General features: G+C 38.8%; 1 non-coding gene and 1 pseudogene across 1 annotated transcript; both read left to right on the top strand.

The window, feature by feature from the left end:
- The first annotated feature begins 9507 nt into the window (after window positions 1-9507).
- LOC114407971 lies at window positions 9508-9614 on the top strand. The gene has a single exon (XR_003665774.1). It is a non-coding gene; the product is annotated as a small nucleolar RNA R71 (small nucleolar RNA).
- Window positions 9615-24256: 14642 nt separating this feature from the next.
- Window positions 24257-56919, top strand: LOC114404961 (annotated as a pseudogene).
- The last annotated feature ends 15170 nt before the right edge of the window (window positions 56920-72089 follow it).

Here is a 72089-nt window from a genome sequence, read left to right as displayed (position 1 = left end):
TATTCTTCTCTATTTGATTAATTTCGAGAATTGGGCTAAGCGAGTGCTCTTGCTAAGCCCAATTCCTTCTCTGTTTGGAATAGCGCTAAGCGAGACAGACGTGCTAAGCGCGAGTCACTACTACATTTAAGGAGCATTTTATTCGCTAAGCGCGGCCTTGGCCCACTAAGCGAGAGTTGCAGGACCAATCAGAGCTGCAGAACTCGCCCAGCACGTACCTTCGCGCTAAGCACAAAAACTTCTCTAGAATTTCACAATTTTGTATTGGGCTTAGCGAACAGATCCGCTAAGCGCATGAGCTTTAAAACTCAAACGTCATGTTGACTCGCTTAGCGAGTCCATGCGCTAAGCGAGTCATTCAAAACTGCCAGTAAATAAGGCAACTGCCTTAGGCAGTTGCCATTTCACTTCTCTGAGCATTTTCATTCAGGCTCTGCACAGTGCTTTAATCTCCCTGCATTGCCTGCATTGTTGCTCTCTCTTTGCACTCATATTCAGTAAGCTTCTTAACTTTGTTCATTTTATTTCTAAATTTCAAACTTTAGGCTAGTTAACTTAGTAGTGTTAGGTTGAATTTCTGTTAATACTTAGTTCTGTTAAGTTAGTTGTTCGTCAGACTAGAAGTAGGGTTTTATTGTGAATGCAATGTGCTTGTTTTGATTAGGGTTAGATGGCCTAATAGGGGCCTAAGTGGAGGGGTGAGAAGCCCCTGCTTTTTCTGGAAATCGCGATGAGAGCGCTAAGCACCATGCTGCACTAAGCTAGTTCATCGTTTCTGTTGAACATCTGGATTTTTAGATGAACTCGCTAAGCACGACCCTGTCCCGCTAAGCACATTCATCTTCCCTGATTGAAAATTCAATTGCTTATGAACTCGCTAAGCGCGTTTGTACGCTAAGAGAGTAATGTGTTCTCAGACACTTAGAAATTTTTGTGTTTTGTTGTGCGCTAAGCGTGCCCTGTCAAGCTAAGCGCAATTATCTCTCTGTTTTTCAAATTGTTGGAATTGGGCTTAGCAAGCTTGCTCGCTAAGCCAGTGCGGTTTAGTAGAGTAGTCCACTAAGCCCGCCTTGCCACGCTAAGCGCAAATCGTTCTTTGTTTTGAAAATTTGTGGAATTGGGCTTAGCGAGCCTGCTTGCTAAGCCAATTCTGCAGAAAAAATTGGATCTGTGTTCACTCGCTAAGCGTGTGGCTATCGTGCTTAGCGCATGAGTCATTTTTCCTAAGGCGCGCTAAGCGCCGAGTCTAATTTTTAGTTTTATTTTCTGCTTTTTATTTTGAATAAATTACTGTCTAATCTTGTGTTTTGATTCTTTTGTATTGTAGATGCCTTCCCGTAAGAGAAAAGCCATAACTTTAGTGTCTCGAACCGGATATGATAGATCAATATTTGTATCACAGAAGGGCTGGGACCGTTACTCAGATAATGTGCTTGCCAGGAATATTCTGCGAGAGAGAAATGTCAAACTATATATCACTGAGTTTCATGATTTTAGAAGAGAATTAATTAGAAGAAACTGTCATAAGCAGCTGACCAACTTGATTGAGGGAAGCATTGATGTGGCAATTGTGAAGGAATTCTATGCAAATCTTTATGTCTATGATGACAAGTTTCCCAAGCAAGTTAAGGTTCGAGGGCACTTAATAAAATTTGATGTTGATTCCCTCAACACCTTCTTGGATACTCTAGTGGTTGTGGAGCAAGGGGAGAGCTTACCTTCTTACTCCAGGTTTGCAAGACTAAGGCCTGATCCTCAGGAGCTTACAGCCCGACTATGTATCCCTCGGAGGGGATTTTTTCTTAATGCCAAGGGTCTATCGTGGAAGCTCTTGAGGAAAGATCTCACAACTCTAGCCTAAACCTGGAGTGTTCTATCTTATTTTAACTTGGCCCTGTGATCGAGGTCGTACCCGAATCAAATAAACATTAAAATGTAGTAACTAGGAAGTGATCCTAATCATTTTCCAACGAGCAATGATAAACCAAACGTTTGTAACAGATAGTAGGAAAATAGTAACGAGTTGGGGGGGTTGTTTGCTTTTGTAAATTAAACAGCGAATAACTGTGAATTAAAAAATATCAGAAATAAAGCATGTTGCTTCCCCTTGATTCACAAGCAAGTCTCTTATCCTCCGTTACGAGAGTTTATCCTTTATCAGTTCAACCACTTAATCCAACCCTAAATTCAATTACTAAGCGAAATTTAACATAAGGCATTCATTATGTGATTAAGCAACACATACATCAATTAATCATAAACGATCATTAAGCATGAACGTAAATTAAGTGCAGAGACAATTAATCAAGCACTAAGCATGCATGAATTAATAGCAACAAATTCAGAGTAATTAGTGAAGAGGAAAAACTGAACAAAATTTAATATTAATAATAGAACCTCAAAGAGAATTGTGCTTGATCCTCAAGAGAAAACAACACTGGAGACTTAGCCTTCCATTATTCAATAGAGAACGAAATTTTATTGCTAAAACGAAAAGTAAAAACTGGAATTGCAAAATGAAAAAGTGTCTAAAAGAAGAAAAGCCTAAAACTAAAAACGAAAGAGGAGAGAGCAGAGAGAAGAAGAAGAGAGCCTAAACTAGAACCTTGGTGCTGTTATATAGTTTTCAGCCCCAAAGCTTACAAATCTGTTTTAAGTCCAAGCTCATAAATAAAATAAAATCTAGACAAGATAAGATAAGAAAATAAAATCTAGATGAAATAAAATCTAAATAAGATAAGATAAGATCTAGATCAAATAATATCTAGATTAGATAAAATCTAGATAAGATAAGATTTGATAAAATTGTCTGCTCTCTTCAAGTCCAAGCCCAATTCTGGATTCAAGCCCAATTGCTTATAATTCTCCTGAAATTAAATTAAAAGCACAAAATTAGTCCAATAGGCCCAAATGATAAAACTGCATAATTAATCTGACAATTAAGACTAATCAGTAATTAAAATGGTGCAAAAAGGGTTAAGAAATAGGAGAAAATAATGGCACATCAAAACCCCCCATACTTAGCCTTTTGCACTCCTGGGCAAATTGAAACAAAGAGCAAAATCCAAGGATATCAAAGAGAGACAAACAAAAAAATTTACATATTTCTCAATGAACATCAAGGAATGGGTAACATCTAATATGAAGAGATCCAAAGAGTCAAGACATTCGTGGAAATCATCCAAGAAATCCAATCATGGCAAAATAGTTAATCAGCTCAAGAATGAAAAGTGATAAAGCCTCACAAGATATACACTCTATCTCTCATGTGTCTAGGCTACTATTTACCCTCAAAGCACCCATGAAAACCAACACCACATAAACTTGGCAAGATTCTAAAATTGACAATCAACCCATAAACACAAGCACATGAGGATCAAAAGGTCTTTTAAGGTTGTAATGGGGCCAAGGACAAGGTAGGGAAAAATAAGGAATAAGTAGCTAAATCCCAAAGGAATAAAGGAGCAATGGGAAATAAGTGCATATTAAGAAAAATAAGAAAACCTAAAGATAAAATTTTAAATGCAAAGAGTAGAGCCAAGAGTCTCATCATTCTTTTTCCATTTAAGATCTTATTCACTCAACTTTATTGCTTTTCTTTTTCTTTTTTTTTCGAATTGATTAAGCTATTTTTTTTTCTTTTTTTGCAATTTTTTTTTGAACAGTAGCATTTGAGAACTAGCATATCATTCAACAGCATGTCCAACATTTAACCCATATACAATGTACATCAGTATGACCCAAAAATACATCATGAAGCATAGCCAACAAAACATGTTATCCAACAACCCCCCCCCCCCCACACTTATTCCAAAAACAATTCCGAAGCTCCAAAATTTCTTAAGGGTAAGGTGATATCATGGTTTTTCACTTAAGGCTTGTAGTGAGCTTCAAAACAAGGAAAGGGAAACAAGGCTCAAAAGGGCTATCAAAGGAATTAATTCAAGGTAAGTCCATTTGGCTAGAGGCTTATAAGAACAAAATTGCCTAAATCATTTCCAAATATGCATGTGAATTAGGAAGCATCAACAAGAATTAAGCCAAGGCTATTGTGCAAGCAATCAATGGGGCAAAACACACCAAAAGATTATGATGATGGATGGCTCAAATTCTCACAAAGGTAAACTATCACTTTCAAATTGAGCTTTCGAAACTATCATGACATGTAGAGGAAAAACAAGGATTTCAAATCACAAAATGCCAAGAGACTTTTATTTTCAAAACAATTACCCATTACTTGAACATATCCTATAATTCAAAGAAAAACATGCAAAGTTGTACATGCACACAGAATTGACCTAAAATATTAAACTAGAAACCCAACAAAACTAACAAAATTAACAAATTTAACACAACTAATAAAATTAACAAAACTAACAAAACTAGCAAAACCAAAACCAAAGAACACTCCCCCCCTATACTTAAACAACACATTGTCCTCAATGTAGCACAATTAAAAGATTAAAAGAAATTAAACCATCAAATAGAATTGGACAAATGTAATAAAAGTAAAGAAGGAGATAGGAAAAGAAAAAACTCCCTAAGTCATGGTGGAGGAAGAGTAGGGTGGAGTAAGGAAGTCTCTTCCACCACTACGTCCACTAAAGAAGGGTTTGTGAGGAATGGCTTAAGTCGGTGTCCATTGACCTTGAAGATCTTGTTTGTGGAGTCGCTTTTGGTCTCAACTGTACCCTAAGGAAAAACATTAGTAACAACAAAAGGACCAATCCACTTAGACCTCAACTTACCACTCATGAGTCCAAGCCTAGAATTATACAATAACACTTTTTGCCCAACCATGAAGTCCTTCTTAATTATCATGCTATCATGGAACTTCTTGGTCTTTTCTTTGTAGAACTTGGCATTCTCATACGCTTCTAGGCGGATCTCATCTAACTCACTCAGTTACAACTTTCTTTCCTCACCAGCTTGATCCATAGAGAAGTTGTAGGTCTTCACTACCCAGTATGCTTTGGGCTCAATCTCAACTGGAAGATGACATGCCTTTCCAAAGACAACCCGATAAGGAGACATTCCTATGGGTGCTTTGTAGGCAGTCCTATGTGCCCAAAGAGCATCATCTAGCCTGGTACTCCAATCTTTCCTGCTTGGCTGCACAATCTTCTCGAAAATTCTCTTGATCTCCTTGTTAGAAATTTTTGCCTGTCCATTGGTTTAGGGGTGGTATGGTGTGGATACCCTGTGTACAACCCCGTACTTTTTAAGCAAGGCATGCATTGATTTTTTGCAAAAATGGGTTCCTTGATCACTAACGATTGCTTTAGGTACTCCAAACCTGCAAAACATATTAGATCTGACAAAATCTACAACAACCTTAGCATCATTAGTTCTAGTGGGCTTGGCTTTCACCCATTTTGAAACATAATCAACTGCAAGGAGAATGTAAACATAACCAAAAGATATAGGAAAAGGGCCCATGAAATCTATACCCCAGACATCAAACACCTCACAGAATAGCATAGGTTGTTGAGGCATTTGTTGTCGCCATGTAAGTGCACTTCCAGCTCTCTAACACTGCTCACAAGTGATACAAATCTTCCACGCATCTTTAAAGATGGTGAGCCAATAAAAGCCACAGTCAAGCACTTTACGAGCTGTCCTTTGAACACCCAGATGACCTCCCGGTGCGGAAGAATGACAGAACTGCAGGACTGAGTCAGTCTCATGATCTGGAATGCATCGTCTAATGACCTGATCACTGCACAATTTCCACAAGTAGGGGTCATCCCAAATAAAATGCTTAGCATCACTTTTAATTTTATCTTTTTGAGCTTTAGATGCTAGGGGAGGAAAAACAAAAGCAACTAAATAATTGACAATGTTAGCAAACCAGGGAGTAGAAAGAGAATCAGAAATACTATACAATATATATAAATGATCATCCGGGAAGTCATCCTGAATGGGTGAGTCCTCATCAGACACATGTTCGATCCGACTGAAATGATCAGCAACCAAATTTTGTGCTCCACTCCTATCACGGATCTCCAAGTCAAACTCTTGGAGCCATAGCATGCATTGGATCAACCTAGGCTTCGAATCAGCCTTCTTCAACAAGTACTTTAAAGCTGAATGGTCAATATAAACAATAATGCGAGTACCAAGCAAATAAGAATGAAATTTTTCAAGAGCAAAAACTATGGCTAGTAGCTCTTTCTCAGTAGTAGTATAATTCGCTTAGGCAGCATCTAAAGTCCTAGAAGCATAATATATCACCCTAGGCAATTTATCGATTTTTTGAGCAAGGATAGCCTCCAATGCATAATTTGATGCATCACACATAAGCTCAAAAGGGGTTGTCCAGTCGGGTGCCTGGATGATAGGGGTGGTAGTCAGTGCTCTTTTGAGGCAATCAAAAGCCTCTTTGCATTTATCAATAAGTCAAACTCCACCTCCTTTTGCAACAAGTTGGATAGTGGAAGGGCTACTTTGCTAAAATCTCTTATAAAGCGCCTGTAGAATCCTGCATGACCAAGAAAAGATCGCACCTTTCACACACAAGAGGGGTAAGGCAATTGTGAAATAATAGAAATTTTTGCAGGATCTACTTCAATGCCCTTATTGGAAATAATGTGGCCTAAAACTATACCTTGCTCAACCATAAAATGACATTTTTCAAAATTTAGAACAAGGTTAGTTTTAGTGCATCTATTCAAAACCTTTTCCAGACTATCCAAACAAACATCAAAAGAGGATCCATATACAGTGAAATCATCCATAAACACCTCTATGCAAATTTCTAAAAAATCACTAAAAATACTAATCATGCACCGCTGGAAGGTACCAGGGGCATTGCACAGGCCGAAAGGCATCCTCCTAAAGGCAAAAGTGCTGAAGGGGCAGGTGAATGTGGTCTTTTCCTGATCCTCAAGAGCAATAGTGATTTACATATAACCAGAAAAACCATCAAGGAAACAGTAGTGAGATTTACCTGACAGGCGTTCAAGCATCTGGTCAATGAATGGCAGTGGAAAATGATCCTTTTTGGTAACCTGGTTCAACCTCCTATAGTTGATGCAGACTCTCCAACTATTCTGCACCCGAGTAGGAATCAACTCCTCCTTCTCATTTTTTATCACAGTGAGGCCGGTTTTCTTTGGGACTACCTGGACGGGACTCACCCATTGGCTGTCGGAGATAGGATAAATGATTCCAGCTTGCAAAAGCTTGGTTACCTCCTTCTTCACTACATCAAGAATCACCAGGTTGAGTCTTCTCTGTGGTTGTCTTATTGGTTTAGCCCCATCCTCTAAATTTATCCGATGCATACATGTGGATGGGCTAATACCAGGAATGTCTGCCAGGGTCCAGCCTATAGCCTTCTTATGCTTCTTGAGAACTGATAACAGCTTCTCCTCTTGCTCATCAGCAAGGGAGGCAAATATAATTACTGGAAAACTTTTGTTATCATCCAAGTAAGCATATTTTAAATTTGATGGCAGAGGCTTCAATTCTGGGGTGGCTGGTTGGATAGTGGTAGAAAGAGATGGTTTCTCAGCCTGTACCTTATAAAGAAAGTCAGAAGTATGTGTACTTCCTGAAACATGGTTAGTTCTATCTGACTTTATAAAATCAATCTCAAGAGGTAAAACATCACCATACATGTAATCAATATCAAATTCAGATTCACTCTCAGCATCAAATTCAGACATATGATCAAGTACGAATTCAGATTCAATGCATGAAGAGTGACAGGCATGCAGATTAGAATGATGATTAGTCATGTATTCATCAACAACATGGTCAATTATTTCAGCACGAAATATAGAAAGATCTTCAGGTGGGTGTTTCATAGCAGCAAGAATATTAAAATGAACAGTTATATAACCAAACTCCATAGAAAGTATGCCTGCATATACATCTATCTTAGTTCTAGCAGTTTTCATAAAAGGTCTGCCTAGAATGATGGGAACTGATCCTTTAGAAAATCCCTCCTCCATATTCAAAATATAAAAATCAACAGGGAAAATCAGTTCACCAACTCTAATTAAGACATCCTCTATGAAACCAGCAAGATAGGCAACACTTCTATTAGCTAAATGAATTACCACATCAATTGACTGCAAGGGACCAAGAGATAGAGAATTAAAAATAGACAGAGGCATCACACTTACAGAAGCTCCTAAATCTAGCATGCCATTGTCAAACTTATTGTTCCCTACAATACAAGGTATGCTAAATGTACCTGGATCTTTACATTTTTCAGGGATTTGGGGACCAGATTTACCAATCAATGCGGAGACATTTCTGCCCATACTAATTCTTTCACTTCCTTTAAGCTTCTGCTTATTAGTGCACAACTCCTTCAAGAACTTAGCATATCTTGGAATTTGCTTTATTGCATCCAGCAGAGGTATGTTTACCTTTACTTTTCTAAATGTTTCCAATATCTCCTTCTCTGCCTCTTCCATTTTTTTGTTGGAAATTGCTCTTGGAGGGAATGGAAGAGGGATATGCTGCTTCTCTTTAGATTCACCTGCATAGAAATTGTTAGGTAAATTACTCTTTAAATTTTTGTCATCATCTTTTTCTGGAGTAGAGTGAAGTTGGGCAGGTTGATTTGCGGATGAGGAAGATGTTGCTGGTTGAGGTCCTTGACACTACTTTCCCGACCTCAATGCAATGGCACTCACGTTTTTGGGATTCTGGACAGATTGAGAAGGTAATCTGTCAGAATTCTGGGACTGTTGTTGATTTAACTGTGTAGCCAATTGTCCCATCTGATTAGTTAAGCTCTGAATGGAGGCTCTGGTCTCTTGTTGAAATTGCATGTTTTGCATAGTCATTTGCCTCACAAGCTCTTCAAGGGAAGGTTGTGGAGGAGCCTCAACTGCTTGCTGTTTCTGGGGCTGTTGCTGTTGTTGCTGATGGATTGGTGGAGGAACGTATAGTTTGCTTGGGCCAACAACATTCTAAAAATAAGGTTGTTGTTGTTGTTGTTGCTGCTGTTGTGAAGGATTCGACCATCTAGGGTTGGGATGATTCCTCCACCCGGGATTGTAGATGTTGCTGGAAAGGTCATAATTGTTCTGTTGTTTCTGATTTTGGTACTGAGGTTGAGGAGGTCAGTTGTAGATGTTTGCAGCATAAGCTTCAAGCTGTTCAATTGCTTCAGATTGTTGCACAGAAGGGCAAAGGTTTATGTTGTGGTCGGCAGAGGAGCATAAACCCCAAAGTCTGGCGATAAGTGCAGATTTTTTATTCATGGCCAGTTTGGTTACCAGGTTAACTAAGGCATCTAGTTTACCTTCAGGCTTCTTAGTCTCACCTGATGGAGATGAATTCGTGGCTACTTCATGCACTCCTCTAATGAAAATAGCATCACTTCTGGCACTAAATTGCTGGGAGTTTGAAGCCATCTTCTCAATTAAACTTTTGGCTTCAGTAGGGGTCATGTCTCCAAGGGCTCCACCACTGGCAGCATCTATCATACTTCTCTCCATGTTACTGAGTCCTTCATAAAAATATTGGAGAAGAAGCTGCTCAGAAATCTGGTGGTGAGGGCAACTGGCAAATAGTATCTTAAATCTCTCCCAGTATTCATATAAGCTCTCTCCACTAAGTTGTCTAATGCCAGAAATATCCTTTCTGATGGCCATGGTCTTGGAAGCAGGGAAATTTTTTTCTAAGAATACTCTCTTGAGGTCATCCCAGCTCGTGATGGACCGTGGAGCAAGGTAATAAAGCCAGTCCTTTGCCACTCCCTCTAAAGAATGAGGAAAGGCCTTTAGAAATATGTGATCCTCTTGGACATCTGGGGGTTTCATGGTGGAGCAGACAATATGGAATTCCTTCAGATGTTTGTGCGGCTCTTCACCTGCAAGGCCATGAAACTTTGGAAGCAAATGGATCAGTCTAGTTTTAAGAACATATGGGACATCCTCATCAGGGTATTGGATACACAAGCTTTAGTTGGTGAAATCAGGTGTAGCCATTTCCCTTAGAGTCCTCTCACGGGGTGGAGGTTGTGCCATGTTCTCAGAATGTTCAAAATCAAAATGTTCAAAACAATAATGCTCAAAATCACCAATAACAAAATGCTCAGGATTCTCAAAAGGTACTAAATGATGTCTAACTAATCTATGAAATATCCTATCTATCTCAGGATTAAAGGGTTGTAAGTCAGATGGATTGCCTCTAGTCATAGACTATATTCAGCATGCACAACTAGTTGTCTTCTCATGCAAGTAATATTGTAGGTTTGAACTACAACTACCATTAAATGATATCCAAATGACTTGAAATTTTGTGAGCAACCTTATAAAATGATGAGAAGATAGCACAAAAAATTTCAAATGAAAATTCAATGTCTAACTATAGAAGCTAAAAATGGTAAGTTAAGAAAAATAAGAGAATAATACTTGGAAAACAAAAAACTTTTGACAGAATCGCAATTTTTGGAAGAAGGAGACCTCAGCCAGCCTATGGCAGGCTGCCACGGCATGGGAAATTTTTTTTTACCCCAAATACATATATAATAATTGTGATTCTGATAACCGGAGCAAAAGTTATGGTCGTTTGAAGTTTTGACAAAAATCAAATTTGCTACTTTTTTGGAACTTTCAAATATGACCAAACTAAGGGCTCCAACTATTTTTCCCACAAAATATGGATCAAAAGAAGTGACCACAAAAACATTCAGCCAAAAATAACAACTATAGCTACCAAAACAAAAATAACAGCTATTTGTCTGCAGATCCCTCATGTAAGACTAGACTCAGCTCAAGTAGCTTACGAAAGTTTAGCCTAATTTAGCCTAAGCTTTGTCCATAGATCCCTCATGTAAGACTAGGCCTAAACCAAACAGCATTATTATAACAACATAATTCAAACCAAAACTTAACCCGCAAATCCCTCATGTAAGATTAAGTTTCGATCCTGCTTCAATCAAGTTCTAAGGCAACAGTACATTTCCCAATGCTAAAGTCACCTAACTGTGCACACAAGTGGGTGATCAGACCGAAAGCATACGAACATTAAGCATTGAACACAGAAAACATAATCAATTAGATATTAGGTATTTACATCAGTTGTTCATTAGAAATCCCCAACTAGGGTGTTTAGCCAGCCATTACAAAGAAACCCTAACAATAGATGAGATTAAAAATAGAGAATGATTGTTCCTTACACAAGAAGGGGGATTCCTCCTCCTCTTCTCAACATCTCACACTCACTCTCTACTCAATAATCTCTCTCAAATGACAAAACCTAGGCTTTAATGCACAAGATGCTCCTCTTTGCTGCTTCTAGGGCTCTTATCCCGAAATAGGCACTATGGCTGTTGTGGGATTTTGTGCCTTGAGTATTGTGACAAAAGTGTACCCTAATTCTGCACAAGACAGGCTTTAAATAGGCTCTGAAATCACGACATTGCGCTTAACGCCACCTTCGCTCTTAGCGCGAGTAAGTGGAATTGGGCTTAGCGACAGTCTCGCGCTTAGCCTGGCTGAAGGCACCTTCTACGCTTAGCACACTGATCTTGCGCTTAGCGCGCAGCTTTGATGCTGATGCTCTACCAGATTCTCCTTTGCACTAAGCACGCTGAAGCTGCGCTTAGCGATGGATATGCGCTTAGCCCAACTGCTGAGCTTAGCCCAACTACTGCTTTTTGAAATTCAAAACTTAGCCTCTTTTTCACCTGAAAATGCCCAGATTTCATCATTAAATCCAATGGAAATGTTCTAGAGATAGCATTAACCATAAAACAAGATTTATTTACAAAATTTACTCCAAAATAACCATAAATTGGGGACTATACAAGCTTTGGAAAATGATTTCTATACAAAAGTTAGTCGTATAAAGCGACTAACAAATCTTCAGTAATATCCCGCCAAACCCAGAAAACTCCTAATCTCAAACACAGACTTAAGACTCTCCCACTTAAGATATCACATGTCCTAGAAAACTAACTTTATCTAACCAGAACTCACACTTGGACAACTTAGCATAAAGTTGTCGGTTCCTAAGGGTTTGCAACACAATCCTCAAGTGCTCTTCATGCTCCTTTCTAGTCTTTGAGTATACCAAAATATCATCTATGAAAACTACCACAAAACTATCAAGATAGGGGTGAAAGATCCTATTCATGTAAACTATAAACACACCAGGGGCATTAGTCACACCAATGGGCATGACATACTCATAGTGACCATAACAGGTCCTAAAAGCAGTCGTTGAAATATCCTCAGACTTCACTCGGATCTAGTGGTAACCTGATCTAAGGTCTATCCTGCTAAACACATAAGCCCCTACCATCTGGTCCATAAGGTTGCCTATTCTAGGCAAAGGGTATTTATTCTTAATCATTACCTTATTCAACTGGTGGTAGTCTACACACAACCTCATGGTCCCATCTTTCTTCTTCACTAACAACATTGATGCTCCCCGCGAAAACACACTAGGTCTTACAAACTACTCATCCAATAAATCCTCTAACTATTTCTTAAGCTTGGCTAACTCTATGGGAGATGGGGCTATGGTTATGGGTCCAGCACCGGGTACCAAGTCAATGGAAAACTTGATCTCTCTCTCAGGTGGTAAATTGGATATATCCTCAGGAAACTCTTTGACAATAGGGAGGTCACACATGGAAACCTTAGTCTCTACTTCTAGGTTAGACAAGATCATGTACACTTGAGAATCTTCTTTTAAAGATGTCAACACTTGGTTGGTAGAGATAAACATTTCATCCTTACTCATTCTAGAATCATCAAACATGACAGTTTTATCAAAACAGTTTAACAAGACATGGTTGGAAGATAACCAGTCCATACCCAAAATAACATCAATTTGGCTCAAAGGCAAAGAAATCAAATCAATTAAGAATGTTCTACCAAAAATTTCCACAGGACAACTCAAACATACATTAAAAAGAATTAGATGATTTCATATCTATCTTAAGTCCCTACTTAAGTTACTCTTGAGATTTGATGCCTCAAGAAAATACTCCTCTTAAATAGTCTTCCCTTGAGACATTGGCACTCATTTTCCATTTTTTGTATTCCTAACCGTTTGCAATGTCATTCTATTGCATTTCATAAATTATACAGATGGTCAGTCTAATAACTCATGACAAGGCATTGAAACTCATGGTATAACATACATCAGGGATACAAACATGTTATGACTACATCATTCAAATCTCTATCACTCATGGAAACACATCAAAGTGACGAAGTTCCAAATCCAAACAACAAAAACCAAGCATTCAACAAGGTAACCAGAGAATGCACAAAGAAACATAGCAGACTCAAAACTCACAAGTCGAAAGGTTCGATCGACTCTGATACAATTAATGTAATGACCCACCTCGTCGCTACGATATCACTTACTATAAAATGTAACATTTCAATTTATAAGTGAAAGCTCCATTAACTTGATTGTGAAAACGATGGTAAATTTTTTGTGATGTACATTCATCAAACACGTGAACAAATACATACTTATATTGATACATTATACACTGCTACACAACTTTCAAATGTCAGAACATAATTCATATTTTTTTTACATATATCTAAACTTGGAACTTACATGCCCAATCAAAAGATTCAAGGAACCAACTAAGGAAGAGTTGATAACAAAACATCACTCTCCCCCAAAATAAATTTCAACGTTATTACGTCGACTTGGCAGCTCCAACAAAAGACTTCCTCCAAGTCACCTACTGCTGCTCATCTGCTCCCACAAACGAAAGTTCGAGATCATCACAGGCACTAATCACACGATACAAAAAATTGCAAAGGTGAGTTTATTATAAAAGATCAACAAACACCAAAAGACAATGATTAACAAGAAAACAATAACAATGACCACAATCATTCTTAATAACCCATTGGCTCAACGTACACTTAACAAACTAGTCATCAACTTTTCCATAATTCAAATCATATATGCTCAGAATGATGCATGTACCTGACATAACTCTAAAATGCAATGTGGTACCATTTATCCGAAAATAGCCTAAGCGTATCCACATGACACTCTCACTTAGGAAAGCTAGGCAACAAGTTTCGAGGTCACCCTGTCGTGCACAAGCAACTCCCCCCCCCCCCCCAAATGCTTATCAACCTGAGTCTGAAGGAAGTTCTAAACCGAGTGACATGCCCCCAAGTACAAGTATTTTTCGTTATGAAAAAATACGAGTACTTACTGACAAAGTTTGTACTATTTCCATGTAATATGAAGTATGAAACATAGCATCATCAATGCACTGACCATGGATAATTAAAGATTCTAAGCCATCCCATTCTCTCTCCAGGAATGCTTAAAACTCTTTCAAACACTCTATTTCCCCCTCTAGGGATATCCAACATGGTCACAACACCCCCCATGTACATACACAACATACATCATCACAATAACATCAACATCATCTTATATCAACATCATCATCAACATCATAAGCAATCACATTCCACATACATACATATAAATTCATGCTCGGGATTCACATTTCCCAAGTCTTCAGGCAACATAAACCTCATACAACAACAATTTATAATACCACGAGACTTATATTTTTAAGGAAAACTATAAGTTAAAGAGGAAAACTATGGTATTCAAAACAAACTCTTATGCCCATTTAAAATTTAATAAAGTGTGATTGCATATGTATAAAGGTTTTGATGATGCAAAAGATATAAGCAACTCAAGTTTACTTCAAGTCCAAGTCAACATCAAGTAAGCAAAAGATCAAGAGAAAAAATTCACTTTAGTCCATTTTTGTTAAAAGAATCTCTTAATTATTGGAAAGGTTTGGCCTTAAAAACAATTTTCAAATTACCTATAAAAATTGTTAAAATATTTTTACACTTCTGAAAAAGTATTTTCACTGGTAATCAATTACCAGAAGCACAATTGGTTTTGGAAAGCTTTCAAGAAGTTTGAAATTTGAAGTTTAAAAGTTGTAATCAATTACCACATGTATGTAATCTATTACAAGTAACAAAACTCCTGAAATTCAAATAGAAAAGACATGACCCCTCATTAAATAATTGTGTAATCGATTACCAGTGAGGAAATTTCATAAATAACTCTGAAAAGTCACATCCCTTCATGAGTTTTGGAAAAGCCACCAAAGGCCTATAAATATGTGACTTGTCTAGAAAATCCTCATAGTTTTTTAGAATCTCATTGCCTTATTCTATCCATAAACAAATCTCTGGCCAAACACTTTCAAATCAATTAAGGATTCTTCTAAGATCTTCAATTTGTATCATGCTTCTCTAAAATAGAGAAAAACTTATGTGCTTCATGTTGGATCAAGTGGTCTCAGAATAATTAAGAAGGGGGGTTGAATTAATTATTAATGACCCTTTACTAATAAAAAATCTATCCTTGTTAATGTTACTAAATTCAATTAGGCTTTTACTATAATGTTAAGATAGTAAAGAACAGAAATAGAAACTTAACCAAAAGTAAAAGCGATAATTAAAGTGCACAGTGGAAATTAACGAGTGTAGGGAAGAAGAAGACAAACACAAGTGTTTTATACTGGTTCGTCAACAACCTGTGCCTACATCCAGTCCACAAGCGACCTGCGGTCCTTGAGATTTCTTTTCAACCTTGTAAAATCCTTTACAAGCAAAGATCCACAAGGGATGTACCCTCCCTTGTTCTCTTTGAACAACCAAGTGGATGTACCCTCCACTTGAACTGATCCACAAGAGATGTACCCTCTCTTGTTCTCACTTACAATAACCCAAGTTGATGTACCCTCTACTTGTACCACAAAGGATGTACCCTCCAATGTGTTCAGACAAAGTTCTCAGCTGGTTAGTCCTTTGAAACTTTGTGAATGGGAAACAAAAGATATCTCAGGCGGTTAGTCCTTTGAAATCTTTTGTTTAAGGGAAATGGAAGAATCAAAAGAATTCTTAGACTGTGTCATTTTGAATTCTTTGAAAAGGGAGAAGGGAGACACAAAAGAATTCAGGCCATTAGTCCTTTGTTCTTTTGGAAAAGGGAGAATAGAGACACAAAAAGAATTTAGGCGGTTAGTCCTTGTCGAATTCTTTTTGGCAAAGGGAGAAGAGAATGAAAAGATATAGCACACTTTTGTTTTTTGTGAAAAAACAAGGTTTAGAAACCAGAAAACTTAGAAAGCTTTTGGCAAAGGAAGAAGAAGAAGAAATTCGAAAGGATGTTCAAAGGTTGTGTAAAAAAGTTGCAAAAGTTATTGAAATGCAAGTCAAGGTCTTGCTTTTATAGACTCTTCATGTCTGGTCAAGAAAACCATTGGAAGAGTTATAACCTTGAGAAAAACCTGAAAACCATTGGAAGAGTTACATCTTTTGATTTTTATTCAAAACTTGTCACTGGTAATCGATTACCAAAACCACATAATCGATTACACAAAGCATTTTATGAAAAGACGTGACTCTTCACAATTGAATTTCAATTTGAACGTTCAGATACATTGGTAATTGATTACTAATATCTTGTAATTGATTACACCATTTTGAAATCAATTGGAACGTTGTAAATTCAGTTAAAAGCTTTTGAAATCAAACTTTGCTACTGGTAATCAATTACAGGTAATTGGTAATCGATTACCAGAGAGTAAAAACTCTGGTAACTTAGAAAATTTTGAGAAAAACTCTTTTGAAAAACAAAACTATGCTATGTTTGTTTTTTGAAAAATCTTTTCAATACTTCCCTTGTGAAGTCTTCTTGATTTCTTTTCTTGATTCTTGAAATCAAAATTCTCTTGATTCTTGAATCTTGTTGACTCAATCTTGAAATCATTATCTTGGGCTTTTTGTCATCATCTTTGTTATCATCAAAACAACTTGAATCAACTTGATTCATCATCATGAAGCTTGCTTCTACACTGCAAAAAGAAAATTGTTGTTGTGATCAAGAGGTTGTGTGTCTCTTGATTTGTGAGTTTTTCTGAACACGAGGGAAAGGGATCCCTAGGGGTGTGTTTGGTTTTCATTTTCATTTTCTGTTTTCATTTTCTAAAAAACTGTTTTCATTTTCAAAAGATTAGAATTCTGAAAACATGTTTGGTTTGACTTCTTGTTTTCTACTTTCAAGAAAATAAAACACTGAAAATGCGTTTTCAAAAGGAAATGTATTTTTGGATTTGCTTAAAATTACATTCCTTGCCACCGTGTTTTCATTTTACCCAAAATGAGGTTCATGGTTTCAACTAAAATCACTGAAAATGAGATTTTATTGTTTCCAGTTTTTGGTTCGTTTGAGAAAATATTTTCACTGAAAATGTTTTCAAAAATCCAACCAAATGCATTTCCATCACCATTTTCTATTTTCAGTGAAAATGAAAACAGAAAACAGTCAAACCAAACACCGCCTGGGTGGTTCAGAGGTTGTAAAAGAATTTTACAAGGATAGTGGAAATCTCAAATGGATTGCTTGAGGGCTGGACGTAGGCACGGGAAGTGGCCGAACCAGTATAAACCGAGTTTACAATTCTCTTTTCCCTTATCTGATTTATATTATTGCAATTAATTTTGTCTTGTGCATTTAAAGAACATCGATTAAATTGTTTGTTGCTCCTTCTTCTGCATATTAAATCTATCATATATCATTTAAAGAGGGAATTAAAGTTTGTTACTGGGAAATTTTTGAAACTTAATTCATCCCCCCTCTTAAGTTATTCAGGCCACTTGTCCAACATAAAGAAGTAAATAGAAGAACAAATATAAAATTTTGGGCAGAGTCTCCTCTATAATTAAGAATTTTTCCAAAAATTCCAATCAATACAACACCAACATCATTGAAAATTTCAATCATCAATAACAAACCTATCACATCCCATTAGTTAAAAACACAGTTTTTCTTGAAAACCATCATGCACATCAATAACAAATATATCACATCCCATTAGATAAAAACATAGTTTTTCTTGAAAACCAGCATGCACATCAATAACAAATATATCACATCCCATTAGTTAAAAACATAGTTTTTCTTGAAAACCAGCATGCACATCAATAACAAATATATCACATCCCATTAGTTAAAAATATAGTTTTTCTTGAAAACCAGTATGCACAGGGACAGACATACATCCCCATAATTGGGTTCCCAGACCCCTACTATGGTATCAAAAGCTATAAACAAACAATAAAGTCACCTCACCTATCTATATCTCTCTGTTAGTTCCTTGCGACATTGTTCTAAGATCTCTTAGGTTCACGTTCATTCGTCCAAATTCAATGCTCTATATACCAAATCAAAGATAATTCAATATAGATTTCTAAGACAAGGTTAATATTAACTTTTGGGGTCAAATACCCATTTAATTTAAAATGGGGCTAAAGGGGTATTTTGAGATTCATATCAAAGAGAGGTCATTTTAAAACTCTAATCACGCCACTGTGACTAGGGTTCAACAAATTTACAAAAACAAAGTCTATTTTATAAAAAGGAAACTTTTACAATGTCTCTATTTCAAGGGTTTTTCAAAGGAAGTGTAAAAACATCTAATAATGGTACCCAAGTCAGAAGAGATGTAAAGATAGCCTCAAACTAACAAGGATAAAGCTTAGAAATCATGGTTACCTCAAAGAAACCACGAAGGAAGGATTGGAGGGTTCGTTCTCTACCAAATCCTCGAGTTGAGTTTTGAAGATTCCGCTCCGATTAAACTGTTCTTCTCCGTGCGGTGGTCCGACAGCAAGCAAAGGCGGCTCGTGGCTGTCACCGGTGGTCAATGGTGGTGGAGGAGGAGGTTGGGGGAGGGTTTAGGGGAAGAGAAGGAGGAAGAAATGACTCTTTTACACTGTTGGACATATTTGTAGCCTGCAACACTCACCCCAGGCGAGCTGATCTAGCTCAAATTTTATTGCTTTGGTTAAAATATTATATCTCTTACTTAAGATGTATATTGCAAATCACAATGGTCAGAGTCTGCAAAATTGGGTTGGAAGCGTACAGTCCAAATTTGAAAGCAATCCAATGGCTAATGAATCCATGATTGCAGTTTTAGTGGAACAGGTTTAAGTAAAACTTGAAATCTCATAATTTCAACCTAAGTCAATAAAAGTCCACATAACTCAACATCCACATCAAGCAGATCGCACATGGCTAATTCACACAATACATTAACTCATCCAAATTAATCAAGTAATCAAATAACACAAGAAAAAATCAAACATCTATTTTCAATTATCAAAATTTCAGGGCGTTACACATGAACTCTTCATTCAACATCATTCAAAATATGAGCAGAACATCGCATATGCATGAACTCTCCATTCAACAAAGTGTGCCCATTCCAAATACTCAATATGAAATGCCAAGTTATTAGCACTTGCATTATTCATTGTTACACAACAAACTTTTGAAATGCCCCATTCTTTTAAATAATTATCTAGGGTTATCCTTATACTTTCACCTTTGTGGCCAAAACTCAAACAAAATTTCAATATTTTTTATTCAACACCCACCCTTCATCAATGTGATGAGCTGTCACACACATGTAATTCATATTTTGAATTGATGTCCAAGTACCCGTAGTAAGTGAAACCATTTGTTTATTTGTAGACAACACATGCTTCAACTTCTCCTTTTCACCATTAAACACATGCATGCAATATCTAGCAATAATGACACGAGAAGGAATTTTAAATTTAGGTTAAGCATCTTCAATGAACTTCCTAAACCCTTTATTTTGAACAAACTTAAGTTCATCAATAATTATCATATTTGCAAGTGTTGTTAGAGTCTGCTCTTGATTAAAATCAACAAGTTTCATATTAACTTTATTAGGGTCACTCTCACTATCACTTCCAAAAAAAGTTGTCTTTTGCTTTTTATCAACATGCATGTGTGGGTTTTTCTTACATTGTTGGTACACATGTCTTCTCAAGTTAGAGCTTCCATGGATAGAACTAGGTATTGCATATGATATGGGTTTTTCTTACATTGTTGGAACACATGTCTTCTCAAGTTAGAGGTTCCATAGACAAAACTAGTTGTTGCATATGATGCATTACAATACTTACAATAAGCCTTGCCATCTTCCTTCTTAGTAAAAGGTTCCTAAACATTAAAAGGGAGTCTAGCAGTTTTTTTTCTTCCTTACCTCTGCTTGTGTAGATTCAGGTTGTTGTCCTTGCCCTTGTTGTGGTGGAGTTTCATGTCCTTGTGGCTGTTAATGAGGTTCTTGTTGTGATGAACAGTATGACATGGAGAGGGAGTGCTAATTGGTAGAATTGGAGATGAATCATTAACACTCTCCTTGTACCACTTTTCTTTTCCAATGGTCTCATTTGCAAAGTTTAAAGAACCCATCCACAATAAAACATTACACAATTTAGACCTTTTGGATAATTTCAAATTGGTTTCAGCTTTTTTATTTAATTCCCAACACCTCGTGCTAACAGCTAATGCTTGGATCCTCGAGGAAATCATTTTAATAAGCAAACCCAAAATAAATAAAACAAAACACAATCCAAATAAATCAATTCTAGAGAATAAATAAATATGCTACTAATTTGCAATCTAAAATGAGGAGGTTGCTGCTCAAAATAAAATAACCGCATCTTGATAAAAAAAATCTTGATCTGGATAAATATCCATATCAACGCAATATATTTTTCCAAAAACTAAATTAGGATTTGTGTAAATTAGAAAAAATAACCAAATTTTATTTAGACATCAAACAAATCATCAAATATGAATCCCAATAATCTAACTGTAATAGTTACTTTGATACCACATAGAGTTTTAACAATATATATAAAAAATAAGTGACGTGCACAACACAATAAAAAAATATTTGTTAATTATGTTGCCTGGTGAAAAAAGTTCAATAGTCAGAAGTGAATGTAAAGAAACATGAAACATGGTTTGTTGTGAAGTGAAGGAAGTGTTACATGATGACTAAGAAACAACATGGCACCACACAAGTGTTAGACAAGTGGCCTCAGATATCTTAAGAAGGGGGGGGGGTTGAATTAAGATATTCCAAACTTTTCTCCTAATTAAAAATCTATCTTACTTTTTACTTAAGTTATGAATTCCCTTAATGACAATCTTCTTAAATATTAATTCAAATGAAGCAACTTGAATATAAATATAAAGCAATAATAAATAAAGGAGATTAAGGGAAGAGAAAATGCAAACTCAGTTTTATACTGGTTCGGCCACACCCTTGTGCCTACGTCCAGTCCCCAAGCAACCCGCTTGAGAGTTCCACTAACTTGTAAATTCCTTTTACAAGTTCTAAACACACAAGGACAACCCTTCCTTTGTGTTTAGAGATTCTTTACAACAAGAGACTCACAGTCTCTTAATCCCTTAGAGAATGAGAAGAAGAAGAGGAACAAATCTCTCTAAAAAGAGATGGATTTTACAAATTGAGCACTCAATTAATTCCTTAATGAATTGCAATTGAATTGGCCAAGGAATTCTTAAGAGGATAAAATGAAATTGCTCTTTGAGAGGATAAACACTTTGTTGTTCTGAAAATCTCTAAGCAATTTCGTGTTTAAGTCACATATATATAGACCATTGGTGGTCATGAGTAAAGCCTTTGAAAAGTTGTGACTCTTGAAATTATTTTTCTGAAATTCCTGTCTGGTAATCGATTACAGTAATTGTGTAATCGATTACAGCTTTTAAAATTTGAATTAAAACGTTTACTAACTGCTGGTAATCGATTACCAATATTGTGTAATCGATTACAGCTTTTAAAATTTCGAATTCAAATTTTTATAGCTGTTATAAAATGTATTTGGCCACTGGTAATCGATTACATCCTCTGGTAATCGATTACCAGAGAGTAAAACCTTTGAAAAACACTTTTTATTTTAAATCACTTGGCCAAACCTTTGCTAATTCAATTAGGAATTCCCTTCCTAATATTCTAGTGATCATCTTGATGTTGTGCCTTGTAATCTTGAAGTATTGTCTTGAATTTTAATCTTGAAAAGCCCATTTGCATCAATTGCAACACATTATCATGATCATCATCAAAACATCAAAGCCAATTGCATCTACAACAAGCACAACATAGCGTGGGTTCTCCTTTTAGTTAGGGTTTGGATGATTTTTATAACTATTCAGAAATTAGTTACATTCAAATTTTAGCCCTATAAGAAAAAAAGAGTTTTTGATTTTATCCCAACACGATAAAATCTTTTAAAATTAGTTCCAGTTATATATAAAGAAAAAATGGGATAATAATTAAACCAATTTTATGAGTTATTTTTTAACGAAAGTATTTTTATTTAAAAAAATCTTCAACTAACATTTTTTATGCATTTTTCATATCTCTTTCTATCCTTTTCATTTTTAAGTTTAATTTCAGTATTTTTTTTAAAAATATCATTTTTAAAATTAATCTTATATCACAATATAAGTTATTTATAATAAATTTTAATTATATAAAAACATTTATCATATTTGGTCTTGACTTCTTGTAGTGACGAGGTAGATTTATCCCCAACTTATTAAATTGTTACTATTTTATTAAAAGCACATAAGGGAATAACACATTATTATACCTTCCTTGATTGTCAAAATATCTTGTTAGTTTTTAATATATAATGATAAAATTTATATTTTAATTACGAGTTCATGGATTGGTTTAATTGGTCAATGGATCTATAAATCTTAACCCGTAACTCAACTCGTGCATGAACGATTTTGATCAGTTCGATCCGATTTTGATCTAAATACATAAATGACTGAACCCATCATCGATTTAGATCGGGTTAGAATTCATGAATGACTCGTATCCGAAAGCACCCCAGCTAGACACAACTATGTAAGAAAAGGTAGCATGAATTGATTTTTTTTTTCAATAATAAATGATGCAATCCAACCCCGCAAGGACATTGAATAGAAGACTCCAAGAAGATTGGGCCAGAGATGCAAGAGAAGGCCCTAGGGTTCTCATGAGCCTTAGGTTAGATTTTGGGCCCATGGGCTAAGTATGTGCCCGCTTATCTTTGTACATATTAGATTAAGGTCTCATAAGCCTTAGGATAGATTTCGGGCCCATGGGCTAAGTATGAGTCTGCTTATCTTTGTATATATTAGATTAATGTTTCATTATTTTTTGGGCCTTGTATTTAGGGCTTCATAATATAGGTAAGGTATGCTAGAAATGTAGGATTTTTCAGCCCTTGTATTTTAAGACACCTAGACTAGTTTTTGTATTAGGGGTAGTTTTGTAATTTCATATACATTAAGTGAATATTTGATGTGTGTGTTGGGAAACAAATTTAATTGAATTGGGAGAAGCCCAATCCAATTAAATTTTAGAGGGGGAGGTGAGTATTTGCTTACTACACCCCATTGCCACATCATATAGTCACACTTTGTTCATGTCTTTCATGCTTTACATGCCTCATGACACCTAAGCATACTTAGTGGAGAATCTTGGACTTGATCTTGGATTAGTGGGCTGAAACATAGCTAAAGTTCACTAATCATAATTAGTGAAATTTTGGCTCCAAAATTTGGCTCCACAAATTGAAGTGAAATTTGAATAGAAATTCAAATTTCCCTCCAATTTTGTGTGACCTTAGGCTATAAATAGAGGCCATGTGTGTGCATTTTTCAACTTTGATCATTTGAGAATTAAAATTCAAAGTTTAGACCTCTTTTGAGGCACAAAATTTCATGCTCCTTCTCTCCCTCTCGCTCCACTCATCTTCTCCTACCTTCAAGCTCTTATCCATGGTTTCCTATGGTGGTGAGCTTTTTCTTGACTCATCTTCTCCTTGAAGTGGCATCTCCTCTCAACTCTTCTTCTTCTCCATTCCACTGCCACTAAAATTCAAGAAGCAAAGGACTCCATTGATGAAGAAGATCCAAGGCTTACAAGCTCCAAGGAGCTACATCAATAAATATAGTAACAGTTTAACCCTACTGTTCATGAATAAAAACCAATGCTCACCGCGTCATTAAATTGAACAAAAAGGATCAATTTAATGTATTTGAAAAAAATTGAGGACTGAATTAATTTTTTTATAAATAATTTGAAGATTAAATTGATAATTAAATAAAAATAAATTATCCAATCAACTACAAATTATAATATAAACAAAATCGTATTAATAATATTCTTATCATTTCATAGATTTGTATCTTCATCACTCCTGTCAAAACATGACCAAGTGCAAGTGTCGTTCCATGATGGCAACTATCGAATGTCTCAAACCCAATTAGCAAAAGACAAAATACTCAAATTATTGTTGAAAATCAGAGGAAAAGCCTCACCTCAATCCCTTGTTCTTGATGTTGTTCTATTATGGAGGAAGAAGGAACATCAACGAAATCCAACCCTTCTTTGAGGGAACGCATAAATCTAAACGTGGGCGGGAAGCTCTTCGAGACGATGCTCTCCATGCTCCACTCCAATGACCCGAATTCGCTCCTCTTCTCCCTATCCAACCGCCGATTGGCTGACCCGAGCCCCATCTTCATCGACCGTGACCTGGAGATCTTATCCATCCTCCTCTCCCTACTCCGCACCTCTCACCTCCCCTCTGCTGTGCACCACTTCTCCAAGCACGAGCTTGGCGACGAGGCTCTCTTCTACGGCATCGACGCCCACCTCTGTGCTGCTGCCGCAACTCCCCCCTTCTCTGACATCGACGTTGCCCTCTTCGCCTCCCTTCGCCCACCTCCGAGTGCCTCCCCTCCTCTTTTGTCGTTGCCCCCTCCAGCGCTGTCTAGATCGCCCATGGTGGCCAAATCTCCTATTGCGACCCTATCCTCACCCACGCCACCACCACCCGCACACACCTTGACAAAATCGACTCCATCTACAAAGTCTAGCTAGAAATTGCCATCGTTGGTTCCAAATCCGACGTCAGCCTCCATTTCTACAACTTATCTGACAACCGCTGTGACACCCTCTACCCCGACATATATATAAATAAATAAAATATATTGGTAAACAAAATCACATGGGTAAAAGGTTCACATTCACTTCAATTACCAAATAAACTCATTAAAAATATATTCGGCTCAAAATAAGGCCGTAAAAATTTACAAAAATATTTTGTTAAATCAGTGAGGTGAAATAAAATAGACTAACATCATAAAATTAACATAAAAACTTATATCCCAATGTCACATCTTATTAGAGCGTTGTGTCCCGACGTCCTTCAGCACAATATTCCTTAAAGCAGTTCACCTAGTCATCTGCTCCCCCGAACACAAAGTTCAAGATCATTACAGGATCCAAACACAAACAGCAAACTGGGAGTGAGTTATCACATTCCTAACTTATAGAGAAACAAGACAACTAGATATACATATCATATAAACCAAATAAAACTTACTTACATGTAATTCACGTAATTCCACCACTTTGTCATTCAAAGTTCACTTTTCATCCATCAATCACACTTTTCAATCATCAATCACATTACACAAGAATCACACGCTCTGATCAAGACATAATAACACCTCAATTTCATAATAAACAATTAGAAAGCGCATGAGACAATTATGCTAAGACTCAAGCCTACATGCAATGTGGTACCCTGTCAGTGAAAAACCACCCTGGGGCACTTAGGAGTACATAACAAGACACACCACACAATGGGTTTGTCAGGTCACTCTCACTAAGTAAAATCATAGGGAGACCAGTCAGGGTCACGATGTTTTGCAAGAATGCTCCAACCATATGGGATCAGCATAGGCTTAAAGGAGCACTCAAACCCGGTGACCCCCAAGGCCTACACTCCGAAGAGTCCGTCAGGGCCTCTCCCTCCTGATTCAGGTCCAACCCCTAAAATCATTTTAGCACACAGACACTGCTCATGAATTATACAATACCCATGACCTCACACTCGTGTGTTAAACACGTACAACATATTGCGCTACAATTTAACACTGGTTCCTAAATAGGAAACCTACACTTTCTCTTTAACACTGCGCATTTACACTTTTCTCAAGATAACACTGGTTGGGTTATTGTACAATTCACAGCTTACAACACAAATAATGTCACATCAAGAGTTAATCACACACTTATTTACAACCAAAACTCGTTCACAATTTCACATCTCATAATGTCACAATCCACCACCACATGTTTTCACGTAGCTCACAATTCAACACATGTTCTACTTTACACTTTTACTCAATCTCAATAACAATATTATAATCTCAAGGCAATATGTTATTTCACATTTTATCACATATTCCATTTATAAACACTGCTAGTGAATTACACAATACCACAACCTCACACTCATGTTTCAACACATTTAACACATTGCGCTACAATTTAACACTGGTTCCTAAATAGGAGACCTACACATTCTCTTTAACACTGCGCATAAACAATTTTCTCAATATCAACACTGGTCGGGTTATTGTATAATTCACAGCTCATAATTCAATACACACATCTTAATACACATGTATCTCAAATCTAAACATAGTATTCTCAAACTCCAACACTTGAATAATTTTTGGAATCACACAATAACATCACTATAACATTATTTACATAAAATATTAATATAAATAAATATATAACTAAATCTATATATATAAATCCAGCAACGTATATCATATTTGATCATGAATTTAAAGAAAGTTTTCAATGTACCAATTCTAAATAATTATACAAACACTTTCTCATATATATATAAGTATACATGAATTCATATATATATATATATATATATATATATATATATATTATCTAAGAATACAACACATAGTCTATTAGAATTCTTTTCTCAATTTCAAATATAATATCAATTTTAAACTATAAAAAAAACTAAAAAGCATGAAAAGGGGAAAATACAAACTCAATATCTCCTTACTTAATTTCATCAATTCATACTACGGTTCACACTCAACACAAGAGCACATTAATTTCACAAAAATTTCTTATTGGGACATCAAATGATTCATCAAACATATATAATTTATATATAACTCATAGTTATAATTATAAGGATAAAGTAAAAATTGTAGAAACACCCAAAAACTCATTCCAATTGATACTCTAAGGATCCCTGCACATGTTCTCACTAATCCCCAATCGTGAATAACTCATCTCTTACCTTTGAGCGGACTCACGTGTCTTCAGCCAGCGATAGTAGCATCTCTAGTGGTTCCCTGAGATTCCTTCAGTTATTCCTCCGACTGCTCCGATTGAATTCCCAAACGTCAGAGAGACGGAGAAGAGATTGAAACCTCCACTCGTACTGTCTTCATGCAATTCCTTTTTCTCCCTCCACGATTATTATCTCGCAAATCCCAACGGTGTAAGTGTGCGCAATTGAATTTCGAACAACATATCCAAATTTCATGAAAATCCAACGTTTAACGAAATTGGGATCATAGTTTTACCAAGACAGTTTTGGGTTTCTGCGGGATATTTAAAGGCTATAATGCGAAGGGTTTGTATATAAACTCAGACATGATTTTAAAATTCCCAACGGTGAGAATGCTCGGAATTGGGTTGTGAACCTGGTGTTTAAATTTCACGACGATCCAACGGTGAATGAGTCCGAGATCGTCGTGTTTCTGAGACAGGTTTAGTGAGCTGCGGGAAAAAGAAAAAGTTCTGAGAGGAGAAGGGAAAACCGAAAATGAGAGGAAGAGGAGGCTGAGGAGTCAGTCTGAAAACTGACCTAGCATGTTGTTATTTATAGCTAGGGGCATTTACGACCTATTGTTTACTCTATTTATTTATTTATTATTTTATAAAAACAAACTTTATTTTATTCTCTATCAAACAAATAAATAAAATACCCTTTTTATTTTCTCTCAAATCATTATTTTAATTAATAATTATATCTCCTTATTTATTTATTTATAAAATCTCATCATTTTTTTAAACTCTATTTACTTATAAATAACAATCCTTTTTAATCTAGTTTACGAAAATTGGGATGTTACAACCGCCACATCGGATCAGTCCACTGGACTGATTTGCTCAATCCTCGAATCTTCAAATCCAGCATCAACGCCATTACCAGTTCTACAAATTATGTCTTCGCTTTATTTGACTGTCCTTACGGAGAGAATTTCATAATCGAAGTCGATAAAGAGAAGCTTCAGACTGGGAAGCTGATGTGGATTCTGGCAATCAGAGTTCTCGTCAAAAGCGCGGTCACCGGCAGTGTGTTCGGTTACTTCAGCTACGTCCGGTTATAGGACCCAAGGTTCGGGGAGGTGGTTTGGGAGATGAACGAACCTGGCGGTTCGGGACAGAGCAGCAGGTTTGGGGATTCATTTGTTGACGTGGAAGGGTTGCTTCTGTTCATGCTGTGTTCGAAGTCTGGGGATTTGGCTATGGCGGATATGCGGTTTTTGAAGGACGATCCTTGGGTTTATTTGAAGGAGAAAAACCCTAGTTTGGTGAGTTATGGTGAAGTAAGGAATATTGTGGTGCATTGTTATAGGGGACAAGTGTTTGTGGCTAAAGAAGGAGCATTGGAGGTTTGGTCAAGTGTGGAACAAAGGGAAAATAGTGGGAGTGGTGCTGAAGGGTTTTATAGAAGGGATTTTATGGATAAGAGAGAGGATTCAGAGAGAGGGGTTATAAAGAAGATTGAAGGTGGTGGGTATAGGTTGTTTGTTAGTAGGGAAGATGTTGAGGGTATTGAAGTGTGGGAGAGATTGGCAAATTTAGTTAGGTAAGGAAGTGGTTGAACTATAATTGTTGTCAACATTACATGAATTAAGTGAAATTTCTTTTACAAGCAATGAAGAAACCATGTCTTGATGCAACTTTGATACTTCTGTCATTTTAGATTCATTTCCTGTCATTGTAATGTTCTTGATCAATTGACCTTTAGGGGCAAGTGTATACATTTTTATTAATGCAAACTTTTTTTTAATTTATTTTTCTGCAAATACCTCACTAAGCTTTCTTTGCCTTCTTCCATTGTATTTGTTGTATTTTGTTAACTATGTCATCTTAATGGATTATATTTTTGTTAGGTCCAATTCTTCTAGAAAGAGCTCCTCTTCTTTCTTGCATACTCTTGTATTCTTCCTTCCACTTTGGTACTTTTGTTATATTTTGTGATGGAAGTTTCAGATCAATGTAGTTTTTTTTTCTGTCAAAAAAATCATTGTAGTTTGTTTCACTGGTGAATTTCCCTTTATTCATTGGTCTATTGGCTGATTATGAAGTTTGGATTTCCACTTACTTTAGTTTGCACGATGTTCAACTTTAGGTAAGCTTCCACCACATATATAATTACTAGTAATTTGTCTTTGTTTATTGTCATTCCTAACCATTTTATGTGTGGATGTTATCATTCAAATGTGTAATTACTACATTTTTTGTTAATCAAGTAAAATTTGCTATCCAGTTTTAAGGTGGGAAGTGCATAAGAAATAGTTTTCAGCCCCATTATTTACTACTCCCCCATGTTTTGTCAATTAGCTGATTGCTTATTTCTGGTCACATATCCTATATTTTTTCTTTCCTGTCTCAAGCCATTGTTTATTGACATGATCAAGGTATAAGGACATTAGCATCTTTATGCACCCTTATTTTTTTTTTTGTTAATTACATAAAATTTGCTATCCTATTTTAAGGTGGGATGTGCATAGGAAATGGTTTTCAGCCCCATTATTTAATTACTACTCACCCATGTTTGGTCGATTAGCTGATTGCTTACTTCTGGTCATATATCCTATATTTTTTGTTTCCTGTCACAAGCCACTATTTACTGACATGATCAAGGTATGAGGACATTAGCATCTTTATATGTCCTTACCCTATGTTTGGATGGAGAAAATTTAGCAGGGGAATTCATTTTTCAAGGAATTTAAAATGGTTCATGATAAAATAGATTGTTTGGATAGAGTATTTGAAAGGAGATTTAATTTCTGGTATTTTTATGAATCATTTTGATTGACTAAAATTGTGGGATTTCAAATTCTCTAAAAAAATATAGAATTTGAAATTCTTTTTTTAGAGATGCTCACTCTAACTCACGTTCTTGCTCGCGATTCTTTTTCGCTCAACACTCACAACTACGGGTGACCAAAGTTTTAACGGCCGATATTGACACAAGTTGTTTTTCACCGACGTTGGCTGAGGTTTTTTCGGTCATATTTTTTTGTATGATGTCAACCAAAGCTATTTTTTGCTGATATCGGCTAAGATTTTTTTAGATGATGTTGGTTAGGGTTATTTTCTCACTGACGTCACTCATGGGAAATTTTTGATAATGTTAGTAAAGGATTTTTTTGGTCCTTGTCATCCAGGTTTTTTCAGTTGATGTTGACCAATGATTTTTTTGGCCAACATTGGCTAGATTTTCTTTACTGACATCGATCATGACTAACTTTTGAGTAAACACCTGTTAGGTTTTTTCAGCTGACGTCAGCTAGGTTTTTCCAACCAACATCAGCCAAAGCTATTTTTAGCCAATATTGGTTAAGGTTATTTTTTAGCCTATGTTAGCTAAGGTATTTTGGCTGATGTCAACTAGATTTTCTTAGCCGAAGTCGGTTAGGATTTTTTTGCTGACATCAACTAGGGTTTTCTGGCTGTCATCAGCCAGAGCTATTTCTTAACCGCATTTGTTAGGTTTTTTGGTTGATGTTGACTAGGGTTTTTTCTGCTAACACCAGCTAGTTATTTTTTCCAACATCGGGCATGACTATTTTTAGTCAACATCGACTAGGTTCTTACAGTCGACATCCACTAAAGTTTTTTTGGTCGACATTGGTCAGAGCTATTTTTTAGCCAACATCAGCCAAGGCTATTTTACATCCGATGTTGGGTAGAGTTTTTTGTCCGACATTGGTCAAGGCTACTTTTTTAGCCAACTTCGACTAGGGATTTTTCGTCCAATGTTGACCAATGATGTTTTTCGGCTGACATCGGGTAGGTTCTATTGGTCGGCATCGATCAAGCTACTTTTTAGCCGATATTGGGTAGATTTTTTTGTCAACACCTGCTAGGATATTTTAGGCCGACGTTGGCTAAAATTAGTCTGGGCCAATGTCTAGGATTTTTTTGCTGACATTAACTTGGGTTTTCTGGCTGTCATCAGCCAGAGCTATTTCTTAACCGCATTAGTTAGGTTTTTTGGTTGATGTTGGCTAGGTTTTTTTCTGCTAACACCAGCTAGTTATTTTTTACCAACATCGGGCATGACTATTTTTAGTCGACATCGACTAGGTTCTTACAGTCGACATCCACTAAAGTTTTTTTGGTCGACATCGGTCAGAGCTATTTTTTAGCCAACATCAGCCAAGGCTATTTTATATCCGATGTTGGGTAGGTTTTTTTGTCCGACATTGGTCAAGGCTATTTCTTTAGCCAACTTCGACTAGGGATTTTTCGGCCAATGTTGACCAATGATGTTTTTCGGCCGACATCGGGTAGGTTCTATTGGTCGGCATCGATAAAGCTATTTTTTAGCCGATATTAGGTAGATTTTTTTGTCAACACCTGCTAGGATATTTTAGGCCGACATTGGCTAAAAGTAGCCGGGGTCAATGTCGTTTGAAAAGACCCTAGCCGGTGTCGGCCAAAAAAACCCTAGTCGACGTTGGTAAAACAAATCTAGCCAACATTGGCTGAAAAAAAGACTCAACCAACGTTAGCCAAAAAATAGTCCCGGCTGACGTCAGTTGACAAATATTCTAGGTATACTTTGACGAAAAAAATCCTATTTGATGTCGACCGAAAAATAGCCTTGGTTGATGTCGGATTAAAAACATCATCGGTTGTGGTCGGGCAAAACAACCCTAGTTAAAATTATCAATATTTTATATTTATGAATTATTAAAAATTGAAAATAATTTTTAATTAATATTTCAAAATTAGATTGTGTTTATTTTCTATAAAGTTTAATATTAAAAATTAATCTACTTAGAATATAAAATTGAAATTTTACATATGGAGGAAATTGAATTGCCCTATCCAAACAAAGAATTTAAAATGGAAGAAATTTGAAATGATTTATCCAAACAAAGCATTTGAAAAATGAAAGAAATTAAAATCAAAGCAATTCAAATTTTAGGCATTTCAAATTCTTTGAAATTTTGAAATTCCTAATCCAAGCACAAGGTTAGTTTTTTTTTTTTTTGTTAATTACATAAAATTTGCTATCTTTTTTTAAGGTGGGATGTGGATAGGAAATAGTTTTCAGCCCCATTATTTAATTACTACTCCCCCACGTTTGGTCAATTAGCTGATTGCTTATTTCTGGTCATATATCCTATATTTTTTCTTTCCTGTCACAAGCCATTATTTACTGACATGATCAAGGTATAAGGACATTAGCATCTTTATGTACCCTAGTTTGTTTTGTTAATTACATAAAATTTGCTATCCTATTTTAAGGTGGGATGTGCATAGGAAATAGTTTTCAGTCCCATTATTTAATTGCTACTCCCCCATGTTTTGTTAATTAGCTGATTGCTTATTTCTGGTCATATATCCTATATTTTTTTGTTTACTGATATGATCAAGGTATAAGGACATTAGCATCTTTATGTGCCCTTAGTTTTTGTTTTACTCTTCTGAATTCTGAACTGATAGTCATTAGTTGTACAATGTACATATTGATACCATTAGGAGAGTTTAGATGCCTATAGAAACTAATTAACCAAATGAATCACCAGATCATTATGCTTGTCTAGTTAGTAACTTGCAAGGTTTTGATTGTCTAACATAATATAACATCAATCGAATCATTGAGAAGAACTGAAGATCACTCGGTTGGCTGAAAATAATATGATCAAAACTGTCACTGAGTTATAAATCAATAGATATGTTTGATATATTTATGCCTTTGTTATTCATCTATTTTTATCGTGAAATGCTAATTAATTGTCTCCTCCTCATATCTGAATGAACTAACTATTTTTCAAGATTTTGTTTTTTCAAGTTATTAACTTTATGTAGATTTTGGCTGCCAAGGCATAGAAATGTATCCTAGTCTGTATGACATGCTTGAGATCCTTCCAATTTTTGGTTGCTTTGTCTTATCTCGTTTGGTGACCTGTGGTTCTTCACAGTTGAATTTGATCTAAAAAGGCCCAACGAATGCTTAAATTCTAGATTTGGGGCCTTGCTGATTTGAGAGAAAAATTGTGGTGATCTGGGAGAAAAACTATACTTTGAATATGAGAGAAAAGCAGAAGGATAATTTGTAGCTTTGTTTGGATTCCATGTATATTTGTTAATGAGTGATGGCCTTGCTTGTTTCGTTTGTTGTAAGGTTGGTGATTGAATTTTTGTGAACTTTTCTTGGTATTTATGCAGAATTCACTCTAGAAATTGAGCAGAGCTGGCTATGGTATCAAGTCAAAATAGCAAGTTCTCATCTACCTCCATACCAATGACTGTTTGGAGTGAGAGTGAGATCTTATAATCTTCCAATTTGAAAATCTTCTACCACATTAAGCTGAGCAGCCATTAGAAATTTTTGTCCAAACAGTGTCTTAGGTGAGGGTGGATTTGGTTCAATTAAGGGCTGGAGGTGAGCATTCACTTGTCGCTACCAGGCCGGAACAGGCATAGTTATTTCTGTGAAGAGACTTAGCCAAGAGGGTTTTGAGGGTCCCAATGATAGTTGTCAAGTATCAATTGTTTTCTGGATACTCATTCAATTTTTCCATTCAATGCATATTTTGGCTTTTTGTTGTTTACTAACAAGTTTCTAGCAGCTCTAATTAGAATGCTTGATCCTATTTTCAACTTTTGATGGTATTGAAATTACTATCCTAATTGTGTAACATAGAGCACTTTTAGGATTACTATATTAGGATGCTAAAGTCAAAAATTAGTCTAGAGCTGATGCCTTAATGATTAATTTTCTTCTTGTTCTGTATTGTGACTTGCAGGCTGAAATAAACTATCTTTGGCAATTGCAAGATCCTAATCTTGTCATGTCAATAAGCTACTAAATAGAGAATGAGCACCGACTCCTAATTGATGAATATATGCCTGTACAGGAGTCAATACCATCTACATTTCATATAGTAAATAATATAATTACCCCTTATTGTTCCTGTTAAATGTTTTTGGATATCTTTGAATATCTGATTATATCTAACCATATTTAGGCTTGTTGGAATGACAACATTGAAACCACCATTTTTAGCTCATTAGAATTTCTGTTGTCAAACAAACTACCATATTTTTATACTTTCCATTTTGACGGCTAACAATTCCTAGTTCGAAATATAAACAAATATGATTTTCACTGCCTCAATCATATGCTCTCAATTCAAATTGAGAGTTTCACATGTTACCCATTGGAAGATGATCTTGTTATCTGAGGACCTAGTTCTTTAGGGAACTACTAATCCCACTAAAATTACCCGCGAGAGAACCTAGCTAATGAAGCTCCATGTAGAGCTCGTGGGCCTTGAATCTTCTTCATCAATGGAGTCTTTTGCTTCTTGAAGATCAATGGTAGTTGAATGGAGAAGGAAGAAAGCTGATTGTAGATGCCACTTCAAGGAGAAGATGAGTCAAGAACAAGCTCACCACCATAGGAAGCCATGGAGGTAGATGAGAACTTGCTATTTAAGCGTGAGGAAGAATCTAGAAGAAGATGAGTTGTCAGGTTCACTGAGCGCACTGCTCCAGGTCATCAAGCGCACCGCTTCAGCTCATCCACTAAGCGAGAGAAGCACGCTAAACCAAAATCCACTTATGTGTGCTAAGCGATTCAAATTTGCACTAAGCTCGCGAGCACGGACCAACCCACCTATTTAAGCTTGAAATCTGAATTTTTGGAGGAGTTTGGTATTTTCTCTTGAGCAGCCTCTGCATGCACGAGAGTCTGGCCTTGGCTTGAAGCTTTTGCATGTGTAGGAAGTTCTAGAGAGAGAAAGGTCCAAGTTCCAGAGAGTTCTGAGAGATTTTGCTATGTGAAAATCTTTAGAGATGAGAGCTCAAAGCAGAAGTCATTCTGAGAGCTTGAGATGAGTTTGTGAGTGATTGTGAGATTTTAGAGGTGAAGGAGACATCCTCACCACTTGTAGTTTTTGCAATCTTTCATCTTGTTCTTCTCTGTGTTGTAAAGGAGGTTTCTGGACTATGGAAAGCTAAATCCTCTGTTGGATCTTCTTTGTAGGTACCTGATGTAAATATATTTCTATCTATGTAATGATGTTTTGTGTGTTCTCTGTGCTATCTGCTTTTCATTTCAGTATGCCTTTACCTTGATCACATAGATGCATGCTTTGTTAGGGTCATTCAACATTGGAAAATGGTCTGATTCTAAAGTCCTTGATAGTACGGGGCTAAGTTGTTGTACTGTCACGAGGAATTGTGGTACAAGAATATAGTTGTGTATGTGTGTCTTAATGCGGTCCTGGTTGAGGTTAGTCTTACAAGAGGAATCTGCAGACGAGACTTGATCAGGATTAGGCTAGAAAATCATGAGGAATCGGGGTCTAGTAGTCCAGGAGACAACATAGGAATACATGGGCATTGTTAGATAGAGAACATCCGTTTATCATCAGGAACCTATTAGGAAGACCAACGCGTTCTCTACTTGTTTTTACACAACATTTCTCTTGCATGATTTTCTTTCTTTTTGCATAGATAGTTTACATACATGTTCATAACCACAATCATCTTTTCATACCAGACACTTATTTACCGAAATAGCTTGCCAGATAACACAAGTTCCCCGACAGTTCAATACTCGGTTCTTATTGTTTTATACTACTTGTGCGATCCGGTACACTTGCCGGCCGTGAACAAGTTTTTGGCACCGTTGCCTGGGAACTTCTTTTTATTTGGGAAGTTATCTAATTTTTAGGTGTGTATTCTTTATTCTTTTATTGCTTGAGAATATTTTTTTTTGTTTATGTTTGTTTTTCTCTTGACTTGGTGACTGCTGCTCTTGTTAGTGCTTTGTATGCATAGTAAATCTTCTGCAGATGATTTAGTTCCATGAGATTTGGAGTTTTTTTAAGGTGTGAAATGAATTTCTCGATGGCACACGATCAAGGGTGGGAACAGGAGTTAAGTCCTAACAATCAATATGAAGAAGAAAGAACTCCTAATCTTGAAAGTGTGTTTGAAGAATTCATGTCAAACCATGCTAGCGCAAAAGCTAATCAAAATTCAATGAAAAATCATGAAATTCATTTTTGTAAGAACTACTCAATAGAAAACTTTCAAGGGGGACACGAGTTACAACCTTACTATCAAAATGAAGCAGAAAGAGGTTCCAATCTGGATAAACTGTTGATGCAATTCATGGAAACAACTAAATCAACTCAACAAGCACTCCAAAGTGTAGAAATCCAGGTTGGTGAGATGGCAGAAACAGTAACTCAATTTATGCCCAGACGAGAAAAATCCTTTGTAGGTTGAAGCTCAAGAGAAAAGCCCTGTAAAAGAGCATGAGTCAAGAGAAAAAAATGAGGAGAAAGATGAGGAACAAGCACAACAACAATGGGAGAAGTATTCAATAGTAGAAAACCAACAAGAAAATATTCTCCAAAGCAATAACCTTCCTCGTCAACTGATTGACAAGAAAGGAAGGCAAGGAGAGCATGAGGAAACCTTAAGTACCATTCTTTCTTTAATAACTAACACCTTTCTTGAAATAATTTGGAATTTCATTCCAGATTATATGAAGTTCATGAAATTTCTAGCTAAAAGGAGAAACTTCAAGGAAGATGTGTTCTTTGTGACTTTCATGCCACCTTGAAGGTATTAAGCTATGCGTCAAGCTAATGACATTAAAGAAGCACTTCCTGGGAGGCAACCCAGTTTTAATTTTTTTTAACTTTGTTTTTCATGCATTTAATCATTTGGAACTTGCGCTATGATCTGTACATAGGAGCATATCAGCCTATCTTTGAATGCTTAACATAAGGGTTTCAATTTCTTGGAAAAAGGACTGAAAAATAACTCAGAAAATATTTTATGAAAAAAATAGTCCTTTCTCTAAGCACAAGCCTCGCGCTAAGCGCATCTCTATTCATGCACTAAGCCGCGAGTCTCAAGTGCTCAGTGCCCAACCCTTGCATCTGAGGCTGATTTGGTTCGCTAAGCTGGCCAAGGTTGAGCTAAGCTACCTTCAATTCGATCTGAATTCAGCTAAGCTTCAGCTTGATCGCTAAGCGACAACTTATCCGTGGCTAAGTGTGACCTATTTTCGCCAAACACAATTCCTTACTGCCATAATTGAGGTCCATGAAGCTAAGCGCCAGTCATGGCAGCTAAGCAAGTCCTTCTCAGCTAAGCGCATTCTCCTTTGTACTTAAGATGCATCATTTTAGCTAAGCTGGCCAGAGCCTGGCTTAGCGAGAGTTACAGCTTTTCTAATCTGCAGACCTCGCTAAGCGGACTTACCCTTGCACTAAGCCAAGTCTTTGTTAAAAAAAAAAACAAAACAAAAAATCTGATTTTGAATTTGAAACGTCGGCTAAGCGCACAGGTCCGCTAAGCGAGCCTTGTTGAGAAACCAAACGTCTCTCTTGCTCGCTTAGCGTAACTTTCTGCTAAGTGAAAGTGTCGAAATTTTCTTAAGTGAGTGTAACAGCAGTTACACTCACATTTTCCAGATTCCAGAAACTTCGTCTCTGCATTCTCTCTCTCCAAAAATTTGCACATTTTGCATGTTTGCTTTCTTTGTGCATTTTCAACTTCGAAGCATCAACTATACACCATCCAAGTAAGTTCCTTGATTCTTTTTATCTTTTTCTTGTCTAAACTTTAGGATAGAAGACTTCACTATAGTTTTATATTTTTAGGGTTTTTATGTTTTGTTAGAATTAGTTTAAGATTAAGACTTTTTATATGATTGTGTTGTGTAGTTATTTTCAATTGTCTTGCATGTTTGATAATGCCTTTTAGAGGCTTAAAAAGACAAGGAAATGAACTACATTTTTTGCGTTTTTTCTGGAGAATGCGATGAACTCGCTAAGCGAACATGCTGCACTTAGCGAGTTCACCAAAAATTCTTGAACGTATGCATTTTCTAGATGAACTCGCTAAGCGCGCTTAATGCGCTAATGGAGTTCATCTCGTGAGGATGAAAACTCATCCTCCTGTTGAGATACTTGTGGCTAAGCGAGGCTGAATCGCTAAGCCAAAGTGTCGCAACCTACCCTTCGGCGGGAGGGCGACGCGAGACTCGCGGGATGCGTGTTCCACGAAAGGAATACGCGCGGAGTCGCCACCAACGTTTATTTGAGGAAAACGTCGGAAAAACCGGAAAAGACGCGATCTACGAACTTTTTGTGAAAGGTTCGGGAGTTGTATTTACGCACGGGGAAGGTATTAGCACCCCACACGCCCGTCCCAAGGGACGGCAGCCTTTAATCGAATGTGCAAACATGACTTTGATTTTTATGTTCCCTTTTATGTTCTTATATCCTTTATACCCTTTTTATATTTTTCTTTTTTGTGGTCGACAAGGGTGTTTCCCTTTGCTCCTACGTATTCCTCAATTGGGATGAGAAAATCAGACCTACGTAGTTCTTTCGGAACAAAGTGTTTGGTTAAGTTGTTTTTGTCTTTTTTGCAAAATATGTTTTTATTGAATAAAAGGTCATTTAAGGTGTTGAACCATTAAACGGTCTTTTGATTTTGAAAGGGGAGAAACGTTAAGGCGTTGGACCATTAACGATCTCTTGTTTTTGAAAGGAGAGAAACGTTAAGGCATTGGACCATTTAACGATCTCTTGTTTTTGAAAGGAGAGAAACGTTAAGGCATTGGACCATTAACGATCTCTTGTTTTTTGAAAGGAGAGAAACGTTAAGGCATTGGACCATTAACGATCTCTTGTTTTTTGAAAGGAGAGAAACGTTAAGGCATTGGACCATTAACGATCTCTTGGGGTGGTCGACAAAAGCGGGGCTTTTGCTCCTACGTATCCTCAATGAGGAACTCAGACCTACGTAGTTCTTTCTTTTTGTCAAGTGATTCTTTTTTTACTTTAAGAGGTGATCATTTTAAGGCGTTGGACCTTAAAAATGATCCATTTTACTTAGTGAGAAATTGAGATGACAAACTTAAAAAGCCTATTTTTGTGGACGAGCTTGACTAGGCGAATTGATTTTAGCCTTTAGTTTCACTTTAGTTATTAATCAATTCGATTAAGAATGAGAAATCCCAAAGAGAAAACGTCCGATTGATTTTCCGCTTTATTTCACTAAAAAGATATTTTTTTGATTATTATATTATTTTTTACCTCTTTTTGATTTCCGACGTGGTTACGGTATGACCGAACGGTCGGAATTTATTTTAACCGAAGTTAATGGATAATACAATTCAAACGTTCGGTGGAAATTTATTTTATTTTTAAGTTAAGCGAGAAACGACTTAAGTAAAATGGCTTAAGCATGTCAACAGGGGGTATAAAAAGTAAACAAAACGAGAATAAAAATGCACGAAACACAATGTGGACCACTACGGGTACATAGAATGAATCGAAAAGCTTGGTTCGAGGTACTTACCCGTTGAAGATCGAAGAACGATGAAGAACGAATGAAGAACGTCGAAGAACGGTTGAAACCTTTGCGAGATTCCTCACGGAAAACGTTACGGAAACGTTTCGGAAGCGCCTCGGCTTAGATTTTCTTCACGGAAACAATTTTTCCAAGCAAATTCGAAAGAGAGAGAAGTGCCTAAGGGGCTGAACCCCTTCCTTCTTGCTTTCCTCCCCTATTTATAGCAAAATAGGGGAGGTGGTTGCCGCCCAGCTCGCCCAGGCGAGCTCAGCTCGCCCAGGCGAGCAGGGTTGCTTCCTCCAGAAGCAACCGCCTTCTGGAGGAATCTTCTGGAGGGCCCAAATGGGCCTGGGTGCTATTTGCACCCCCATTTTTACTAAGTACACCCCCCTCTGCTGTTTTTTGGTGATTCTTTTTTCGTAAAGTTACGGAAACTTACGAATTTCGTAACGATACTTGTTTTCTTTCCGTAATGTTACGGAACCTTGCGGATTACATAATCATCCCCTTTTTGACTTACGGAATGTTACGGAACCTCACTTAATTATGCAACGACGCTTCCATTTGATTTCCGGTGTGTCACGGAAACTTACGGATTGTGCATCAATATTTTTTTGGTTTTTTTCGGCATGTCCTGGAATTTCATAAATTGCCTAATGATGGGTGCCAAGCACCTCACAAGGACCAAAGAATGGTCGCATGTCATCAAGCAAAGGTCCCCGGACGAAATTAGGGTATGACAGTTGCCCCTCTTTACTTGTCTTTTATTGGAGATAAAAGAAAAGTAAAGATAAGACACTAATTTCGTCCCTCTCGATTTGACGAGAGTCGCGGGTGACCATAAAATCTCCACATGCAAATGACTTGTTGTTCCCAGAATTTCACAAATTGCCTAATGATGGGTGCCAAGCACCTCACAAGGACCAAAGAATGGTCGCATGTCATCAAGCAAAGGTCCCCGAAAATCAGTGTATGACACTAATTTCGCTCCTCTCGGTTGACGAGAGTCGCGGGTGACCGTGACTTGTTGTTCCTAGGATTTCACAAATTGCCTAATGATGGGTGCCAAGCACCTCACAAGGACCAAAGAATGGTCACATGTCATCAAGCAAAGGTCCCCGAAAATCAGTGTATGACACTAATTTCGCTCCTCTCGGTTGACGAGAGTCGCGGGCGACCATGAAATTTCCGCATGTAAATGACTTTGTTGTTCCCGGAGGAACAAAAGGTGCAGAAGACTGTGTCAGCCCCTGCATGCTATCAAGCGTTCTGTCTTACAGATAGCAAAAGAATGGGTGCGAATAACCATAAGGTATCTCCGCGTATCATGGGTGCAGAATGACCAAACTTGGTCTCTGCTTGTCATCGGGCCCGCCGCCTCTGGATGACAAAAGGGTGCGGATAACCGTAAGGTATCTCCGCGTATCATGGGTGCAGAATGACCAAACTTGGTCTCTGCTTGTCATCGGGCCCGCCGCCTCTGGATGAAAAAGGGGTGCGGATAACCATAAGGTATCTCCGCGTATCATGGGTGCAGAATGACCAAACTTGGTCTCTGCTTGTCATCGGGCCCGCCGCCTCTGGATGACAAAAGGGGTGCGAATAACCATAAGGTATCTCCGCGTATCATGGGTGCAGAATGACCAAACTTGGTCTCTGCTTGTCATCGGGCCCGCCGCCTCTGGATGACAAAAGGGTGCGGATAACCGTAAGGTATCTCCGCGTATCATGGGTGCAGAATGACCAAACTTGGTCTCTGCGTGCCATCGGACACGACTGTGTCTGAATGGCAAAGGGGTGCGGATAACCGTAAGGTATCTCCGCGTATCATGGGTGCAGAATGACCAAACTTGGTCTCTGCTTGTCATCGGGCCCGCCGCCTCTGGATGACAAAAGGGTGCGGATAACCGTAAGGTATCTCCGCGTATCATGGGTGCAGAATGACCAAACTTGGTCTCTGCTTGTCATCGGGCCCGCCGCCTCTGGATGACAAAAGGGTGCGGATAACCGTAAGGTATCTCCGCGTATCATGGGTGCAGAATGACCAAACTTGGTCTCTGCGTGCCATCGGACACGACTGTGTCTGAATGGCAAAGGGGTGCGGATAACCATAAGGTATCTCCGCGTATCATGGGTGCAGAATGACCAAACTTGGTCTCTGCTTGTCATCGGGCCCGCCGCCTCTGGATGACAAAAGGGGTGCGAATAACCATAAGGTATCTCCGCGTATCATGGGTGCAGAATGGCCAAACTTGGTCTCTGCTTGTCATCGGGCCCGCCGCCTCTGGATGACAAAAGGGTGCGGATAACCGTAAGGTATCTCCGCGTATCATGGGTGCAGAATGACCAAACTTGGTCTCTGCGTGCCATCGGACACGACTGTGTCTGAATGGCAAAGGGGTGCGGATAACCGTAAGGTATCTCCGCGTATCATGGGTGCAGAATGACCAAACTTGGTCTCTGCGTGCCATCGGACACGACTGTGTCTGAATGGCAAAGGGGTGCGGATAACCATAAGGTATCTCCGCGTATCATGGGTGCAGAATGACCAAACTTGGTCTCTGCTTGTCATCGGGCCCGCCGCCTCTGGATGACAAAAGGGGTGCGAATAACCATAAGGTATCTCCGCGTATCATGGGTGCAGAATGACCAAACTTGGTCTCTGCTTGTCATCGGGCCCGCCGCCTCTGGATGACAAAAGGGTGTGCGTCACATGACCTCAGGGTCAGTATGACAAAGATTATGGGGCGGCCGACAAAAGCAAAGCTCTTGCTCCTACGTATCCTCCAATGAGGAACTCAGACCTACGTAGTTCTGGATAACTTGTGAGACTTGAAAAGTCTCCATCGGAAAATGCTGACATCTCCGGAAAAGGCCAGATGACCACATTGGCCTCTGCTCATCAATCACACTTGGGGTCACTGAATGACGAGGTGCGGATAACCGTAAGGTGTCTCCGCGGGCTACCAGCTCTTGAGTTATGGCGACAAAAGGCGGTGTGGTCAACAAAAGCGAGGCTCTTGCTCCTACGTATCCTCCAATGAGGAACTCAGACCTACGTAGTTCTGGATAACTTGTGAGACTTGAAAAAGTCTCGTTGTTTTCTCCACTAAAATGCAAACATGCTTTAGCAAAGAGACAAATATTCCAACTGATTTAGAGCAGCATATGCTTTTTTGAGTGAAAAACAATGCGTCTACCGGGGAAGGAGAGTCTGCTGATGAAATCTCCCATAACCATAAATGAGATTTTGGATGTTAGCATTTCGTTTCTAAATGACCATTTAGAGGAAACACTGGGTTCGACAAAAATAGAAGAAATCCACTCAAAGTGTATCAATCTCGCACAGGTAAGTGTTTCATCCTAATTCCGAACCATAGATATGTCATGACTTGACTTTGCAAATTATTTCCTATCAAATCAAAAATTACATGCGTGATCATGGATCAATAGGGCTTCCCTTGGGAATGGGTTCTTTTGGTGGTTTTTTTTTTCGGCTTTTGTGTGTTTTTGGCTTTTGATTTTTCTGGCTTTTTCTTTTTCTGTTTTTTTTTTTTTGTTTAGTGCGGGGCGAGAAAAAAAGGGTCGCTAGCGCACGGGATTTTGGTTGGTAATCAAAGGGAGAAGACCATTTTAGGTCGTGGTTTCCTTTCCTTCTTCTTGTTCATTTGGTGACAATTCTGTACTGTTCAGATATTGTCTGGTCCAAAGACCTCTCTGCACATTTCTTCTGGTTTCTTTGACCAGGAGCTTCCTTCTTTTTTACTTTCTCCCATTCTTTGGTTGGGAATTTTCTTTCTTTTCTTTTTTCTTTCTCCCACTCTTTGATTGGGAATTTCCTTTCTTTTCTTTTTTCTCTTTCTCCCACTCTTTGATTGGGAATTTCCTTTCTTTTCTTTTTTCTCTTTCTCCCACTCTTTGATTGGGAATTTCCTTTCTTTTCTTTTTTCTCTTTCTCCCACTCCTTGATTGGGAATTTCCTTTCCTTCCTTTTTTGCTTTCTCTTTGATTGGGAATTTCCTTTCCTTCCTTTTTTTGCTTTCTCTTTGATTGGAAATTCCCTTTCCTTCTTTTTTTCTTTGCTTCCGAGGGTAAAGTTTATGGTGAGTCAGGATTTTGGCTCAAGGCTTGTAGAATGGCTAGACATGATACATGTCAGGGTTTGGTTTGGTTCAAGGATAAAAAGGGATGCCCCACATTATTTCCATGACACAAATGCAAAAATGATGATTTGGAAATTTTATGCAAAACTGGTTATGCATGCACCTATGCGGACACTCAAGTGTCAAATTTTTATGGTCATGTGATGCTAGGGCTCAGGATTCATTTCCTCTATTTTAATCAACCCAATGTTTCCAAAATATGTTCTTTTATCAATTTGGGCATTCATCCGAGTCCATTTTGGGCGTCCGGGAAAATTTTCACAGCATTCACCCTTCAGGTGTACACACATTTTTTTCAAAAACTAGCTATGATCAGCGAATTTTCTTTAAAGAAAGGTTGGAAGTCATCTCTTTTCAAAAGCATGTTGGTTTTTTAGCTAGACAACTTATTTTTCTTTTTTCTCCTTCTTCTTTTTTTTCATTATCATTTGTTTATTTCTTTTTCTTGTTTGCTCTCTTTTTCTTTTCACTTTCTTTTCTTTTCTATTTCATTTTCTTTCCTTTTCTATTTTTATTTTTATCATGAGGTATTTTGCTACCTAAACATGTGTATATTTTTGCGAGGTATTTTTGCTATATACATGCATATCCAAGGTATCTTGCTACCTAAACATACATATATGTTTTGTAAGGTATTTTTGCTATACATGCATATCCAAGGTATCTTGCTACCTAAACATACATATATATATTTTGTGAAGTATTTTTTGTTTACATACATGCATATCTAAGGTATCTCTCTACCTAAACATACATATATATATTTTGTGAAGTATGACTACCTTTCGAGCTTGTGCTCGTTTTATTTAAATCCCCAGGATCATGAGCAACTAGGTGCGTCCTACTATAAAAAGTGATCAAATAACAAGCATAGATTCAAAAGATACTAGGTTGCCTCCTAGTAGCGCTTCTTTAACGTCTTTAGCTGGACGCCTAATGATTTGTCGGTCATGGACCTAGTACTTTGCTTACCTTTGGCTTTGGACTTGGTCGCCTATTGGTCGGCCATGTTGCGTAGGCAATACTCAAACCTTTTTGTGGATAAGCAGAGGTGAACTCTAGAGGTGATGGCGGTGCGTCTGTTTCCCGCTGCCGACCATCCCAATGCTGCTGTGGTGTTTCGCCCTGCGCCTGTATGGGGCGCAGTACTTCTTGATGAAAGCTCGATTAGTAGGGGGCCTGATGCCCTTGCTGGAGGTGACAGGTACTCCGTAGAACTGACAGAGACCCGTAATTAGAGCTTGACAATTCCAAGACCCTGTTGGACTTTCTTCGGGTCCACTAGGTGTCTTGCAATCGCGATCCCTGCAAACAATAGATGAAATCAGAAATCAGTTGAGCGATGTGCATACTTACCTATGATGACATAACCTTGCCGGGGGGGTACGGGCACCCTATAGGACTGATAGAGGCCCGTAACCAGAGCTGGAAACCCCAGGGCCCTGTTGGACTTTTCCGGGTCCACTGGGTGTCTTGTGGGTGCGATCCCTGCAAACAATAGATGGTATCAGAAATCAGTTGAACCATATGCATACTTACCCATGTCGGGACGACACAGACCAACTGATACTTTTGCAGGGGGTGATTGGCATTGCGGTCGCTGGGCAGAATGTTGCTAAGTAGCAACGTCATCTATATCTATGTAAGAGTGGTCATGTTGGTGCGCATGATCTGCACTCGTCTCTTTGCAGCGGCACAGGTGAAATCTTGCCCCAGTATGCATAGTAGCTGTGTGATAGCCTCCCTCTCTGGTTGTGCTCGCACAGTTGGCCCTCCTCCAACATCCGGGGGTGGCCCAAGAACCGTTAAAAGGAAACTACTGGCCCCTTAACCGGAAGTGCAAGTCTCGGTTAAGCATTTAAGGGCAGAGGACCTTAAATTCTTTTAAGGTGTGGATGTCGAGCACACTGAAAATGAGGACACGTAGCCCTCTAAAGGTGAGGGCATGCAGCCCTCTCAAGGCGAGGAGGTGTAGTCCTCTGGAGGTGAGGGCGTGCAGCCCTCTGCTGGTGAGGACGTGTAGTCCTCTCAAGGCGAGGACGTGTAGTCCTCTCAACAGTGAGGGTAACTAGTACCCAAGGTGAGGGCGTGTAGCCCTCTCAAGGCGAGGACATGTAGTCCTCTAGAGGTGAGGGCGTGCAGCCCTATGATGGTGAGGACGTGTAGTCCTCTCAAGGCGAGGACGTGTAGTCCTCTCAACGGTGAGGGTAACTAGTACCCAAGGTGAGGGCGTGTAGCCCTCTCAAGGCGAGGACATGTAGTCCTCTGGAGGTGAGGGCGTGCAGCCCTCTGATGGTGAGGACGTGTAGTCCTCTCAAGGCGAGGACGTGTAGTCCTCTCAACGGTGAGGGTAACTAGTACCCAAGGTGAGGGCGTGTAGCCCTCTCAAGGCGAGGACATGTAGTCCTCTAGAGGTGAGGGCGTGCAGCCCTCTGATGGTGAGGACGTGTAGTCCTCTCAAGGCGAGGACGTGTAGTCCTCTGACGGTGAGGGTAACTAGTACCCAAGGTGAGGGCGTGTAGCCCTCTCAAGGCGAGGACATGTAGTCCTCTAGAGGTGAGGGCGTGCAGCCCTCTGATGGTGAGGACGTGTAGTCCTCTCAAGGCGAAGACGTGTAGTCCTCTGACGGTGAGGGTAACTAGTACCCAAGGTGAGGGCGTGTAGCCCTCTCAAGGCGAGGACATGTAGTCCTCTGATGGTGAGGGCGTGCAGCCCTCTGATGGTGAGAACGCGTAGTCCTCTCAAGGCGAGGACGTGTAGTCCTCTCAACGGTGAGGGTAACTAGTACCCAAGGTCCACCCTTATGAGAAAGCAAGAGATCGACTCATCGAGAGGGCCGGTCATCCCAAATCCACAAGATTTGGACATTAGATGTAGGAAATCTATGCAATTAACATGATTTTTAGGGATACAGATGCATGCAACCTTTGTCGTGAAATTTGGTAAATGCGGACTTCATTTGAAACAATGCAATGTAATGGAAAGTTGTACAATGTTCATGACATTCTTTCCCTATTTTGTGATTTTGATTTTGATTTAATTTTTTTGGAAAACACAGATTGACTGTCCTTTTGAAAGAGGTGATAATTCATGCAACCTCATCCTATCTTTTTTTGCAAATCTCTCCGGGAACTCCCTCAGAGTGTGTGTTCTGTTTGATTTAGTCACTTGACCATTTTGGAGTGACGGCAATGGAGTCGTTTGATAATTAATCAATCTATTGAAATTCCAGGGCTTGTCTCCCTTTTTTTTTTTCTTGTTTAAAAACATCGACGGGTGTGAACTTTTGATCGGCCCCTATGTTCACTTGAGGCTCATGCACGGTGCCCCTCATTGCCCCAGTGTAAGGCTTTGAGGTACCAATCGTTGCCTTTCGTCATGACCTTGTAGGAGGGAACCTATTGGGTGAGAACTTCTAATCTGCCCCTAGGTTCGCTTGAGGTTTTTGCATGGTGCCTTTCGTTGCCCCAGTGTAGGGCTTAGAGGTACCAAGTGTTGTCTTGTTTTCATGACCTCGTAGTGAGGAAGAATGAAAGAAGCAGTTGATTCTTGCAAAAAGAATTTTCTAAGGACGAGAAATAGTTGAAGGATCTTTCAGTTGATGGATTAAGTCAAATGACTCCTATGTAGAAGCAAGATGTTTTGATGTCTTGATGATGCTAAAGGATCAAGTGCTTCTAAGTTTTATCCAAGAAAATCAAGATATATGATCAAGTTTGATCTCTTTAGAATCTTTAGGAAGAAGTTCCCAAATTGAAACAAACAAAGGTTTGACCAAAGAATTCTATCATTTCAATTTGAGATTTGCTCTCCGGTAATCGATTACCAGTAGTTAAAAAAAAGTTTTTATTCAAATTTTTAAAACCTGTAATCGATTACGTAAGTCTTGTAATTGATTACCAGAGGGGATTTTCAGAAAATAATTTCCAAGAGACATATCTATTCAAATGTTTTATGAACGGCCATTCAAATGTTTTAAAGAGAGTTTTCATTGCCCAAACAGTTTTATCCTCTCGAAAGATCAAGAGTTTTTCTGAACTGAAATGTCTTATCCTCTCAAAAAGATTCCTTGGTCAACCACTTGCTTATTCAATAAGGAATTTTTGATTGATCTTCATTTTACAATCTACCTCTTTTACGAGAGACCTCTTCTTCTCTTCTTCTTATTTCTGAAAAGGGATTAAGAGACCGTGGGTCTCTTGTAGTAGAGGATTCTTGAACACAAGGGAAGGGTTGTCCCTATGTGCATTGTTAATCCGAAAAGAGAGAGTGAAAGTTTAATTGGGGAATAATATTCGTATCTTAATTCAATCCCCTCTTCTTCTCAAGGTAACTGAGGCCATTTGTCCAACATCCTATTCTTGATAACTCACTTCTCTCTAAAAAGACAAAATGAGGTCACATGAACGTCTATATTTTTACTTGAAAACACAGTCAATCAAATGCCTTTTTATTTTTTATTTTGAAACTTATTTGTTTTGAACTTTGCTCGTTGTTTTACGGCACCCCCATCAACGTGCAAGATGAGTAATCTCTGATTGAACGGTCTTGGAAGTCAACACTCAGGAGCGCAGGTTGCTTGAGCAAACAGACCGATGGCTTACACCCACATTCCGGTGAAAGTTGAATAAGCAAACATGCGTTTGTGAGAGGATGAGGGACAAAGATATCAACTTTATCCATTTCATTTAACATTGTAGCTGTGGTTTACAATAATGGCATAAACTTGGAAACCCTGATGAGTCATTAGGGACACCTAACAACAGCTTTCAAAATTGCCCCATGTGTGGCATTTCTTGTCAATGTCAGGATTTACATGCAATTCTCCTCAAGTTTCAGCCAGCCCGTATCAATTAGACTTCACACTTTATGCTTCGGGGTCATACAATACTCAATGGAATGCCCCAGGGCTCCTCCACGATAAGCACACGTTGCGTTCGAGTCGTATTCTCGGAGAAATGGAGGTTGATGAACCTTGGCTAGGGTTATGGCTACCATTGAATTATCAAGTAGATATGGGATCAAGTTTAGCATATGACAACGGAATTTGGGGTGAACCCTACAGGCTTTTTGCTGCAAAATTCCTTTTTGTTGGTGTTTTTTTTTGTTTGTGCTAAAAGTGGTCTTCGTCATTGGAAGTGCGGTAGACAGACTTTGTGGTTGATTTAGGGATGGCCTTTGTGGATAACTGGGTGGTGGGTAAGGAGGAGGTTTGTTATTGGCTGAGTAAAGATATTGTTGGGTTGGTGGGAAACTTGGTCGTACAGGAATGGCAGTCACAACATGGGTTTCTCCCTCATCTTCACCCTCTTTATTTGCCCCAGTTTTCTCAGTCGTCCTAGTAGGATGATCAAATTTGCCTCTTTTCGGATCCACTTCGATCTTTTTGCTGGCGAAGACCAAATCTGTAAAACTTGAAGGTGTGTAACCCACCATCTTTTCATAGTAGAGTATCGATAATGTGTCTACCATCACGATCATCGTCTCCCTTTCCATCATTGGGGGTACCACTTGGGCCGCCAGATCCCTCCACCTTTTGGGCGTGTTCTTTGAAAGATCCGTCCCCCTTTTTGCACACTTTTTGTAGTTGCATCCTATCCGGAGCCATATCAGAATTGTACTGACACTGCTTAATGAAGGCAACCATTAGGTCCTTCCAAGAATGGACTCAAGAAGGTTCCTAAGTTAGTATACCAGGCGACAGTTGTCCTAGTAAGACTTTCTCAGGAAGAATGTATCAGCAGTTTCTCATCTTTTGCGTATGCCCCCATCTTCCGACAGTACATCTTTAGATGGTTCTTGGAGGGAGTAGTCCCCTTGTACTTGCCAAAGTCCGGCACCTTGAACTTGGGAATGACCATGTTTGGGTATTAGGAACAACTCTTCTAGGTTAGCAAAGGCATAATCTTCACCTCCTTCAATGGCCCTGAGCCTTTCCTCTAGATGATCCAACTTTCCCATTCCTGCCATAGTCATGAGGGTTTTTAACCGCTTTGGAATGCAAGAGGTGCAGTTGTGGGTGATACTGAGGGCCCTCCAAAGGGTTTTGTAGGGGTATACCACCAACTGCTTGCCCTTCAGTGGTATATCCGAGCCAAGGCTCGAAGTCGTCTAGATTGTGATGGGGAATTTCATGGGTCTCTTCCACGGTTTAAGAGACATGTGCATGATCAGTTTGGGGTTGTTGGCTCTCAATGGGTATAGGAGTGGAGTTATTGACATTCTTATTGGGAGTGTACGCCACTTTGGGTGGCGTATAGTTGAGAGGCAAGCCATATGATGGGAAGGCGTGCTCATTTTGAATTTGCACATCATGGGGTCATCCGTACTTCCCAAATCTTTGCCTACCATATTTGAGGTTGGATGATTCATTTGCTTGATGCCGGATGGGGACGTCGGGTTCACCTTAGCAACAACGCTGGTAACGGCAATTGTAACCGCATTGGCTTCCAGTATCTTCTTCACGCTCATCATGGCCTCCATCATTGTGGCCATTTCCTCTTTCATGGCCTCCATGTCGGCCTTCATCTTCTCTTGTATCTCCTCTACTTCACCCATTACTCTAGCTCTAGCACAAGTTCGGTGAGGACGCCGTAAAGCATTTCCTTTTCTTTTTGATAAGTTCATTTTATTTTATTTTATTTTTCAAGGAAAGAATGCAATGAGCAATGCAACCAATGAAAAGCACGGATGCATGCGAATGATGTACAGTCGAAGTATTGCGAATTTTTACGCAGGATATGGGGTTGAATCAATTTAGATTTTCAACATGGTCCATGACATCTTTGTCAAGGTGAAACTGGAAGTAACAAGGACATCAATAATCCTAAATATGTTTGGCAGTAGACGAAGCAGTGATGTGACTCGATTCATCTTTTGCCCCAATTTTGCAAGACGGTTACTTCCATATTTCAACTTGACTTGATGAACCTTTTTGTAAAAGCATGAGCTTGGTTCAACCCTATAATCCAAGGAATGGCAATTCTGATCGCCAATACTTCAACAACATCTCATAGGGATGAATGACTCGGGCATACTTTAAGCTTATGCACGGAAAATGTAATTATGAAATTGAGATGCCCGAAGAAACACCATTTCCTAGTTAACCATGCATTAGGTACCATGTTCAATTATTTTGTTTTTAAGTGAAACGGGTTTATGATCCCAACACGGTTGGCTCGTGGTGCCTAACACATGAAACTAAGAATGTAGTGTGAAGTTTCACGCTTCCCCCTTTTTTGTTTTTGTTTTGTAGAGGAAAACGCAAGGATGAGCAAACATGAAAACAAATGGTATGCAATTTTGCAGATCAAAAAGTTTGTTGAACGCATATGCATGATGATGCCATGACTCATGCAAAATGTGAGGCTGGAATATGATAACGGACAAATGCAGGATATGTCCATTATGATGTTATGAAGAGATGCTTATGCGATGCATGATATGAATGCATTTTACGGACACGAGAGCCCGGAAAATTATCTCTTCTTACTTGTGCATTTGGGGGCGCAGTGCCCCATGTGTACAATTAAGAAGGTGATATGGACCTTCCGGCTTCCCGTGACAAAGGACAAGACCAACATACAATGCATGCTAGAGATAAAATGTGGGAGTGACTTGATTCGCACTGATTTTTGGAGTAAAAACGTGGGATAAACTCATCTTATTCAAAAAGTTATAACTAGTCAAGATCTGAGCGACAATACAAACTTCCTAGCGGTTTCTAATCGTATGGTCCATTAAGTCTATCATATGCTGACAATAGCTGAGAAGTCCGTGGATCTCCTCGGGGGCGGAGTAGGTGTCCGCCACTGCTTTGGCCTTGGCTAGCAATGGGGGAAGTTCTTGACTCCTGTTCAAAGTAACAGCAAATCGGTCCGTCCACATAGTTGCCTCTTGGTGCAATGAATCAATTACCCTTTCCCTTGCTTCCCTTTCTGCTGATATCTTGGCGTACTCATCCTCTAGCCTTTGCTCGTGAGTCGCTGCTAGATTTAGCTTCTCTTTGCACTCATCGATGATGGCCCACATATTCCCTTCAGTCTCGCTTTAACTGTTGGGACAAATTTCTTTTCGACCTAAGGCCAGCCTTTAGCTCGTCTTTCAAGATCATGCCTTTGACCCGTGATGATTCCTTTCACCTCTTCGGAGCTTGAGCTCACTATTGCTGCCCTATAAAGCCCCTCAAAACTTTGCTTTGGTCGTGTTCTTCCTTTCGGGCCTTCTTGGTTTCTTGTTCCAAGGCTTCAGCTGTGGCCATATTGACGTCCCTTAGTTCATCATACTCTTTTCAGACTTTGATGGCTATGGACTTGAACTTCTCTTCGACTACCTGGGCTCTTTCAAGCTCTGCCTTTAGGGCTTGTACCTCATCACTTTCTTCCGAAGCTTTAACCTCATCGTCTCTCACAGTCTTTAGATTTGGGAGCCAATCCAATCCTTGTGTTCGGACTCTCAGCCACTTATGATAGCCGCCGATGATCCCATTACTGCTTCCCCTAAGCTCTCTGTCCTTTCTTCACGCCGCATCCCATGCCTTGTGAACTCCTTGGAGTACCCTCGCGTTGTGGTCATCGAAACCCCGTGCGATGAAAGGCGTGATGCTTTCGTCTGATGGCACTCCTCTCATGGGGTAGGCAAGCTGTCTTATGGCGAGGACGGGATTACAATTAATACAACCCCTTGTTCCCATCAAGAGAACATTTGGACATCCTTCGCATGAAGATAGAATCCTGATTCTTCCTTCCTTCTAGCGAGGGAACAAATTAACAGACGCCCCTCCATGCTAGCCAAGAGTTGGTCCCAATTCGCCTTTCCTTTTTCGACGCACGAGCGGTGACCTTGTAGCGGGTAAACGGGCCTACCTTCTTGGAGAAAAGGGTGTGAAACCAGCCACACATAGAGAGCCAGTGCACAACAAAAAACTCTTGCGTCGCTCTTTTCACATCCCCGGTCGAACGTTTCATACATGGCCAAAATGGCGACGACCGGGCTTTCCTTGCCATGATGAAAGGCGAGGAAAGCGTCAATCACTGCTAGGTCCACTAACCCTTCCATATTCGGAAAGAGGACAACTCCAAAGATCAAAAGCGCCAAGATGTCAATAAAAGAAAGCCCATTCGCCTTGATTTTCCAAGGCCTTTGCCCTTTCCTCCAAACACTTCCTTGATACTCTGACTACCCCATTCCTGTTTTGCTTTACACGGTCCAACTCTTGTGCTGAGATTTTCACCACCTTGGCAACTCTTGTCGTGGAGGGATAGAACCCAGAGAAAAGATATGGCTTCCTTCCTCCCAGTGGGCATCCCAGGATTTCTTCAAACTCTTTCACAGTCGGCACTAGCTGGAAGTCCTCAAATGTGAAGCACCTTAGGGGCTGGTCATAATACTGGGAAAGGGATGCAATCGGTTCCATGGAGACTTCTACCCTAGCTAGGTCCCAAATCTTACCATAGGCTTTGCGGAAGGCTTGCCGTTGAAGTTGACCCATTAATTGCCCCAACTTTCGTAAACTGGTGACCTCTAAGCTCTTGATTTTGACTTGATAGAACCTCTTTTTAAGCGAAGGCTTTTGACTTGATCCCATGTTTTACTAAAGTGAAATAAAATCTAGTGCGAAACAAAACTCCTACATCTATCATGGGTGGAATGGATGAATGCATGAAGAAATGCATATGACACAGATGCAATTTACGAATACGGGAGCCCGAGAAATTGTTTCCTTCTTGATACAACGTTTGGGCAGCATGGCACCCAACGTATGTTTTTTAAGAAGGCGACACGGACCCTCCGTCGGTTTGCTAAAGTGAGGGGATCAAAGACGAAACCCACGCATGATGCATATGCGAAAGACACAACACGGGGATGTACATAGTACGACAATATTCACAAACAAATATAAGCAAAAGGGTATATGATAATTATGCATGGCAGTGTGAAAAATGGCACGCAGCGTGTTTGCTCCGTGCCCCTATTTAAAGGACCTATAAGGGAGAGAGCTAACTAGGCTTTTAGTGATAACCCCCAAGGTAGTCATATCTCTCTTGATGGTTTCTAGAGGTATCATCCCCTTCGAAGAACATACTGCAGCAGTAGGGACTACTAGCAACAATATGTTTTCAAAGAGAAAAACTCTAGATGAGGGTTCACTGTAATCAAGCAAGTCGGAGACCTAGCATGATCACAGATTCACCTCCACTCCTTATGTTCCCATGAACCCGGGTATAGGGCCCTTTTTTACTCACAGTGTGTGCAAATAGTGTTAGTGTTTGTGTGCATCAAATGAATAAATATTTACCTCATGCATACATTCTAAAACTCACTAAAAGCAACAAATAGTTTATATACACAAGAACATAAAACAAATAAAGGGAAACCAACAAAGGAGAAAGTCATGATAAAACATTGCACAAGATTAAATGGCCTAACTCTCTAAAAAACAGTCCCCAGTGGAGTCGCCAACTGTCGCAACCTACCCTTCGGCGGGAGGGCGACGCGAGACTCGCGGGATGCGTGTTCCACGAAAGGAATACGCGCGGAGTCGCCACCAACGTTTATTTGAGGAAAACGTCGGAAAAACCGGAAAAGACGCGATCTACGAACTTTTTGTGAAAGGTTCGGGAGTTGTATTTACGCATGGGGAAGGTATTAGCACCCCACACGCCCGTCCCAAGGGACGGCAGCCTTTAATCGAATGTGCAAACATGACTTTGATTTTTATGTTCCCTTTTATGTTCTTATATCCTTTATACCCTTTTTATATTTTTCTTTTTTGTGGTCGACAAGGGTGTTTCCCTTTGCTCCTACGTATTCCTCAATTGGGATGAGAAAATCAGACCTACGTAGTTCTTTCGGAACAAAGTGTTTGGTTAAGTTGTTTTTGTCTTTTTTGCAAAATATGTTTTTATTGAATAAAAGGTCATTTAAGGTGTTGAACCATTAAACGGTCTTTTGATTTTGAAAGGGGAGAAACGTTAAGGCGTTGGACCATTAACGATCTCTTGTTTTTGAAAGGAGAGAAACGTTAAGGCATTGGACCATTTAACGATCTCTTGTTTTTGAAAGGAGAGAAACGTTAAGGCATTGGACCATTAACGATCTCTTGTTTTTTGAAAGGAGAGAAACGTTAAGGCATTGGACCATTAACGATCTCTTGTTTTTTGAAAGGAGAGAAACGTTAAGGCATTGGACCATTAACGATCTCTTGGGGTGGTCGACAAAAGCGGGGCTTTTGCTCCTACGTATCCTCAATGAGGAACTCAGACCTACGTAGTTCTTTCTTTTTGTCAAGTGATTCTTTTTTTACTTTAAGAGGTGATCATTTTAAGGCGTTGGACCTTAAAAATGATCCATTTTACTTAGTGAGAAATTGAGATGACAAACTTAAAAAGCCTATTTTTGTGGACGAGCTTGACTAGGCGAATTGATTTTAGCCTTTAGTTTCACTTTAGTTATTAATCAATTCGATTAAGAATGAGAAATCCCAAAGAGAAAACGTCCGATTGATTTTCCGCTTTATTTCACTAAAAAGATATTTTTTTGATTATTATATTATTTTTTACCTCTTTTTGATTTCCGACGTGGTTACGGTATGACCGAACGGTCGGAATTTATTTTAACCGAAGTTAATGGATAATACAATTCAAACGTTCGGTGGAAATTTATTTTATTTTTAAGTTAAGCGAGAAACGACTTAAGTAAAATGGCTTAAGCATGTCAACAGGGGGTATAAAAAGTAAACAAAACGAGAATAAAAATGCACGAAACACAATGTGGACCACTACGGGTACATAGAATGAATCGAAAAGCTTGGTTCGAGGTACTTACCCGTTGAAGATCGAAGAACGATGAAGAACGAATGAAGAACGTCGAAGAACGGTTGAAACCTTTGCGAGATTCCTCACGGAAAACGTTACGGAAACGTTTCGGAAGCGCCTCGGCTTAGATTTTCTTCACGGAAACAATTTTTCCAAGCAAATTCGAAAGAGAGAGAAGTGCCTAAGGGGCTGGACCCCTTCCTTCTTGCTTTCCTCCCCTATTTATAGCAAAATAGGGGAGGTGGTTGCCGCCCAGCTCGCCCAGGCGAGCTCAGCTCGCCCAGGCGAGCTCAGCTCGCCCAGGCGAGCAGGGTTGCTTCCTCCAGAAGCAACCGCCTTCTGGAGGAATCTTCTGGAGGGCCCAAATGGGCCTGGGTGCTATTTGCACCCCCATTTTTACTAAGTACACCCCCCTCTGCTGTTTTTTGGTGATTCTTTTTTCGTAAAGTTACGGAAACTTACGAATTTCGTAACGATACTTGTTTTCTTTCCGTAATGTTACGGAACCTTGCGGATTACATAATCATCCCCTTTTTGACTTACGGAATGTTACGGAACCTCACTTAATTATGCAACGACGCTTCCATTTGATTTCCGGTGTGTCACGGAAACTTACGGATTGTGCATCAATATTTTTTTGGTTTTTTTCGGCATGTCCTGGAATTTCATAAATTGCCTAATGATGGGTGCCAAGCACCTCACAAGGACCAAAGAATGGTCGCATGTCATCAAGCAAAGGTCCCCGGACGAAATTAGGGTATGACACAAAGTAACTTAGAAAATTTTGTGTTGTAAGCCTCGCGCTAAGCGGAGTTTACCTGAGCTAAGCGTATTTCATCACGGCAACTTTTAGGCTAAGCGAGCTTACCTTCAGCTAAGCCGACATGTTATGTTTCTCAGGGTGTGCTGAGCGAGCTATATCCTGCTAAGCGCCTATTGTTAATTTTAGCCTTTATTGTTGTTGTTTAACTTGAACAATTTTGGTCTATGGAATTTTGAGTTCTTTTTAGTTACAGATGGCATCAAGAAAAAGAGCTAGAACAGAGGACATCCCTTCGTCATCCGCTCTTGCTCCTTCGTTAGTAACTGTAGGACAGGATGCCCAAAGCTCACAACTTTAGTTCCTATGCTACAAAGCTTATTCCGAGGAAAGTTTATTATCATGCACAGCCTGCAAGAGTTGGCTCACAATAGGCCAATCATATCTATGGAGCATTTTCTTGAGCAAGTAGCCTGGCCTGAAGCTCAACTTCCATTGGTGAGACCCAATGAGGCTGCTCCGCCTGAGCCCACACCTGTGTAGGTCAATCCAGAGCCAGCTGACCCACAATCTCCAGTCGTGAATCCACCTTCTTCGCCTGAGCTTGAAGCAGTTCCCCCATCTCCTCCTCTGATTGTCATTTGTGATGCATCATCAGATGAAGCAGCTGCCCCTCCTGATTCACTAGCTGCAGAAACAACTAACCCCCCTATTTCCCCAATTGGAGGAATTGCTGATCATTCTGATTCGTCATCTGGAGAAGCTGTTGCTCTCACTAATTCCCTAGTTTAAACACTTTTGATATTGTTGATTCTTGATGTCACTTTTTGGTTTATTATTATAATTATGGTTTTCGTACAATATTTCCTTTATATTTACATACACTGCTAGTTTTAGTTATGGGTAATTAGTTTTCTTATCCTGAAGCATTTTGAACAGTTTGACTTGTTTTTGATGACATGGCAGTAAAACACTTTTATCATTTTGTGAAAATGGTTGTATGCTTTCATTTTAAATTGAATGCATGATTTTGATGGAGATTGTGTTTCTTTTCATGGCATTTAGAATTGTTAGTCAGTAGACAGATTGATTGTGAAAGAAAAGCTTGAACCAAAACCAGTGAGAGTGTGACCTTAAACTGTGAGTGAACGACTAGCTGTGAGTAATAATCTTTGCATTAATCTCTGAATTTTAGAATGAAATGTATAAAGGAGAACATGATGAAGGACATGATTGTACATACACAAGCCTTTTGACCAAAAAGCTTACCTTGAATTATAATTCTATCATTTGCACCCTTTTTGAGCTAATTGAGTTTGTCAATAAATTGAACCCTGAACCTAAATAATTCTCTCCAGATACCTTGCTTAGATTCTAGGAGAGCATATAGTTCAAGGCAAATTTACCCCAAATTTGGGGGAGTGGAACTAATTGGGATGCAAAGAAAAAGAGAAAGCATCAGCACACACAACAAATAAGTTGTATGTTAAAAAAAAAAAAGAGAAAGAAAAGAATAAAGTGTGTTGATGTAACAAGGTCAAAAGCAAATAAAAGTAAAAAGCTAGTGAGCAAGCTAAGTGTATTAAAAAGACCATTGTGATAAGTTTGGGATTTGTGCTCTCTGAGAATCTAAACCTCTGAATCATAGAGAAAAACCAATGAATTTTTGTAGCCAGGCCTCACTACAAGCTTGAGAAAGCCCTTCTGATTCTGTTTATACATTTCTGACTCTATGGCATGAGATGAAATGCAAAGATTGGACCTCCTGTTAGTTGTTATCAAAGAATAGCTTAAACACTTGTGCTTGAGTGAAACAGTTGCTGTGAGACTGTGGTTTGAGCTACTTTCCTTGATACCTGTCTTATGGTTAACTTCATCTAACTGTATAGTTCACATTTTGTTCTCCTCTTTGTCTAGCTGCATATTCTGGGAAAACAAGTGATAGGTACACATTGCTTCATCTTTCACATCATGCAATCAATAAATTTTAATGCATACACCTTTGAACATAAACACTGCATGTTTTACCACTTGAGGACAAGTGAGTTGTTCTCTTTTGCTTGAGGACAAGCAAAACTATAAATTTGGGGGAGTTGTTAGTCGATGAATACGACTAACTTTTGTGTATAAAACTTGTGTATATTGTATCAAACTTCTCCAATTTATAGTTGTTTTGTAATATTATAAGTACTTTCTGTTAAATATAGGTAATAGATAATTTATACTTTTGTTTTGTGTGTTTAATAATCAATTTCTCTCAATTTCAGGTTAATTAGGCAAATTGGCAAAAGTGTTGTTTTCACCTTCTCGCTAAGCCAATCTTCTGGCTTAGCGAGCATTTGCTAAGTGCGACACTCAGTGGCTAAGCGCAAGGAAGAATCCAGAAGAAGATGAGTTGTCAAGTTTGCTGAGCGCACCGCTCCAGGTCATCAAGTGCACCGCTTCAGCTCATCCGCTAAGCGAGAGAAGCGCGCTAAGCCAAAATCCACTTATGCGCGCTAAGCGATTCAGATTTGCGTTAAGCGCGCGAGCACGGACCAACACACCTATTTAAGCTAGAAATCAGAATTTTTGGAGGAGTTTGGCATTTTTTCTCGAGAAGCCTCTGCATGCACGAGAGTCTGGCCTTGGCTTGAAGATTTTGCATGTGGAGGAAGTTCTAGAGAGAGAAAGGTCCAAGTTCTAGAGAGTTCTGAGAGATTTTGCTGTGTGAAGATCTGCAGAGAAGAGAGCTCAAAGCGGAAGCCGTTCTAAGAGCTTGAGATGAGTTTGTGAGTGATTGTGAGATCCTAGAGGTGAAGGAGACATCCTCACCACTTGTATTTTTTGCAATCTTTCATCTTGTTCTTCTTTGTGTTGTAAAGGAGGTTTTCGGACTATGGAAAGCTAAATCCTCTGTTGGATCTTCCCTGTAGGTACCTGATGTAAATATATTTCTGTCTATGTAATGATGTTTTGTGTGTTCTCTATGCTATCTGCTTTTCATTCCAATATGTCTTTACCTTGATCACGTAGATGCATGCTTTGTTAGGGTCATTCAACAGTGGAAAATGGTTTGATTCTAAAGTCCTTGATAGTACGGGGCTAAGTTGTTGTACTGTCACGAGGAATCAGGGTACAAGAACTTAGTTGTGTATGCGTGTCTTAATGCGGTCCTGGTTGAGTTTAGTCTTACAAGAGGAATCTGTGGACAAGACTTGATCAGGATTAGGCTAGGCTATCATGAGGAATCGGGGTCTAGCAGTCCTGAAGATGACATAGGAATACATGGGCATTGTTAGACAGAGAACATATGTTTTAGCATCAGGAACCTATTAGGAAGACCAACGCGTTCTCTACTTGTTTTTACACAACATTTCTCTTGCGTGATTTTCTTTCTTTTTGCATAGATAGTTTGCATACCTGTTCATAACCACAATCATCTTTTCATACAAGACACCTATTTACCGAAATAGCTTGCCAGATAACACAAGTTCCCCGAGAGTTCGATACTCAGTTCTTACCGTTTTATACTACTTGTGCGATCCGGTACACTTGCCGGCCGTGAACAGTGTCACACAAAATTGGAGGAAAATTTAAATTTCTATTCAAATTTTACTTGAATTTGACTTTCAATTTGTGGAGCCAAATTTGTAGCCAAAATTTCACTGATTATGATTAGTGAATTTCAGCTATGGTTAAACCCACTAATCCTAGATCAAATCCAAGATTCTCCACTTAGTGTACTTAGGTGTCATGAGGCATGTAAAACATGAAGAACATGCACAAAGTGTGACTATATGATGTGGCAATGAGCTGTAGCAAGAAAATGCTCACCTCCCCCTTAGGCTGGTTCGAAATTTAATTGGATTGGGCTTCTCCTAATTCGATTAAATTTCTCTCCTAACACACATCAAATAGTGCACTTAATGCATGTGAAATTATAAAACTATGCCTAATACAAAAATTAGTCTAGGTGTCCTAAAATACAAGGGCTAAAAAATCCTACATTATTATGGTATCCTAAACTACTGGGGTATCCTCCCTATACTATGAAATCATAAATACAAGGTTAAAAAAATAATGAAACCCTAATCTAATATGTACAAAGATAAGTGGGCTCATCATACATAGCCAGTAGGCCCAAAATCTATCCTAAGGCTCATGAGAATTCTAGGGTCTTCTCCTGCATCCTTGGCTAAACCTTCCTACAGTCTCCTAGCCATGACTCTAGTGATGGGTCATCGCTTTGGGAGGATTGCATCATCCCCTCCCTCTTGAAGAGGATTTGTCCTCAAATCTGTAGACCCCTTATCATCTGAATCGGCTACACCTGCAAAAGGAACCAAATCGGTAATGTTATAGGTGTTTCTAACTCCATACTCCTCTGGAAGGTCTAGCCTATAAGCATTATTGTTGATCCTCTCCAAGACTTGAAAAGGGTCATCACCTCTAGGGCTAAGTTTATACATTCTCTTAGTAGGAAATCTATCATTCCTAAGATAGAGCCAAACTCAATCCCCTTCATTAAGCACCAATTCCTTCCTTCCTCTATTGTCTTTAGATGCATACACCTTTACTTGGTTATTTATTTGGTTCCTAATCCTCTCATATAATTTATTCACAAACTCTGACCTAGATACCCTTTCTTTATGTATAAAAGAAGTGTCAAGTGAAAGGGAAATTAGGTCCAAAGGTGTGAGACGATTGATCCTATACACAACCTCAAAAGGTGACTGCCTGGTAGTTCTTTGAACCCCCTATTATAGGCAAACTCCACATGAGGAAGGTACTCATCCCAAGACTTGTGATTGCCTTTTAGGAGAGCCTTTAATAATGTTGATAGAGATCTATTCACTACCTCTGCATGTCCATTAGTTTGTGAGTGACAAGTGGTGGAGAAAAAGAACTTAGTTCCTAGCTTAACCCATAAAGTTTTCCAAAATTGGCTAAGGAACTTAGCATCTCTATCATACATAATAGTCTTAGGCAAACCATGGAGCCTCACAAGTTCTTTAAATAAGAGTCTTGAGATGTGACTATCATCATCTACCTTGAGGCATGATATGAAATGTGTCATGTTGTTAAACCTATCCACCACCACAAAGATAGAGTCTACATTCCTCTGGGTCCTAGGAAGCCCAAGAACAAAGTCCATACTAATATCTACCCATGGTGCAGATGGAATGGGTAAGGGTGTGTATAGCCCATGAGGCATCACCCTAGACTTGGCTTGTAACAAGCTACACAGCTAATGAAATACCTATGGACATCTTTTTTCATATGAGGCCAAAAGAATTTTTTTTTAGGAAGACAAGAGTCTTATCAATTCCAAAATGCCCCATTAGCCCACCCTCATGACTCTCTTTGACCAACAACTTTCTAATGGATCCTTGGGGTATACAAAGTCTTCCCCCCCTTGAAAAAAATACCCCTTAGCAATGTAGAATTTATCTTGGGCCTTGTGCCCACAACTAGCATAAATGGGAGAGAAGTGCTCATCAGAAACATACAATGCCCACAACTAGCATAAATGGGAGCTCCAAGGGAAGAAAGCAATGTGTGTCTCCTAGAAAGAGCATTTGCAACCACATTGGTCTTTCCTTTTTTGTATTTGATAACATATGGAAATTGCTCAAGGAAGTCTACCCATTTTGTATGCTTCTTGTTTAACTTGCATTGCCTTCTTAATGTACTTAAGTGATTCATGATCACTATGAATAACAAACTCCTTGGAAATAAGGTATTGTTCCCAAGTTTGGAGAGCTCTAACTAAGGCATAAAGCTCCTTATCATATGTGGGGTAGTTGAGAGCAACACCATGAAGTTTCTCACAAAAGTAAGCAATAAGGTGCCTACTGTGCAATAACACAGCTCCCACACCTACACCAAAGGCATCACACTCTAGCTCAAAAGTTTTAGAAAAGTCAGGGAGAGCTACAACGGGTGCCTTGGGCTTTTCTTTGAGTAAAGCAAAGACTTGCTCTTGTCTCTCACCCCATGTGAATGCAACATTCTACTTCACCAACTTATTGAGTGGCAAAACAAGTGTAGAGAAATTAGGAACAAACCTTTTATAGAAACTTGTCAACCCATGGAAGCTCCTCATATCTCCTACACTTTTTGGGTGGGTCACTCTTGGATGGCCTTGATTTTCTCAGGGTACACATGGACCCCATTTTTTCTAACCACAAAACCTAAGAAGACTACACTATTGACACAAAAGGTGCATTTATCTATATTAGCAAAGAGAGTGTGTTTCCTAAGAACCAAAACAACTTGCCTTAAATATCCTAAGTGATCATCTAGGTCCCTACTATAGACTAAGATATCATCGAAATAAACAACTAAAAGTCTACCTATGAACTCCCTTAGGACATGATTCATTAGCCTCATGAAGGTGTTTGGTGCATTAGGGGGCCTAAAAGGAATCACTAGTCACTCATACAACCCACACTTGATCTTGGAAGCGGTTTTCCACTCATCACCTTCTTTCATCCTTATCTGGTGATAACCACTTTGAAGATCAATTTTGGAAAATATGTTTGCACCAGGTAACTCATCAAGCATATCATCAAGCCTAAGAATGGGGTGTGTATACTTCATAGTTATGTTGTTGATGGTCCTACAATCTGTACACATTCTCCTCTTACCATCCTTCTTGGACACCAACAACACAGGCACAACACAAGGACTTGGGCTGTCTTGGACCTAACCCTTCTCCAAAAATTCCTTAACTTGGGATTCAATCTCCTTGGTCTCTTGAGGATTAGTTCTATAAGTTGGCCTGTTAGGAAGGCTTGCGCCCGGGACTAAGTCTATTTGGTGTTCTATTCCCCTAAGAGGAGGTAACCCAGGGGGTATCTCTTTGGGAAATACATCACCAAATTCCTGTAAGAGTTCTTGGACCTTTGGGGGAATGGTCTCAAGTATGGGAATTGTAGCAGTTCTAAGGGAAGTCTCCCTTGAGAGGAGAAGGTAGAAAGATTGCTTGAGAATAAGAACTCTCTTAATATCTTCTTTTGTTGTAAAATAACTTTCCTTCTTTACAATTTTCTTAGAGGCACATCCTCCCTTTTTTCCCTTCTCCTCAACCTTTGCAGTTAAGGCCTTACTATCCTTTTTTTTACTTTTTTTTCTAACTTTTTATCATCCCTCTTGTCCTTCATTGTAAGTTGATCCTTAGCTACCTATGAAGGTGTTTTAGGATGAAACACAAATTTAGTGCCAAGATGGGTGAGGGTAATCTCATTAGTTAGACCATTGTAAATGATCTTCCTATCAAATTGTCATGTTCTTCCTAAGAAAATATGCCCTGCCTCCATGGGAACTATATCACAAATAACTTCATCAATATATGTCCCAATAGAGAAAGGTACCTTCACTTGTTGGTTAACTATCATTTTCCCTTGCCCATTGAGCCATTGAAGTGTATAAGGTTTTGAGTGGGGAATGTTAGTGAGGTTCAACTTGGAAACTAATCTTATGCTACAAAAATTGTAATAGGTGTGGCTAGAGTGAAGAAATAGTTCTTGATGTTTGTAGCAAGGCGCTTTCTATCTTGTTGTTGATATGTCAAGATCTTCTTGGAGACTTCTTTGATATGGATATTGATGAGTGAGTGTTCTTCTTTAGCACTTCCTTTACTAACCAGAATTTCATGATTTGTTGTTGGTTTATTTGGCTCACGAGGAACACAAAATTTTTCCGTGATGAAGTTTAGCCTGCGTGGTTGACAGCTAACAAGATCAAGAATTTGCTGAAAATGGTTCATAATTATCATCCTCAGATTTCTTTTGTCTCTTTCGTTCGTCTGGTTCGTTGGTCTTACCTGCATGACAATTGGTTTAGGCTCAATACTGATGGTAGTAGTCTTGGCAATCCGGGTGTTGGTGGTTTGGTTCGTAATAGCTTGGGCAAGTTCATCAAGGGCTTTTTGGGCTCATGTGGTCATACTACAAGTCTTCATGCTGAGCTTCTTGCAATCTCTCATGGTTTTATTATGGCGTAGGACCACAGTATTCGCAACCTCATTTGTGTAACTGATTCCCAACTTGCAATAGACTTAATTTTGGGTGATATTAGCTTCTTCCATATCTATTCTCCTTCGATAAATCATATAAGGAGCATCATCTCTAGGGATTGGAATTTCTCAATTTTTTGTACCTTCAGAGAAGCCAATGGTCATGCTGACATCTAGACATGTTGAGAAAAACTCAAGTTCCACATCGACTAGAGATAATAAGGTCACAATAGAATATATAAGATGGAGGCAACCCTCGCCCTATGAGTTAGCTTTCGAAGTTGAGTTAGGCCTAAACCCACATTTTTAGATGGTATTAGAATCTATCCTAGATTCATTAAATGGACCATCCACCATGTCATCCATGCATCAAGCCCAATAGTGATGGGTGAGAGGGGTTGTGCTAAGAAAAACTTGAGTCTTACATCGACTAAAGATAAGGCCCCAACAGAATATATAAGAGGGAGGCAACCCTCACCCTATGACCTAGCTTTTGGGGTTGGGTTAGGTCAAAACCCACATTCTAAGATGGCAAGATGAGGATCTTCTTCCTTACTTAGTTTTGAGACCTTTGATCTTTCCTTAATCTAGCTGTGTTGTCAAATGCTAGAGGGACTATCCATTTGTGTGTGTAGTTTGTTTCTTGGTTTAATTTCTAATTGATAAAAAAAAAAAACAAAATCATGATACGAGAAAATATTCCTTCATTTTCTAAATTTGCAACATTTAGCATTAGTGTAAGCTCTTCAATTTCTGTAATCTTGTTGAACTTTGCTAATGAGTAATTGACTTTAAGAAGTTTTACCTGGCCATGGTGTTTTTATTAAAGGAAAAATCTACTAAATTTCATTAATAATAAGAGAGCGAATACATTGTAGAATATGACCTAAGTGTTGGATGCTAGCATAGAATTTAAAGTTCTTGCTAAAGAGTGAGTTACAAAATTTGTTTGTCTCCTTACGAAACTCGCCACTGAGTTTTGTAAATTTGAAATAGAAGTTTTACATCTAGATAGAATAAAATGGAATTTTATGCTCCTTTTTGGTTGTGTTGTGATCCGTTCTACTACTGTCTTGCAGCCAAGTTCAAAAATTATATTTGAAAAGTTCATGTCTGAGCAAAACTAAATGGAAGACCACTAAGTAGCAGTGTTTTGACTTTGATTAATTACCCATTGTCCCCCCGAATGCAAATTCCAATTCCATAACTGTTAGTTTCATGAAAAAGTATGGCATCGACCATGGATATCAAACTCTCGAGTTAAGTCATTAACTCTTACGAGTTTATGAGTCCACTTACCCTCTGCGAGTTGACTCATGTGTAAACTCTGTTTTTAGTAGACTCTATAAACTCTAAGTAAACTCGGTAGACTTTCGAGTTTACCACCGAGTTAACGAGTCAGCAAATTAAAAAAATTAAATCAAAATGTAAGTCATTTTGGGTCATTTTTTGTCTTTTTAGTGTTCAACATAACTTCATTTAGTGTGTTTTTTCCAAATAAAAAAATTCTCACCTTTAATAACATCAAACATTGTTCTCTAATAACATCAAATCCTCGATGGGAATGATCTACCAATACTACAACATCTGCAAGTTATTATCTAGTAGTGATGCATTACTAGACTTGGTTATTTAAGTATTGTGAAATTTATGATTTACTATTTTGCTTTATTATATTGTTGAAATATTTAACTGGTATTTTATTTATAGATATTTTGTTATTATTTTTATATAAAGTGGACTCTTACAAGTTTACGAGTCGAGTCTATGAAACTTTCACGAGTTTACATAAATTCTCGAGTTTAATAACCTTGGCATCGACATTACACTTTGAGGTTCCAGCAACTGATTTCTTATAAGGTTCGAGAACACACGTATCTATTGATATGTGTTCCCTATGATGTTGGTTCCTTGCATTGCACCATTCATTGAAAATTGCATAGCTTGATTGAATAGGAACTAAGGGAAGACATCTTTTCCATCCCAAATCTTTTTCGTTTCTATCATTGCATATACTCCAGAGACCCATGATGAAGTGAGTTCTTAAGTTTTTAGAAAGAGTTTCTAGAAGATGAAAAATAATTGATGAAGTACGTTGTGCATGTTGAATTATGTATGCAATGTGATTTCAGATTCTTGTTGCTATCCACATTGATTATGCGTGATTGCAGACAAATAAAAGGTGCCAAGCATTCTCAATGTTTGAGTTACAATGTGCACACAAATTGGTACAATTGACTCCATGAGTTCATAAACATTCCCAAGTGGGTAAAAAAATTTTGAGTGAACGCCACATGAAGTGTTTGATTTTGGGAGGAATATCAAGCTTCCATAAGATGGGCCAATTTCCTTCGACTTTCAAGTGGTCTTGTTGGAACATTGTCTCCATGAGGTGATGGTAAGCACTTTTGACCAGGTAGAGACCATGAGGGGTTGCAGTTGTGACAAAAGGGCTATTTGGAACTCTAAGCCAAGGTTGAGTCCATATGTTGATTTGTTGACCATCTCCCAACCTCCACTTCATTCCTTCCCTAATAAGAACCTATTAAGCATGGATACTATGCTAGACATAGCTTGGATTGTGCCCAAGTTGAGCATCCAAGAACTCACCCTTTGAGAAGTATTTAGCTTTGAAAATTTTAGTTACAATAGCATCATTTTTATTGGAAAATTTCCACCCTAGCTTCCTTAGCATTGCAAGATTCAATCCATGGAGACTAGGGAAACCCATATCACCAACATCTTTCCTCATTGTCATCTTTTCCAAGCTTAGCCTATTGATTCCTCTAGATGTTCCATTCTTTGTACCTGTCATACCCTAATTTCGTCCGGGGACCATTATTTGTTGGCATCCGTAAAGTTCCGCAACATTCTGGAAGTCAAAAAGAGCATTGTTGCGCAATTCGTAAAGTTTCGCAACAATCCAGAAGGAAAAACAAGCATTGTTGCGTAATCCGTAAGGTTTCGCAACATTCCGAAAGAAAATGGGTGTCGTTACATAATCCGTAAAGTTCCATAACGTTTCGCGTACTTTTATTTTCATTTCGTTTGTTTTCCGTACCCCCTTTTAACGTGCTTTAACCGCTTATCTAAGCCGTTTTCTCGCCTAATAAATGATAAAATGAATTTAAACCGATCGTTTGCATTGTAATCTCATTTAACCACCATTAAAGTAAAATCTAATCGATCGTTCACACTGTAACCATGATTAAACCAAAAAAGGGCAAAATAATAATAAAATAATCAAAATATCTTTGAATAAAATAATAATAAAAAATCAATCGGACGTTTTGCTTTGGAAGTTTCCTTGAATGAATTGACTAATAACCAAAGTGAAACTAAGGCTAAAATCAACTCATAAATCAAACTTTGTTTGCAAAAATCACTAAAAAAATCGTTTTAAGGTCCAAGGCCTTAAAAGGTCTTCTTTGTTTTTATCGGTTAACATGGACCGTTCAAAAGCATAAAATCAACATGTAACTTTACCGCTTTTGTCAACCACCCCAAGAGATCGTTAATAGTCCAACGCCTTAACGTTTCTCTCCTTTCCAAAAATCAAAAGATCGTTTAGTGGTCCAATGCCTTAAATGACTTTTGTTCGGTTAAAATATATCTTGCAAAAAAAGATAAAAACAACTTAACCAATGTTCAGTTCTCAAAGAACTACGTAGATCTGATTTCTCATCGCAATTGAGGATACGTAGGAGCGAGGGAAACACCCTTGTCGACCCCAAAAAAGATAAAAAATACAAAAGGCATAAAAAGACATAAAAAACGTAAAAAGGGGAAAATAAAACAAATCGAAGACATGATATTGCACACTTGGTTAAAGGCTGTCGTCCCTTGTGACAGACGCGTGGGGTGCTAATACCTTCCTTGTGCATAAAAACAACTCCCAAACCTTTCACGGTTAAAGTTCGTAGACCACACCTTTCCGATTTTTCCAACGTTTTCCTCAAATAAACGTTGGTGGTGACTCCGTGCATTTTCCTCCCTTGGAAGACGCACCCGTGAGTCTCGTGTCGCCCTCCCGTCAAAGGGTAGGTTGCGACAGTTGGCGACTCCACTGGGGACTGTTTTTAGAGAGTTAGGCCTTCTAATCTCGTGCAATATCATGACTTCCTCTTTTTTCGGTTTCCTTTTATTTCTCTTACGTTCTCGTATATAACTCTTCGATGCTTTTAGTGTGTTTTTTGAAATGTATGCATGAGATAGATATTTATTCATTTGATGCACACAAACACCGACACCTTTTTGCACACACAGTGAGTTGAAAAGGGGCCCTATACCCGGGTCCGTAGGAACATAAGGAGTGGAGGTGAATTTGTGGTCATTGTGGGTCTTCGACTTCCTTGATAACAGTGAACCCTCATCTAGAGTTTTTCTCTTTGATAACATAGTGTTGCTGGTAGTCCCTACTACCGCAATATGTTAATCGAAGGGGATGATACCTCTAGAAACCATCAAGAGAGATATGACCACCTTAGGAATTATCACTAAAAGCCTTTTAGTTCCTCCCGTTTAGGTCCCTAAAATAGGGGCACGAAGCGAACACGCTGCGTGCCTTTTAAACACTGCCATGCATATAACCTAAATGTCATGCATGCCTTCGTTGTATGATTATTTAAGGATATTGCCATGTTGTGTACATCTCCTTGTTCCCCTTTCTTTTTCGCATCTACATCATGTCATCATGCATGGGTTGCATCTTGATCCCCTCACTTTGTCACGAGAAGACGGAAGGTCCGTGTCACCTTCTTAAATGCATGCATTGGGCGCTGTGCTGCCCGAATGCTGTATTTAAGAAAGAGATAATCTCTCGGGCTCTCGTATCCATAAAATGCATTTGTGCCATACGCATTTCTTCATGCATTCATCCATTTCACCTGTGATAGATGTCGGAGTCTTGATTCGCACAGGTTTTTATTCCACTTTAGTAAAACATGGGATCGAGTCAGGCGCCTTGGCTTAAATAGAGGTTCTATGAAGTCAAGATCAAGAGCCTAGGAGTCGCCAGTCTGAAAGAGTTAGGACAGTTGATGGGTCAGCTCCAGCAACAAGCCTTTCGCAAAGCCTATGGTAAGATCTGGGACCTAACCATGGCGAAAGTCTTCACGGAGGCCATTGCCTCCCTCGCCCAATATTATGACCAGCCTCTGAGGTGCTTCACCTTTGGGGACTTCCAGTTAACACCCACGGTGGAAGAGTTTGAAGAGATCCTGGGATGCCCTCTGGGAGGAAGGAAACCGTATCTTTTCTTAGGCTTCTATACCTCCTGAGCTAGAATTTCTAAAATAGTCAAGATCTCGACACAGGAAGTGGACCGCGGAAAGCAAGTCGAAAATGGGGTGGTTGGAGTACCAAGGAAATGTTTGGAAGCAAAGGCGAGGACCTTGGCAAGTCAAGACGAATGGGCCCCGTTCATGGACATCCTGACACTCTTGATCTTCGGGGTGGTCCTCTTTCCAAATGTGGAAGGGTTGGTGGACCAGGCAACGATTGATGCTTTTCACGCCTTTTACGACCGCAAGGAAAGCCCGATTGTCGCTATCTTAGCCGATCTATATGACACATTCGGCCGAAGATGTGAAAAGAACAGTGCAAGGATCGTTTGTTGTACACCGGCACTCTATGTATGGTTGGTTTCACACCTTTTTCGCCAAGAGGTGAGACACATTTGCCTGCTAGAAGGCCACCACTCATGCACCAAGAAAAAGGAGGCAAACTGGGACAAACTCTTAGCAAGCAAAGAAGGAGTGTCTGTCAATTGGTTCCCCCGATGGAAAGAAGGAAGAACCGGGATTCTTATTTCGTGCGGGGAATTTCCAAATGTTCCCTTGATGGGGACGAGTGGTTGCATTAATTACAATCCTGTTTGTCATACCCTAATTTCGTCCGGGGACCATCTGCTTGGTGGGATGCAACCTTTGCTTGACCACTTCGAGGTACTTGACACCCATCGTTAGGCAATCCGTGAAGTTTCGCGACATGTCGGGAGTCGAAAGGAAGCGTTAATGCACAATCTGTAAAGTTCCGTAACATTCCAGAAGCCAAAGAGGGGACGGTTGCGTAATCCATAAGGTTTCGTGACATTACGGAAAGAAAACAAGTATCGTTACGTAATTCGTAAAGTTCCATAACGTTACAGAAAAAGAATCGGCAAAAAAGGCAGAGGGGGTGTATTTAGTTAATAGGGGTGTGCAAATAGCAATCAGGCCCACTTGGGCCTTCCAAGATGTTCCAACAGAAGGCGGTGCCTTCTGGTGGAAGCAACCCCACTTGCCTGGGCGAGCTGGGCGGCAACCACCTCCGTCTTTTCCCCTATAAATAGGGGAAGGAGGGCAGAATAAATTCGTTCAACCCTCCTGGTATATGAGATTCACTTAAAATTAGTGAGAAAAATTGTTTCCGTGAATAAAATCCAAGCTGAGGCGCTTCCATAACGCTTCCAAGACGTTTCCGTGGGCGATTTCGTGAAGATTTTCCACCGTTCTTCATCGTTCTTCGTTCGTTCTTCGGTCTTCAACCGGTAAGTTCCTGAAATCGAACCTTTCAATTCATTCTATGTACCCTTAGTGGTCCCCACTTGTTTCGCGTGCTTTTATTTTTATTTCGTTTGCTTTCCGTACCCCCTTTTGACGTGCTTTAGTCATTCATTTAAGTCATTTTCTCGCCTAAATCAAAAATAAAATAAATTTCCACCGATCATTTGAGCTGTAAAATCTTTTAATTTCTATTAGAATAAAATCCAACCGATCTTTCACGCCGTAACCACGTTTAAAACAAAAAAGAGGCAAAATAATAATATAATAATAAAATAATCTTTAAATAAAATAATCAAAAAATCAATCGGACATTTTTTCTTTGGGATTTTCTTTCTTAATCAAATTGACTAAATAACCAAAGTGAAACTAAGGCTAAAATCAATTCATAAATCAAGCTTTTGTTATCACCTAAAAACCATTTTTTAAAGGTCCAACGCCTTGAAATGGTCATTTTCGCTTTTATTGGTTAAACGTGGATTTTTAAAAAGCCTAAAATCAACACATAGCTTTGTCACCTCTTTCAAAAAAAAAACCAAGAGATCATTAATGGTCCAATGCCTTAATATTTTCTCCCCTTTCAAAAGAATCGAAAAATCGTTTAATGGTCCAATGCCTTAAATGACCTTTTATTCAATCAAAATATATCTTGCAAAAAAAGGATAAAAAACCAACGTTTAGTTCTCAAAGAACTACGTAGGTATGATTTCCTTATCACAATTGAGGAATACGTAGGAGTAAGGGAAACACCCCTTGTCGACCACAAAAAGATAAAAAATACAAAAGGCATAAAAGACATAAAAAACGTAAAAGGGAAAATAAAACAAATTGAAGTCATATTTGCACACTTGATTAAAGGCTGTCGTCCCTTGTGACAGATGCGTGGGGTGCTAATACCTTCCCCGTGCGTAAATACAACTCCCGAACCTTTCACACTTAAAGTTCGTAGACCCCGCCTTTTCCGGTTTTTCCAACGTTTTCCTCGAATAAACGTTGGTGGCGATGCCGCGCGTTTTCCTTCCTTGGAAGATGCACCCGTGAGTCTCGCGTCGCCCTCCCGCCGAAGGGTAGGTTGCAACAGTTGGCGACTCCACTGGGGACTTTTTACAGAGAGTTAGGCCAAATCAATCAGTGTGCTTTCCTTACTATGACTTCCCTTTTGTTCTTTTTTTCTTTGTCTTTTTTTCCTTATGTTCTTGTATATATAAACTCTTTTGGTGCTTTTAGTGTGTTTTAAAATGTATGCATGAGGTAAATATTTATTCATTTGATGCACACAAACACCAACACTATTTGCACACACGGTGAGTTGAAAAGGGGCCCTATACCCGGGTCCATGGAAACATAAGGAGTGGAGCTGAATCTGTGGTCATGCTAGGTCTCCGACTTGCTTGATAACAGTGAACCCTCATCTAGAG

The sequence above is a fragment of the Glycine soja genome, chromosome 3 (assembly GCF_004193775.1).
Source record: "Glycine soja cultivar W05 chromosome 3, ASM419377v2, whole genome shotgun sequence".
Taxonomy (NCBI): Eukaryota; Viridiplantae; Streptophyta; class Magnoliopsida; order Fabales; family Fabaceae; genus Glycine; species Glycine soja.
This window is presented reverse-complemented; position numbering and strand designations above follow the sequence as displayed.